At 37.7% G+C, this 72089-nt stretch overlaps 3 protein-coding genes across 4 annotated transcripts; 1 reads left to right on the top strand and 2 right to left on the bottom strand.

Moving 5' to 3' along the window:
* Positions 1-1415: 1415 nt before the first annotated feature.
* nfkbie (nuclear factor of kappa light polypeptide gene enhancer in B-cells inhibitor, epsilon) lies at positions 1416-19083 on the bottom strand. 2 transcript variants are annotated; one of them, XM_006625975.3, is made up of 6 exons: positions 18306-19083; positions 7873-7975; positions 5529-5739; positions 5066-5154; positions 4129-4377; positions 1416-3551 (listed from the first exon to the last, which is right to left on the bottom strand). In XM_006625975.3, exons 1-6 carry the CDS (start codon positions 18662-18664, stop codon positions 3483-3485), a joined length of 1080 nt encoding a protein of 359 aa, XP_006626038.2. In that variant the 5' UTR covers positions 18665-19083; the 3' UTR covers positions 1416-3482. The 2 variants fall into 2 exon arrangements, with proteins under 2 accessions (XP_006626038.2, XP_069034781.1); XM_069178680.1 differs by lacking the exon at positions 18306-19083 and adding an exon at positions 17931-18127.
* Positions 19084-29356: 10273 nt separating this feature from the next.
* On the top strand, positions 29357-49254 carry tmem151ba (transmembrane protein 151Ba). The gene is made up of 2 exons (XM_015351237.2): positions 29357-30019; positions 43229-49254. Exons 1-2 carry the CDS (start codon positions 29936-29938, stop codon positions 44663-44665), a joined length of 1521 nt encoding a protein of 506 aa, XP_015206723.1. The 5' UTR covers positions 29357-29935; the 3' UTR covers positions 44666-49254.
* A 4570-nt stretch (positions 49255-53824) lies between these two features.
* On the bottom strand, positions 53825-60457 carry tcte1 (t-complex-associated-testis-expressed 1). The gene is made up of 5 exons (XM_006625977.3): positions 60411-60457; positions 59183-59423; positions 56027-56592; positions 54939-55388; positions 53825-54290 (listed from the first exon to the last, which is right to left on the bottom strand). The coding sequence occupies exons 2-5, from the start codon at positions 59385-59387 to the stop codon at positions 54117-54119; spliced, it is 1395 nt and encodes a 464-aa protein (XP_006626040.3). The 5' UTR covers positions 59388-59423; positions 60411-60457; the 3' UTR covers positions 53825-54116.
* Positions 60458-72089: the final 11632 nt, after the last annotated feature.

Below are 72089 nucleotides of genomic sequence, written 5' to 3'. Positions count from 1 at the left end.
GGGATAGACTCCAGCAGCCTCACAAACCTGTATTGGATAAAGTAGATATAATATGGATATACAAACACTCATACTGGAGTCAGTTTTTTCACTGTGCCACCATGCTGTCCTCACACCTCTTTTATTCAATAGAATTCTTAGATTCACTACTGAACTTAAGATGATTTATTGCTACCTAATGACAAAAGATGAAATAAATGGGAAAAGACAGGGCAACATAAAGATGGGGCCATTCCAGTCCACTGCATTACATCATATTAATTACATTATCAAATTTAGGAACTGTTCAGAGGAGCACAACTTAACAAAGGAGTGAAAAAGCAGACCAGAAAGCAGAGCTGCCTTCAATTAAGCAATTGAGTGCTGTATCTTAAAATACAGGCAACCTTAACACTAGTCCTTCATGTGCTCTGACCTGTAATTCTGCCCCTTGGTTCATAATGAGACAAATGGCACTTTGTTATCTTGACTTAAGTCATTATTTTAATTAATACATCTAAAACAAAAACAGCTGTCACTTGCTACCAATCTGAGGCAGATTAAAGTAAGAATGGGATTTATTTTTGTGTGTCATATTTGAAACAACTGACAAGTAAAACAAAAAATGTGCACACTGCTCGATTTAGTTGTGCAGCAGTTTATGCTACCATCCCTGTTTAATCTTAAAATCCTTTAATCCATAAAAACACCCTTTAGTGCAGCCTCTTTAACGATGTCTTTGTATTGGTTCTGCACCTGGGAATTTCCTGCTTGTGTGCTGTGCATACAAAGAATAATAAACCATTTAAAACTGAGAAAGTTCACTATTCAGAAGGGTGTGGGAGTATGAAACAAGCTACTGTACCTAGTCATGTTGATAAAGCTGATAGCCAGGCCACTAGCAGGACAGGACTGGATGAGATCCTTGGATTACTTAGCAACAACCAAATTGGTTAGATGGACTGAATGGCCTCTTCTCACAACTAACCCTTCTTAAGCTCTTATTAATGTCTGAATTTGACAGGCCAATATACTGGCATAAGGCTAACAGATAGGACTGAAAATGAGGAATATAGCTCAGAAGTTGTGCCTTATCTTAACTGTTAAAGTAATAATTTCAATACATAGCTAATTATAAATATTCCTTTCCTGAGAGTTCCCACAAATTACCTTTAATACACAAAGCTTATGAAGGCTATTTACCTGCAAGATGTATGCATCAAATTATCATTTTGGTGTTCCAAGACCTGAAGATGAAAAGACTGCATATCCATGTTCAGCTCTATGAATCTATTTCAAGTGGTAAGAAATTAGCCAGCAAAATAAAAACTATTTTGGAAACAGCTTGCTGAATTAATAAGATGTTGCAAGAAATTTTCATTGAGGATATACAGAACACATCTCTGTATAATAAACAATATGAAAACAAAAAGAAAAAAGTTTGTTACTAGTTTATTGGCACAGGTAATTCATCAACAAAAATACAACATAAGCTGTTCCTTGGAAAGGTTTTCACAGAAAAGATGAAACCATTCTGCATCAGTATGGTGTGCCCTTCAAAAGGAAACCAATGTATTAGAGAAAGCTGTTATTTGTAAAATGTGCGGCTAGAATGCAAGAAGAAGTACCTTTTTAAGACAGGGTGAAAAAGGACTTTAGTGTTAACAGCTTTAGAGAAATGAACATACTGTATAGAAAGAGGCATCAAAACAAAAATGTGCTTTTTTTCTTCCTTAAGCAAAGAAAATGCAGATCTGATCACAAATTGAGTAACAGCTAATGTACAAACTGTTGCATTTTTCAATACTGTCACACACTGCCATTTCATCATCAAATTAACAAGAAAAACACTTATACTGCTATAGTCTTGCAGGCACTAGGAAGACAGCTCAACAAAGCTAGCCTCCCAGCTGATCATGTGGAGGCTTCATACATCTGTGTCTGCTGCAGACAGCATCTACAGTTAGCTTTGATGGCAGTTCATTAGAAGGCTTTGAAGATTTCAGTTTTTTTTGTATATCACTAGCACCGTCCACATTGCTCCATTTGCAACACACCTGTGGTAAATAAGTGCAATAATTTATAGCATCAAAAGTAAAGGAGTCTGTCCACGAGTACCATCTGAAAGCTGCAGATAAGCTAAATCTAAAATTCAAACATTTTGACAAATACAATCACATCAGTAATCACTAAGCAGTGAAAACCACTCCTTGAATCACATGACCTTTCAACTTCTAATGATCTACAAGTGCACTCAAGGCTTGTAAGTGAGATGAAAAGCATGTATCGGCCTGTAGCTTTGACTGACTATGCTTGGCAACAAATGTGTTGGCTGGGAATGGGTTAGATGATACACTACAAAGACGCAAGCTCAGGAGTGGCTTTTACGCACTGAATGACAGTATCTAGGATGTAATGCGGTGATTCTCATTCCTCTCTTTCTATGGAAGTCCCATCTGTGAGGTGGCTATCCAGCTGAATGTCAGCTGGGATTGGTTAATCTTTCAGTAAAAAGATTCCCCCTGTCACACTACACAATATTACCTTAGGCTTATTTTAACAGTCACATCTACCACTATCTACAGGAAATCCTGATTTTCACTCCACTAAATACCAGAGTGATCACCTAGTTAGCAATGCATACAGCACAATCTCTAAAGCCAAGTTTAGACCCCGGCGTCCTGGCCAAATTTCCCATTGGCCCTCACCAATCATGGCCTCCTAATAATCCCCATCTATGAATTGGCTTCATTACTCTGCTCTCCTCCCCACTGATAGCTGGTGTGTGGTGAGCGTTCTGGCGCACTATGGCTGCTGTCACATCATCCAGGTGGATGCTGCACATTGGTGGTGGTGGAGGGGAGTCCCCAGTACCTGTAAAGCGCTTTGAGTGGAGTGTCCAGAAAAGCACTATATAAGTGTAAGCAATTATTAAGTTGACAGCCCAAAAAAAAGTGGTGCAGAGTTAATATTTACTGAAATGTGTATTGTCCAAAAACTTCAAAAAACAGAATTATATAAAGTATTTCAGAAGACTAAGCAACAAGAACACTGGATCAAAAATCATCAGTCAAAAGATGGCAAGTTTAATAATTTAACCTCCACCAACTCCAAATAGGTGCCTATATAAATACCTATTTGATACCACTCTTCTTCCAACAGTTACAGAAGGTTTCAGTTAAACATTTAGGCAAGATTTAATTCCCTCCTCCTACACTTCTACATAAGTGAAAGGGATCTCTAGGAAGTGATTTTTTATAAAAGAACATACATTAATACAATTAAAAAAAACAGAATTCCCCTAAAACAAAATGTATAACACAAATAGCAGCCCAGAGGAGACAACATCCTTAGGATTCAGTTCCTGGCAATATATGTATTGTACTGATTTCAGAAGAAAAATGCTGCTCAGGTGGGCAGTCCAAAATTCAAACCAAAGTCTTTGGAAATGTCTGGTTATAAATACGCATGTTAAGTCCTCAGGGTTGCCATGTCACAAGTCTTCAGAATTTCATTCCAACAACAGACCGGCCAGAGATCTGAATGTCATCAAATGGAAAGAGTGCAAGGATCTGGAAGACACAAAGAGGACAAATTTAACCAGCTGCAGTGATACCCATGCTGCAACAGCCAAGCTTACAACGAAAAGAAGACGCTAAAAGCTAAATACTGTATGTGTCAGACTCCCAGGGAGCAGGAAAACAAACACCCGCTGAGTGCAGGATAAGGCCTAGAGGCCTAGAGGTGGGTGGGACTGCACAGGCCTTGGTAGGGGCTGTAAAGCATGTAAGACAAGCTTGTTTTTATTTATTTTAGAAACACAGCTGAAACATTCGCAATGTGGAGGAATGAAATGGTTTATCCCAGGAACACTGGAAAAACACTGCTAAACAGTTATTCAGCTTTTAGTCAGTGTACACTCGAAACAGTATAATTGTACACTGCCGTTCTGATGAGAACCGTTCAACCCCTCCCTGACTTGCACATCAATATGTTATACACATATTAAACCTGCCCTAACAGCTTTGAAGAGGACTGCCTGACTTGCATTAGCCTTCCAAATGTCCTACTATGATTTTTAGCCCTTTGAATCCGTCTCCTTGTTAATGAAATCCCCCCCAAGCTCCAACATTCCGGAAGCAAACTTACATCATCGTTTCCATCAGCGAGGTCCAGGGCGGTCTCGTCTTCCATGTTCCGTAACATCTTATCAGCTCCAGACTGGCACAGCAAGTTAGCGATTGTGGCGTCCTGTCTTCCAACTGCCAGATGCAAAGAGGTGCAGCCATTGTACATTGCTGCATCCACATTGGCTCCCTGATTCAACAGCAGCGTCACCAAAGACGGGTCATGCAGCTCCACGGCCAGATGCAGAGGAGTCTTTCCGCTCGTTCCCTCCTGAATAGGAAAAGCAGAGGAGAAACATGGTTACTTAGGAAACAATGTCAATCTGTGCTTGACAGTTCTTTTAACGATAGCGGCCTCAGTTAAGGATAATTTCAGTTTAGGTGGCAAGATTGTAAAGGAGCACCTAAGGAAACATCAGTGCTTAGAACCAGTTTAAAACTTGGACCCACATGCCAAAGGGTACTTCAAAACCCATTGCTTGAGTTTTAAAGAAGATTCTTGGCTAAACCCACAAAGTTACCATAAACTTCTGGGGCTGACACCTGCAATATTTCCCACTGACAGGGAAAGATAAAAAGATTTAATTTATACCACAGCTGTCTTCATGGGGCTTTTTCAAACTGTTGAGTTACACAAAATAGTGTTTGTTTCTCAAACTGAATTAAGGATATTGGTACTTTAAAAAAAAATACAGAAGAAATTCAAGTCCTTCAGACAGTCACTACTACTGGATTTATCTAAACAACATACAGTATTTTGCTTGCGCCTGCACAGTAGCATGGAAGGAAGGCGTTCTTGATACAATCTCTTATATTATTCTGTTCAGGTGAAGGTTGCTAGGTCATGCAGTATTGGAAAATATTACAATGGCTATCGCTGTATTAAATGGAAACAAATTTTAAACTTCATCCTTTCATATCCGTAGGTCAGCCAACACAGAAGAACAACCGCACAGCACCTGAGTATTGATGTTTGCGCACTTCTTCAGCAGAAGTTTCACGAGCCGATGATTTCTCCGCAGAGTGGCTAAGTGGAGGCATGTCAGGCCTACAATAAGACAAAAGACCAAAGTTTATAAGAAGCAGGACACAAGTTTTGGACATACGTCAATACTTCTGAAGTATGAGAGCTTACACTAAATACATGTCCGTTCTTTGAAAGGCGGAATTTATCAGAAAAAGTCAGCCTGTTTGTAATGCGAGTCGGAAAGCATTACATTTGTCTGGAGAGCTAAGCATTATTACTTCATAAAAGTCTGGATAAAGAAGTGACCGCCCCCAGCAGAAAGAGCAGGGAGGCCCTGTTTCCAAGAGCTTTCACAATCCTCATCTAGCCCTCAAGTGCTTTGAGGAAATACTGTACGTCTGTGGCTGCACTTTTCTGCCTTTTTCTCATGCGCCAAGGCGAACCATTCTGAATACCTCTCCAGTTCTGGATCTCCAGGACGCAGCCCAGCTGCCTAACAGAAAGGCCTCGGGTCATCTCGTTGATGCAGTCCAACCGCCCCTGCTCACAAGCCACGTGGAGCGGCGTGTTGCCGTCCTGGTCCTGCAGCTCCAGGCTGGCCTGCTTGTGCACCAGTGCCTGCACCACCGAGGTCAGGTTCAGGTACGTGGCCAGATGTAATGGCGTCTGTCAAGAGAACAAAACAACGACAGCTTCCTTGTCAGGCGTTGGGTAAATTCAGCCGAGAAGCGAATCAAATTAGACATTTGGCTGTTTGGCACTTTCATGTTAGCTGCATATAAAATAGTGTTTTGTTATTGTTTTGCTTCCGACGATTTTGAAACCTGCTAATTTGTGACCTACCCAAATGTAAGCAGCCTAAAATCACTGAATTTAGTAAATGGGACAGTTGATCCTTTCATTTCTTTAAAAAGTGGCTGATGGAACCCCCCCTTTTTTTTGGAAGAATGTTACCAAATTAGAAGGTATCATGGCTGTGCTTAGGGTTTTTAAAGGCAAATCACCTTTTCACTTCACAAGTTTTGGAAAGCTACAGTAGATTAAATTAACCAACGAAGGTCAGTTACTGTACATTAAAAAGTAAATAGTACTCGTTACAAACCTTTTCTGGCTTTTAACATGTAGAACCCTTGACCAAAATACCTTTATTATATTTGGGAGTACTTGTGCATTTAAAATAAATTTCATATCTTCTTACACTATTAAAAGAGATTTTTAGAAATGACAGGAAGGAAACATTTTAAAAATATTTAGTAACTAATTATTACAACTAGTTTTGAAAGTAATCAGAGGGGTCATGTCTAAGAGATTAATCACACCCAAAACCACGTAATAAACTTTTGACCTTCCAACAAAAGACATTTGTGCAAACTGCTACTGCATTCATAGCAAAATTATATAAAAATGACTACTTCCAGGCCCTAAATTAGTCTTAGTGGGAGATCCCCTTCCCGATGTTTCTAAATTTGATTGCGGGGGGATTCCCTTTTTAACTCTCCCCCACAAAAAAGTCCCTTAGACCCATGGAAAAAGAAAGTCCCTACTGGAAAGGTTTAACTGCACGTTCCTTATGTTTTTACTGCACATTAATCAAAAACACACTGCTCAGGAATTTTCTGGAAACATAACGGCAGATTTTCCCAAAGGGGCAGATAGCTTTCATTCTAGTATCCAGGAGTTTCCTTTCCTGCTCAGAACTACTAAAAATGCTCTGCTTGTCACCCCCAAAAATTACCCTACTGTACCAAACACCCCATGTTAAAACCCTTGGTTAAAATATATGATAATAGAATTGATACGCATGAGATAGGAATTGAGATCACAAATTTTTCATTTTTTTTAATGAAAATGGCATTGCATCTAATGGCTGCAAATTATAACTCCAGTCCCTGATGACAGGTTTTGACTGGGCAGTAGAAAGAGTTTCTGAAACAAAACCAGCATTCAAGTATTGGCTTTGTATTCCTGGCTCAATTCATTAATTCAGGCCTTATATAAAGCTGAACTCAGGCCTACAAAGGTGAATTTTTGAGTCATAAGATTACAGCATTTCCAGATGTTTGTATACCGTTTCTAATGCTATTCAATATCACATATATCTACTGCCCTTGAGCCTTACTTAGTACAATAACATTAACAGTAATATAGAGTATACTACACAGGTTTGATGACATACACGAAATAGTGCTTTAATCTTACCATACTGAAATTGGAAGTTGAAAGGAATTTGCACTCAGTTTCATTTGCAGAGTAGAAAAAGTGTTGGACTAATGCCAACATGTTATGGTAGCCCACAAGAAAATAAGTGAAAACAACGAGGAAGAGCAGACACCAGCTCTCCAAAATGAATATCTTTTAAATGGTAGTTGACATCTTTGGAGTCTCAGACAGATGTATATTTTCAGGGTAATTTGTTTAGTTTCATTGTTTGACAAGTTAAATAAAGCATTTTAAAGCATGAATTTCCAGCTTGGCCCTGGAACAACCCTAGTCCAGTGAATTTTACAGGTAACCTGTTTTTAAAATTGGCAACACCTGTAAACTAGTGGCAAGTATCTCAGTCTTTTCAACTAAGAGAACTCTGGGAATTGGAGGATGAACAGTACTTACATTGTACTGACAAATTATGTTAACTCAATTGTTTAATTGATCATAATGGAATATTATAGCAATCTACACAATGTTCTCCAGGACCAGGATTAATTATTCTAAATAACCACACGGTGGCTGGAAGCATACAGAAAGTTTTTAAAAAATGTCTAATGATGGACTCCAAGTGTCAAATGTTCAAGACTTTACCTGGTAAAGATCATTCTGTATGTCCAGCACATCTTTGGGAAACAAGGATATCAACTGTTCTGCAAATTCCCTCTCTTCATGGATTATCGCAAGATGTAAGATCCTAAAAAAAAAAAAAAGACTCAAGATAAATATTCTCTTCACATTCCAGATTTCTGTAAACATGACAAATATATAGTAATCAACAGAGAACTACAGCTTAATGTCACCTCAATGAAAATGTTATTGTGCAATCTGCCGTTCGCTAAAAGAAGCTGATCTGTCTAGACAGATTTCTTTATTATTTGGGGTGGGGTGATGCAGCTAGTGGGTCTTTAATAGGACCATTGTGCCTCCCAATTTATACCAAAGATCTAAATTCTAGTAAACTAGTCAATATCTGAGATGATAAAGTAGGAGGGCTAGAAAACACCTCTAAAAGAAATTAAAAAAAATAGAATTCAAGACTAAGCAAAACTCTGGCATGTGACATTTAATGTACAGTAGATAAGTGCAGAATATTACATGTAGCAAGATAAATGATCAAGACAAATGCTACTTATGAAAAAGACTTACGAGCTTATGTTAGCACATTATGTCTTACTAGACAATGTGAGGATGCAAAAATGTCTGCCACACTCATTTTAATTAAGCCAAGTGAAAAATATTCCATACAGGTATTAAAAGCAAAGTATAACTATAGGATGACAGACATTGAGCTTGAAGAAGCTATTAAAAATAACTTAGGTGTTGAAGTTGATTTAATTTTAGTCTTTGGGGAGAGACAATTAACAGGCAAACAGAAGTCGGATCTCATTCAAACTACCGTTCACCACAAGAAAGACTGCTTGTCTGGAACCTGTCCCAAGGAAAAGCAACCAAACACATTCCCAGGCCTAAAGGAGTGTCCTACACTGACAGGCTAAAAAAAAAAAAAACTAGCCTTTTAAGATTTGAGCAGAGAAGATCACAAGGGGACCTCGCAGAATTGTAATTTGATAAAAGTTAACAGAGCCGACTTTTCCCATTATCAACAGTGAAACACTAACCAGAGGAAACAGGTGGTAACTATGTGGAAGTTCATTTAAAACCAAAAACAGGAGGCACTTCTTGAAACAAAAGGTTGTGGGAGTCTGACTACCCACCAAGCCTCGTGTTCAAAGCACATATCATGGCTTCTTTCAAAAAACAAATTTAATTACTAAAACCCAAATGATCTTGATAAGACTACAGGCAAGAGGAGCCCATTGAGATTCTGTTTTGTTCAGCAGACAAGATTTTAGATTTGGGGTAATTGCTGCTACTGCTACCACCTACACACACATATATACTGTATACACACACGATGAGAGATTAAAAACACAGCAAATGCTAATGGCATATTTAAATTACTGAAATTAACTCAGTCATTACACGTTTCACACGTTACACATGTATATTTTGAATATTTGAATATTTTTAGAATATTTTGAAATATCAAAAACATCCAGTACCTTTCCCAGTTCAATAGGTTCACATGGCTAACAAGACCTAAGCTGGTCCACTAATAGTAACAAAAATCTCATGCTGGCTCATCCGTTCTTCAACAACCTAATGCAACTCCTCCAAGTCCTGAGCAATCAAAGTAATTGAACCTGCCAACAGGATGCGAGCACAGGGCATGTCTTTGCACTTCACATTGAATTACTGTCCTAGTAGTAAGAAGTTGTGGTAAGACTAACAGATGTGGAGATTGTCTCTGACTGAAGAGGAGGTTTCTTTCACGTTCCAGATATCAATCTTAAGGCAAACGCTGCAAGAGGTTGATAACTCTTCTCCCACACAATGCTACATCCTTGTTGTTGTTGCTGAGTGAATCCTAGTGGCACACAATACCTTAAACGTCTGCGACCTGGTTGAATCTGTTTTTGCGAGAGCCCCACATGGTGGACGTCTCTCTCTAAGGCCTCAAAACCCTTATGTTCCATGAAGACTGAGCTGCACCACAAGAACTTTGGAGGTACACCTATCAATTATCTGAAAGCTGCTAACCTGCGTCAAGGGTCCAAGGGGCAAGAGAAGGCAGACACCTTGGACAAGACCCCAGTCCACCTTAGAATGCATATGCACAAAGTAGAAGCCCTAATTAACCCTTATTAACCTTGCTAGTATGTCTGCGGGAGGAAGAAAGAGCTTTTCACCCTGTGAAAGCCCATACAAATACTATTAAATGTAATTAATGAACTACTAATTTCATTAGATTTCCCTTTGAAGCGAAACTATTTCCCCAATGCCAGCCTTCTCCAATGTACAAGTATGACTTTTTGAACGGCACATCAGATGATTCTTACACCTAAACTGTTTAATACATTTATAGGCGCAAGGCAAATTCCAATTTGAAAGCAGAAATAAAAAATTCCTTTGCCTTCCACCTCCATATACAGCTGTCTAGATCAGGGGTGTGCTTTCACACCTGCTGCTTCTTTGTTCCAGCTGATCATAATGACTGAACTGAAGCTGTAATTGAATCGACAAGTGGCTAGAATATTTGCAAATGTTTGCTTTCTACTCATTCCCCTCCCCCCCATCATGAAATTTTTACTTAGGAAATGTAAAAGTTAAAACGCAGCTGTCAACACGTATAAGAGTTTAACTCAATTACTGTATGTAACTGAGAGCTTGGCTGTAACAAAAACCAGAAAGTGTGTGGTCCCTCAAAAGAAGGCCTGGAAATGCCTGCTTCGTACAACATTTACAAGATTGCCTAGGCATGACTATGACAGTCATGCCTGTACAAATATACAGAGATCTGGCTATGTTGACAAATAATTAACTTTTACCTTATGGTGCTTATTTGCCTCCTCTGTCTTCTTACAGCAAATGGTATCTATAAGAAGCCTGTAGGGATTGACCACTTAATCAGGTCAGTGTTTGGCCTAAAAGAGGGCTGTTGTTCCCCAACTTAAAACTCAGTATTTACTAAACAGTAAGGGCTGTTGAGGTTTATCTCAGTGGGGGTTTTTGCTCTCAAGAAAAACTTCATGCAATTGCAATTCAGCCAGAGCCTCCTCAATCCTACTCATCAGAAAAAAAACCTGTGTCATTTACAATCAAATCTACAGGGCAATAATGTGGGATGAATGGTGCTCGGCAGTGGGCTTAGGCTCCATCACAATGGAAAGATACAGTACTATGAGCAGTGTGTCAGCATGGGGGAGGTTTCATTCTATATGCTATGTACAATGGATATGATTCCATTGAAGAAGTACAAAGTCTGACATTCTGGAAAATGTCAGAATTTGGCACGAATGCGGCTGTGTTTCAAGGGGCCCTTGCACTTTAATCACCCAGCATCTTCTTTCTGACACCTTAGCTGGTATGAGTGAAGTTGACATTTGGACTTTTCTGACTCAGATATTTTCAGGCGAGGTGTACAAGTTCTGAGTAGCTGTATGGCCCACAGGTTCACTTGGCCAGGATCAGAAAACCAAAATAGTAACCTTAACTGTAGGACAAAAAAGGTGATTATTCTTATACCTCTCATTTTGTAGCCGAGTTCACATGTGACTACATGCTTTCTGAGGGTTTCTCTATAGCTGTCTCGACTCAAGAGTCACTGGCAAAGCTCAGCAACTACTTAATTTCTAGGAAATTTATTGTAATTTACATGTGAGCACTGATGCACAGTACTTTCAGGTTTCTGAAAAATACTTAGAAAATATTGTAAAATATAATAACCAAAGGTCTCTGTCTCCTCCAACTTTTCAGCTTTGTGCTTCTTCCTTACGCTTCCTCAGTAAATTCACTACCAATCAGTAAAGAACAGTTGTTCTTTAAATAAATACGGAAATAAAAACGGAAACGCGGAAAAATGCAAGCTTGCGGATTGCTAAAGCAGGTAAGCTACACTATTTTTGAAGAACCTTATTTACCGTTGGCAAAAGAGCTGACACCATTGGCTAAACAGCTTGACCTGCTGCCCCCCTCCCCTTGAAAGACACAGTCATTCACAGAATTATTGAAATGAAGGATTATATCAAAAGTACACTGATAGAGCATGTTAAGATGAGCAGATATTTTTCACTGCAATTAGATGAGTCTGTAGTTGATTTGGCCAATTTGCTCGTTTACGTTAGATACGAGTTTGAGGGCATGTCCCATGAAGACTTTCTATTCTGTAAACCGCTACCAACAGGAACTACAGGAGAGCACATATTTCAGCTTCTGAATGGCCTCGACTGGATAAAATGCGTCTGAGTTTGTACAGACGGTGCTAGAGCGATGACAAGCTGACATAACGGTGTAGTTGCACGAATTAGAGGTTGCGCCAGAAATTAATGTACGCATTACAACATCCACCGCGAGACCTTTGCCGTCAAGAAAATGCCTGACGATTTAATATCTGTTAGACTCGGTTGTGAATTGTATCAAGGCTCGAAAAATTAATTCACATCTGCTTTACTCAACTAAACAGGCTCACCCCTCTCACTGAAATGGTGCTTTTTTATTAGTTGTTGTTAATGTTTTTTTTCTGTAATACACTTTGAGAAGCCACCTTTAAAGGTGCTATATCAAATAAAGTTTATTATTATAATATTTATTATATGTATGTGTGAGTGTGTGTGCACGCGCGCTCATGTTGGTCATTGAGAATTTCTGGGGTTCCTATGAGATGATGACTTGTAGGTGGTACTTGGATGCTTTGGTTGGATTAGGGGTGGTATTTGGTCCAAAACGTTTGAGAACCACTGCTCTATTGTAACAAAATCTTACTTCATGTTTCTTTTACCTGTAAAAGTAGCAATAGAAAGGAATAGGGAATGACACACGTCATAGGATTCTAAAGTGTTAAGAAATTTCAAAATTGAGGAACTCTTAGATATGTATGGCTTCCTTCTAATACACGACTAAGGACATTCAATAGAAGGGCATTTCCAAAACACCAAAAATAAAGAAGTACAAATTCCACCTCCTTATTTCGCTGCATGAGACTCATATACCCAACACCCCAGTTTCCTTTTTAATTGCCCTGTTACACACAAACAAGCCCACCAAACATAAAGCACAAAACTGAATCACTGCAGAGACTGGAAAACTAAATGCAGACTAAACAGGATCAACGTTTCCATTTTGGCCACAAATTTATACCCAGTAAACTTATTTTAAGGAAAGGTAAATGTAAAGGGTGTCAAAAATAGGCATGCCAGAGGCCTTGCAGACTGGCATTTGATTTTGCAATAGAAAACAATCCTGGTCAGACCTGCTCCTCAGGTAACTACTGTATATAGGGCTTCTCTCTTAATGGAGTTACACTGCTGTCCTCCTTTGCTCTTCAAAGGTGAACACTGAACCTGCTTGCGGCTGGTTAGACTCACAGCAGCACAAAGAGTTCGAAATGGGGCTCCCCCGGCTCGACGCAACACATTTCCATACCGTTAAAGTTACTAAGAGGATGAAAAGAAAAAGAAAAGCCGGCACAGATTATCAGGGGTAGAAAGTCAAGGACAAACTGGAGAATTTCTCAAGGCTTAAAAAAAAAAATTGTAATCTGAAAGGTACCCAGCTAGTATTTGTTCTCCTTCAAGGGACTTTCGTATTTTTTGTTTATATTACGGTTTGAAGCAAAATCCCCAAACGTTTTCACTTAGCAAAGTTCCCAACATATTAGTAATCTATTCACACTACACACTTTAATCTTAATGGCACAGGGTGGTTTCAGAGATGTATGAAGATAACCATATATCCCCCCTTTTTCCTCTTTAACTTATCACTGTTATCCACAGCTCTACCGATTAAATCTGTTGATCATGAATGGGAAGGATAAAAGGAAAAAACAAAGCAAGGTGTGCGTGCCCTGTTGAAAAAAAAACAGCAGATTCACAGGGGGAGCACAGCAGCGAGGCGTTTAACAACACGGACTGACAATGGTTTCCACACAAGGAAATCTGAATTCCACTTTGGCCTGCTACGGCAACAGAACAACACATCCAATATCTGGAAGATAGGAAACATTCATCATTCATGGCTGCAATAGCAGAAGACAACCAGGAGATTCTAGTCTCCCTACCGTCTGCTCTACAGATATGGTCCAATCGTGTGTTGCAAGGTCACACCAAGAAACAAACTGCACAGTATTTCTTCAGACCCAGCCAACTTCTTTCTTTCACTTTTTAACCCTATGCCTAATAAGCCCTATCCCAGTTTTCTGTAAGTTAGAAATATTTTGCAGAAAAGATAAAAATGTACTTTTGTGTTACTACAATCGTACTGCATTTTCACTGCCAAATCTGACACGCATAAGAAGAAGGACTTCACAGTGATACGCACAAGTGCATTGACTGTGAATGGCTAAGGAGCCTAGTCTCCACAGCATTAACAAACTGCATGCTTGCAGTTTGAACAGTGTACAGCTCAGATCTGAAAACTTCTATGCATACACTGAAATGACATGTACACTCGCGTAAATCATAATGAGAGACATTTCAGCAGCAAAACCATTTCCCTGTCTGAGGCGTGTAACTCTGAGCATGTGCTCTGAGAGTCACGGGGAATTCCACAGTTAATTTTAGCACTTCTGCTTTCTGAGTAAAGCAAACCCACAGGTGGGGTCACTCCAGATTAGAAATCACTCCCAGAAGCTTTATCCTAAGAACAATAGTGAGAATCTCTTCCCTGTGTTTGGTGCATTTACCTGCAAAGTTACCGAGGCTAAATTCTCAAGGTTTTTGTGCCTGCAAGTAGTGACCAATAAACCTGAAATGATTAAACTACATTATGAAGCATACATTCATCCAAATGGCATAATTATACTAGTCTGCTGTAAGCATGGAACATACAAGAATGGAAATGTTTGGTTTTATTTACAATTATACTTCCTAAACAATTTGTTTTCACAAATATGCACTTATCAAACGAAACAAAACAAGTCACAATATGAGGCTTAATAATAACTGTGAAGTTGGTGGGTACATTTAAAGACATGAGCAAAAACTGCTTCATCCTTGGTTTTCATCCAAGTTGATCTCACACTTTATCCTGTACAAACAGCAGATCAGGCAGAGAAATTACTTTGAGTTCAAGGGTAAATGTATGGAGGGCAGTTAGTACAAACCTATAGTGCAACTTAGCAAGGACACAAGGGCAATAACCTAAACTCTCAAGAACAGGGCAACGCGGTCTTTAACGTTGAAGGACTTAAGTCTTCAGTTTAAAGTCTCACATGGGGGACGTAGTGCTCCCATCACCATATTGTGACATCGACTAAGCACAGCACAGGTCCAGACAGACAAGCGCCACCTGCTGGTCACCAACACCATTTCCAGCGGCATACTGTTTTTTTTTCCTATAAGTCTCCCATCTCACTACTAAACATTGTCTAATATGTTCGAAATATCAAGTTCTCCTAATTCTTTGGTCAATACTACCACAACTTAAATGACAAGCCCCTCTGAGGTACTGCAAATTTTAAATATATTTTAAAAATCTCAAAACACTTCTTTCCTTTTGAAGATGCAGATAAAACATGAATGGTTCTTTGGTCACTATGACTTTCTGCTTCCTAACTAACCAGACATTAAAAAAGGAAGTAACAGGCTCAATTTCCTGTTGTTGCCCAATAAGAGGTCTCTCTTCACATCTTCCTCCCAGCCCACCCCCAGATCATTAATTGCTACCAGCACATTTTGATAGTATTTCCCCTTAAAGGGTTTTGCCCCAATGTGCAGATGTTCTCTGGACTTCCCTAACCCCACAGTTTCATGCTTCCCTATGACCAATTTCAGTGCACTGCCTAGCACCTAGTAGTGTAAAAAGTGGTGAATTTTGTGTTAGCTAGAAGCAGCTGCAAAAGTCCTGCAAACAGCACTGCTCAAATATTCATGAATCTAGAGATGACTGCTTTCTCACTCACCCCCTGCTCATAACCTTTTCACTTCTCTAAAGAACTGAGACCTTGAACACCTTACTCCTCAGAAAACAAGTTTCCTGGGTTACATGTTCATTCTTGTAGTGTAGTTTAAAGCAAACAGAACTTTCAGAGCAAACAATTGCAATACCTCTTAAAAACCCCTGTCTTTACTACGGTTTACTACTCAGCTTCACTATCCCATAACTTTCCTTGCTTGTCTTCCTCTGCAGTTTCACCTCATTAGACTCCCCTGACATTTTTTACATAAAAACACCTTCAGGCACATGTGCTCCAATCAAACAGTCTCAACTAATTTAAAATAAATTACAAATATTCTTATGATATGACAGAAAATGTTGAGGTACAGTTCTGAAAATCAGAACTATGTTGGAGATGTTTGATAATCTCCTACCTTAATATCAAAAGGTATATTTTTTCATAAATCATCACACCTCAAAGAGCTGTAGTCAGACCTCAGCCACAGGGTCACATGATTGACTGCCATTAACAAACAGTCCCCCTCAGTGTGAGTGGCAACAGACAAAAAAGCACATCCGATATTAAAATAGAGAAGTGGGTGACATTTAATGCTTTGTTTCTTCATGTCATATTTAAACACACTGCAAAAACTACCTCAAAACATGGTTTTCGAACTTATTGAGAAATGCCTACAATTTCCTCTAGGAGAGCGGTATAAACAGAAAGCCATATAAAAACAACATTATCCTATTCCCGTTACAAAGCAATTTCAAAATGGGAAAACTGTGAATAATAATACACGGGCCCTATTAAAAAAAATATACACCAAAATACATTCAGGTTTCATTTGTGCTGCCTTCTGGAGCTCGATATTCTGGTTCAAACTGTATTTCCTACTGTCCTAGCAGACCCATTTTGTAACACTTCAAGGAGGAAGCCTCATTATCTATGTCATCATTATTATTTAACTTAGGTACAGAACTCAGTTACAGCAAACTTTAAATTGTAATCTCCAGTTCCAGGCTCAATACCTTAGCTAATGAGTAATCAGAATAAATTTATCAAAAGGGAAGCTACCATGTAGTTTCACATTTAGAACATGGATTGAGTTTGTGGGCTGAAGTTCTGATTTATATGATGCTTTATTTTGCCTGCATTTCGGATCATTATCAAACTGAAAAACAATCTCTTAACTTGTGAGCCCCCACCTTCAGATAGTACCCAGTGCTATCCTCCATTTAAGTAGTGTTATGTTTACATAAACATTTTTAGCAACGAAAAATGTGACTTTGTCACTTTGTGGCAAAACAGCAGAAAAATAATTTTCTGTTCCTTAAAATTCATGATAATTTATGCTTTTGCTTGATATTTGAAAACAATGGAACCAAATGAGAATGACACAGAGACAGACGAGCAATGCAAAATTGTGGTTCACAGAAACAGTGTGTAGGAATTTACGGGTTTAAATTCATGGATTGTTTCCAAAACCCCCAAAAAACTGCTGTTCCTCGTAGTTTCCAAAAACTCAAACACTTCCCTAAATGACTACACAAAACTGGTATCATAACAGCAGTATAATAGCAATGGGGAATTCACACCTCTTCTGGAAAATATGACATTAATTACAAAGCTGAAACTAAAGTCCTGTAATTTTGCGTCAAGAAAAAAAGTACAAATATTAGTAGAAATAGGGGCTTCAGAGGAAAAAAACACTTTTTTTTTCCACAGGCAGTAGGGACTTTCGAGTGAGAGCAAACTTTGTAACAGCAAGCACTGCATATGGAAATTGCAATTACTTTTCGCACAGGCACTAAACACGAAAATCGGCTCTTCAGTGTGCTTTTTTGCATTTAAAACAAAAATATCACATTGACCTTAAAGTATGTGTCATCATAGTTTACAAAGATTCCTTGTCCATTCTGAGCTCCTGTACCAGGAATGCTCATAAATCAGATCAAGAGGTACTCAAGCCAAAATAAACGAATAATCTCTCTTTGAAGACAAAATAGTAATTATTCTTTGAAATCCACATTTCATCAAGATCCAAACTCCTTACGAGGGATGGGTTAGTAACGTAAAACGATCTAGCTGCGTTGCTGATACTCCCGACACCGTTTGTGTCACAACCAGTATCACAGGATAAAAAAGTATTGAGCCTTTTGATCATTTTCCACGCTTGCAACGACAGTATTTGACTTACAACATCCACACTTACCAACAACCACGCAAAGCTCTCGCATATGCAAATGTTACCAGAAAGCTTTTGTAACAACCAACGCTTTTCTTTCGAATCGCTAGTATCACCTTACAACGATGCCTTATCGCGTTTTTTCTCTCTCCACTGCGAATCACTACCTCTTTTTTTTCAAAATGGAGTAATGTAAATATATAGTTCATTTGAAGGTGGGTTACACGCTCATGAGATTTTGGATAGAGATAGCTTTTTGCATGCTTTAAACATACAAAAAACAACAAACGACAACGGCTCATGTACATGTTAAATGATGCATTTTATGTGCTATTGTCAGTAATTATAATTATTTGGTCTCTTAGTGGAAAGCCGACAAAAACAGCAAAAACAAAAACATACGTGTCTCCGTCTTCGCTGATGGTAGTTAAAAATGTTATTTCCTGTTCGTTGTACTCTGTAGCCTCTGTGTTTTCTGTTTCTTCTTGCTCAGAAATATTGCAATCCTGAAACATGTCCTTGAGACTCTCAACTGTGAGAGAGGACGAGCCGTAGGAAGAGTCCAGCCTGTCCTCAGTTACATTGTCCAACTTATCCCTGTCTTTCTTGTTGTCACTGCTCGATTCCTGCGATGTCCTTTTGATGTTTTGATGATCCTCTTGGTTTATGGATCGGAAGGAGTCGATTCCAAAACCCGAGTCGCACTGGCTGTCTTCAGGAGGATCTTCTGCCTTTTTCCTTTCGTCCGGCGTATTGGCCATGGTGTACCAACAGGAAACTTTTTTTTTTAATAACTTACAAAACACCAAATAGGAGGTATGCGCTGTCGAGCCAGATACACGCTTTCGCTCCTGAAATATCTGCCGATTCCTTTTTAAATAACTCGATTAAGGTGTTGAGTTTCATGCCACCCCGCTCTGCTCTTTTTATCTCAAGCCCAAAATAAAAATGCCTTTCAGTTATTTTCAGAGTTGTTTACATTTCAAGAAAAGACGATGAAAAAAGGCCACAATTATCTTAACTGTTTCAATTTAAAAAGTAGATATCAAACAGCAACGAGCTTCATCAAACGCCATCAAAAACCACAGAATTAAACTTGTGACTGAACTAGCGTTTACAGCTGAATCCCGAGCTTGTAAATCGCAAGCGAGCTATGAGACCACAGATCACTCGAGCAAGTCTGATAAGGGGAGGGACGGACTGACTGCCGTCAATCAAACGAGGTTGTGCTGAAAAAATGCTGGGAATCCCCGGAGGGAGGGGCTAGATTTCAATCTGTTTAAGAAAGAACTTAACACAATGCCTCAAGATGAGGACGTCTAAAGTTCTGCATAAATCTGCATAAATGAAAGGGTGTAGGGAGCCAAGGTCATGAATGTTTTTGGATTGAGAATTAGTTAATAAATAGACAAGAGAGTACAAAATGTAAGCAGCAGAGTAAAATAGGAATCTATTTCAGTAAGGCCTCTTTTCTTAATTTATATTAATGTTTTATATTCTGATGCAGTTAACTAGTCAAATTAGTAATTGCATTGCATAAGTAACTAATTGTAAAATTATGACACTGAAGAGGAGAGACCTAACAGAGTATCAGCTGTGATAGAAAAGTAGAGAAAAAGTAGAGGTTATCAGTTACTGAAAAGTAAAAAGATAGTCTTCTTCAGTGTGGGGAATGTAGGAGAGAGCAGAGCTATGAGGACAAAGAAAATAAAAGACTTTGTGAGAATTGTAAGGAGGATATGAGAAAGACAGTCCACAGAAATTTAAATCTGGTACACAGAAATGGAATTATTAGAGGAGAGTTCTAGGAGAAGTGTGGGAGAGATTGAGAAAGAAATGAATCATTCATGGAGAGCTTGGGGGAAGGTGTTGACCCAGTTAGAGGACAATTTTGGCTTCTGAAGTTGTTCTCAGGTAGGAGAATGTGAATCAAGGTGATCCCTGTGAAAGTATGCAAACAGAAAGCTCAGTGTAGACATGGCTGGAAGAGATAAAATGATGTTCCGAGAGTTGCTTTTGCCTCAGGTGGATGCCCTGTCAATGTCTAAGGGAATTCAAACAGGATTGCCAAGTAGCTCGTAGGTCCTGAGATTGATTCTGGATTGGAGCACTTTCTTTGTAGATTTTGCAGGTTCTTCTCATGTTCATATGGTTTCAGTTTCTTCCAACCTTCCAAAGGACATGCTTGCTAATTTATCTGGTGGCTCTAAATTGTGCTTGTGTCCTTGTCTGTGTGTCCTGCAATGGACTGGCATCCTGTCCCTGTTATAGTCCCATCTTTCAAAAAAGGCTCCGCAGCCTTAACAGCACTAACAGCACTAACAGGAATAAACAGATTTCTGATAATGGGTGTCACATTGTTAGAAAAATGTTGTTGCTTTAGGATCAGTACAGAGAAGTTCAACCAGACACATTCCATAGCTTACAGGAATGTCATATAGTGACAGGCTGAAAGAACCGAATATTTTTAGTCCTGAACAGAGAAGACTGTGAGGGGACCTGATTCATGCATTTAAAATTAACATTGGCATCAACTGTGTCAACCCAAGGGCCTCCTTCAGAGTGAGCAGTTAAATAAGAAGAAATAACAGGACACACGTGAAAACTATGGAAATAAGACTTATTTTTTTTAACTGCATGGGATCTGAATCAAGCATCTCAGCCATGGTTTTGTTTTGTTAACCAATTCTCTAAATTATTTAAAGAAATATATGGAAGAGACCCTCATAAGACAAGGATGATAGATGAGATCACTTGCTTCCTAAAAAAGAAAAATGCTAGATAGGCCAAGTGGGATTCTCTCATTGCTAACCTCACATTCAGGGATGTGCAGAGTTGGGTGGCTACAGTGGCTCAAGCCCCTGCCTCTTTGTCCCCATTGGCCCAAGTGCCCTTTTTTGCTTTTAGAAAAAAAGTCCAACCAATTAAATTTTGTTTTGCCACTTGACGATTCTGCTTCTGTATTTACTACGAATCTCCCATTGGGAAAACAAAATGTTGGACCTAATTGATCTCATCCGAGCCTCCTGTTTGTTGTAAAAAAGGCAGCGATAAGCAATGTAGGCTACTACACCTGTGGAGGCCATGTTAAACATTTTTGAATGGAGAGAAGATGCACAGATTTTTCAGAAGGACTGTACAGGAATAACACACCAAGGGTGTCGTATTGAGCACTTTGTGTTTAAGAAAAACTATTTTCATTCACCTCCTCTAAGTTTGCAAACCGTCGAACTCGAAGTAATAAACAGAGAAAGAATTTAGGGAGGCAGCTAAAGGGAGTACATCGCTTCATAACTGGGTCACAACTAACAGCAGACGAACAGGTAAATGGTCATCAAAAAAGCCAGTTCTTAAGGCTACATTCTACTATATGTACGCCTCAATAACAGAAGAGTCTTGCTTCACAAGAATGATCACATCGGTAAATGTTGTACGACTTAAGTTTTGATGAATATCAAAACTGCCTGTAGCCTATATACAAAAAATATACAGGCTATATGAATAGTAAATCCATTATCATTTTTGGATATCTCTGCCAAGTTGTTTTTTAGGACACGACCAATAATAATTCTATTGGAATTCAATTTATAGCTTTGATGTAGTTATAAAAATTGATGTTGATGTATAAAATAATGTTTAAACCTTTAGTGGTGTATATTGAGCAATTTCAAGAGATATCCAGTACATTATAATAGTAATGATATTAATAATGCGTTTGGGTCACATCCAAAGAAACACAGAAATACTGATTTGTATCCAGGATACTCTGATGTAACAAATCCTGTCCCAGAAAGTGCCCCTTCTCCCCTTTTGAGCCACTGCCCACCAAAAGGTCTTTGTGCTTCTCTGCTTACATTCTTAGTAATGATTATAGTTAAACAAAACCTAGATTTTAAGAGCAACAGTTGTATCTCAATGTTATAGCTTTTTGTGTTGGGAGCAGAAATCCAGTCATTATGAAGTAAAAAAAATTGTGACAGGTGTTGTATCCAGTTCAGTATCGCCTGGAAATCTGCATCCTCCTCCTAAATGCGCACACACTGTTATCTCAGGGAATAACAATTATTCCCCTCTCTTGTGTAAAAAAGACTTTAGTTTTCATTTGGTGGCTGTAATTTTTTTTATCTTTAATCCCCAGAAAATGATATAAACACACACAACCAACGGGGTCCTTCTTATCCATACTGTAATAAACAAAGGCACAAATGTGCACAAAGGAACTGCCTGTCTCATTAAGTATCCTGGAATGTTTTGTGCAACTAGAGCACATAACAGAGGGAGGATAAGACTTTATAGGTGATACTGAAGTGGATGTGACAGCAGATTTTAAATAGAGAGGAGCTCAGCTTGTCAATTATCTGGGAGTGAAATAACCGACAGCTGACTCCTCTTAGTTAAATGCTCAAGCTGGCTGCCTGTCACAAATACATTTTGCAGTAATGTATTTTTTTAAGTGCTGTCTCTCCTTTTATTTAGCCCATGTAGTATACAAGCCCCTCCAATCAGACCTCCAAAACAGCATGGCTACACTATAAGAGCACAAATAAGTGTCGCTTTGTAAATATATGTCATTTAGGTAGCATTTTACTAACATTTATGAAGCTAAGAAAAGGCTTTAGATTAGGTAGAATAAGGTCCTTATTTTCCTGTGCGCCTACAACCCACACAAAGGGTGAGTTAGACCGGTGCTCAATAAATCATAATTTCTGTCATTGCCATCTTGTGGACAAATGTAATAATGCACTTCAAAGACAATAAACCTATTTTCTTACAATGATAGATAGATACTTTATTGATCCCGTGAGGGAAATTGCAGTGCAACAGCAGCTTGACACACACAACACAGCCACAGTGTAACGAATTATATACTAATAGTACAATACATACAATACAATACAAGAGTTACTCACAGTCCGGACACACAAGAGGAAACTAGAACAGAACAGTACACAGAAAATCGTATCACACGTATGAATATAAATATAGATGTAGAATAGATAAATATACATGATATAAATATAAATATAAATGTATTGCACAGGTCCCTGGCATATATTGCACAAAAGTGGTTGTAAACGGGAAAAAGAAAAAGAAAGAGAACAGATGTAGCAGTAGATGTGTATATGCGTTTAGTCCAGAAACAGGTCACTGTCGCTGTTGCCTCTGCCAAGACGCAAAGTGGATGCGTTGTACAGTCTTATGGCAGACGGCAAGAATGACCTCCTGTAGCGCTCCCTGTCGCACCGTGGATGAATCAGTCTATTGCTGAACGTGCTCTTCATTCCTGCAAGCCTGTCATAGAGGGGATGGGAGAAGTTGTCCATGATGGCCTCCAGTTTGGACATCATTCTCCTCTCAGCCACTACCTCCAAGGGGTCCAGGTCAGATCCAATGACAGAGCTCGCTCTCCTGATGAGCTTGTTCAGCCTTTTGGAATCTACTGCTCTAATCCCAGAGCCCCAGCACACCACTGCGTAGAAAATGGCACTCGCTACCACCGACTGATAAAACATGTGTAGCATCTTACTACACACATTGAAGGACCTGAGCCTCCTCAAGAAGTAAAGTCGGCTCTGTCCGTTCTTATAGATGGCCTCGATGTTCTTAGACCATTCCAGTCTCTCGTCGATGTGCACTCCCAGGTACTTGTACGAGTCCACCATCTCCACGCCACTCCCATGGATGTAGACAGGAGTAGGTTTGACCTTTTTCCTCCTGAAATCTACCACCAGTTCCTTTGTCTTTGTAACATTCAGTTCCAAGTGGTTCACCCCACACCACTCCACAAAGCTGCTGAACAGTCCTCTGTACTCCTCCTCCTGCTCACCCTTGATACATCCCACAATTGCAGAGTCATCTGAGAACTTTTGCAGGTGGCATGACTTTGAGTTGTACTTAAAGTCCGAAGTATAGAGAGTGAAGAGGAATGGAGAAAGAACTGTCCCTTGAGGTGCCCCTGTGTTACTCACTACCAGTTCAGACACGCAGTTCTGAAGTCTCACAGACTGTGGTCTTCCCGTCAGGTAGTCAGTGATCCACGAGGTCATGGAGGCATCGACTTGCATCTCCTCCAGCTTCCTCCTTAGAAGTAAGGGCTGGATGGTATTGAAGGCACTGGAGAAGTCGAAAAACATGATCCTTACAGTGTTGCCAGCCCTGTCCAGGTGTGAGTAGGCCCTTTGCAGCATGTAGATGATCGCATCCTCCACACCAACACTGGGCTGGTAGGCAAACTGTAGGGTGTCCAGTGATGAGCTGACCAGGGGTCTCAGGTGGGATAAGACCAGCCTCTCCAGTGTCTTCATGATGTGAGAAGTCAGTGCAACTGGTCTGTAGTCGTTGAGGACAGAGGGGCGCCCTTTCTTTGGTACCGGGACCAGGCATGATGTCTTCCAGAGCACCGGGACTCTCTCCAAGCGCAGGCTCAGGTTGAACAGTCGCTGGAGCACTCCGCTCAGCTGATCAGCACAGGCCCTCAGAACTCTGGGACAGATGTTATCTGGTCCTGTGGCCTTACCCCCGTGCAGCCTCTTCATATTTACCCTCAATGGGGTAAATATTTAGCAATTTAAGCAAAGAAACCCTCAAATGTCATCCACTTGTAGCAAATATGAAAGAAAAAAAGGGCCACAATGCTTAAAACTCAATACAAGAGGCTGGTAAACAGTTACAGGAAAAGTCCAGTTGAAGTCTTCTCCAGGAGTCTCCACAAGTTACTGAATCTCAGGTTTCACTCATCCTTATTCCCACAATGATATTTACTCTTGGAATTGTTTTTTGTTAAATAATTTAGATATACCTTTTAACTTTATGTTACACATTGAATCAGATTCCTATTTACTTTTATTAAAACAAAACCAAATGTGTATTACTCTTATTACACAATGCTTAATGTCTACACTAAACCCGGACCAAAACTAATAATCATAGACGACATGTTATGCGTGTGCTAAGGGCCATAACTTGGGTGCTTATTTACATTTTTGCTTATCATGGCCAGTGCTTCTGTCAGCTACAATAGTTTTTTTTCCTCCCTGGTGTGTGTTTTCCTCTTACTGGATTGTAGTTCATGCAGTACAGCAGGTGACACTCGTCACAGCTTGAATGACAAGTTGTGCGCTTAGACACACGTCAATTACCACATAGTCATAGGAGACACGTTAGCTGAGCAGGTCAAAACTAGACAGAGAGGAAGAACAATGGAGAAAGGAAAGAGGGACAGTTCACTGTGACACCTGATAATCTGCAGATAGACATGGTCCACAGGTAACCCCTGGGTTGCTAACACTGCCTACTCTCCTTGATCAACCAGACATTCCTGTAGCTCTTTCAAGTTCTGTTGTTCCAATCAGAGAGGGGATATAGAAGCCTCAGTCTGTGGAGGAGCTTAGTGGCTCAGGCATTCTTCAATCTTTTACAATTTCCTCTAAGGAACTTACTTATTAGTCTAAAATAATGTCCATTTTAATTATGTTTTGACTTGTTATGGTAGCTCATAGGGCAAGAGTGTCTAGCTCCCGACCAGAAGGTCCTGGGTTCAATCCCAGAAAGGGGCAAGTGATGTAGCTTGCTCTAGTTCCTTCTAGATGGATCCCAGGTCCACTCAGCTTGCTTTCCAAATGAGTATTGGTGGTTAATCCTTCTGGGAGTAATAGGCCGGCCAGAGTGTGATGCTGACCACATCACCTCCACCTCTAGTTTCGGATGGTCAAAGAAATATGGTGGCCCTTGCCTCCCATTCCCCATGAGCCTTTATGGCCTGAAAAGGGACCTGCCTCTCTCACTAGTGATGACATTCTAGGCCAGTTGGAGAATTAAGCTTTTTGGGGGGGCTTTTAAGCAGTAAAAATGAGGCAATGTTTCAACCTGATCTTGGATGAGGGTTAGAATATTCATTTTTGGATTACTTCAATTCTTCCTTGAACTTTACATGGTTAAATTAAGAGAGTTGCCTAGTTACATTAAGGTTTGCCTCTATCTTTCTACTCCATTGTCCTGTACTTTCCATCCACTGTAAGGCCCAGGCAAAATGAATTGTCTTCACTAATAAAAATTAAATTTAAATGGAAAGCAAGAATGTAAAAAAATGTTCAGTTTGAATGTCAAGAATATCATTCCTCTTGGAATGGTTGAGCCAGAATGATGTTTATTATCTATACTCTTGTCCATGATATCCAAGTAAATTAATCATCAAAATCTTCGATACAACCAAAGATAAAATGTACAGATTATAAAGTACTTTATTTATTATCTGGGGTCTCTTACTTGAGTGTGGGCTTTGTTCTGTTGACTTGAGTTATATGGGAAAAAATACAACATTAGTGTAAGGTAAAGTATTTTAATTGCTTAGAATCATAATGTGCACATCATTAATTAACTGCTTAAGCAATTTAATAGGAACATGGTGTAAATTATAAGTAGATATTCTATACTTTCTATAATTGAAGTAATCATAATATGTGTTTTCATCTGGGGAACGAATGCAGATTATTATTAGGTCAAAGTAAACTTATACCCGAATGAAGGTCAGTCAACATAAAGTGTCTCATTTCTGATATACAATCCTTTTCTTCTGAATATAGAGCATAAACTCATCACAGCTGGCTGTAGTAGCATCATTGATAGGGGGTGACAGATGAGAGCTTTGGTTAATTTAGATACTACATCAAAAGATGGTTGTTGTTAATTTTATTTGCTTCTATGAGATAAGCACATCTAGCCTCAATGAGAATAGCATTCAACACTTGAAATCCAAGTGCTGGGCTTAGCAAACATCTTCATCTATAGTACAGGGAGTGCACTTACACTTGGTGTAAGGAGGTTCAGGAGCATTTAAATCAGAAAGGATAGTGTGGCTCTGTGTTAAACAAAGAAAGATGAAGCAGGTAGAGGCAAGACGCAACAACAAAAAAAGATGTCCATAAAATTCACATCAGCTCCCTAGTGCCTGTTTCTAAGTGACACAGTAATTCATAGAAATGAACCTGCTATTAGGAAAAACGGAATGGTGAAGGAGTACACTATCTCTTTACATTGACAATGACTTTGAAATTCAGGATCCAAGGACTACAGAAAACAAATGTCTCAAACTATCTGAGTCACATTCAAATATATAAACATTCAAAGAGCTTACATTATATGTATGAAACTCAGTGATCAAAGTGGTTTCAATAGATTAAATAATAAAAGACAGGCTGAAAGGATAATGGCCATTGGAGCTCAAACAAATCTAATACAACATGAAAGGAAGAAGTAAAGTGTCTCAGATATTTTTAAGAATCACTTGCAGTAGAGGTATTGGCAAGTATACCTTATGGTTTTACTGTAGGAAACAACATGGAGGATGAAGAACTGATCTTGTTTCTTTTTTTCATGTTCCCAGTCTCCATAACTGGGGGTTAGTGGGTGAGGGTTTTAAAGAAATCTCTAGGGCCTGGTGGTTCTTCCCCAGTGTTACAATTTGCTCTTTATTTCTAGTAGCAAATTGACACATGAATTTCACTCATTTTTTTAATCCTGGAGATACTACTTCATGAATACAGCTTCAGAATGCATAAAAGCCCTTTCAATTTCAGTTTCAAAATTCTTCAACAAATACTAATAAGAGGGTGCGTTACAAACCAATAAGAATATCATGAATACAGAATAGTGCTGTAACACCATCTGGTAAGCTAACAGCATTGTTGCCAGAGGACTTGGCTTAACTGGTTGCCATGGACACTACAGACTGATCTTTTGGGGCCTTATGGTGTAAGTGCTTGATTGGCTCCTATAAATACTTATATATGGAGTTCAGATATAGGGTAATTGGTGCCGACTCTGTCTTTTGTGCAGTCTACATGTGCCTCATTTCTCCTTTTTCCTCTGTCCAGGGCTTGTCCCTTGTGGCACCCTGGCTCTGTTTTCCCATATTTGTGTAGTACTGTCTGCTGCCTATCTTTCAGTGGCAGTTCTGAGCTTCTGCTGCCTTCTATGGGGTGCCATGTAATAAAAGATCACAAAGTCCATCTCTGGACTCTTCAACTTAATTAGCACTCTCCAGAGCCAAAATACTTTTAACTGTTGTTGCAGTACGCAGTGAGTCAAAAAACAGGGCTTGCCAAGGACAGCAACATTGAGGCTTTAGGGGAATATATATCTATATGACCTGTTAGGATTAAAACAACAAGTAAAGGTTTATTAAATGCTGAAAAGAGAAAAAAGGAAACACAACGTTTTGGCTGTGGAACCTTCTCCGTGTGTGAAGGCTCCACAGCCGAAACATTGTGTTTCTTTTCTTCTCTTTTCAGCATGGAATACACCTTTAGTTGTTCCTTTGCAGCCTACGCATGCTGACTCAGCTACCTACTTCAACTGTTAAAATTAAGTCTGATTGTACATTCGTAGATCAATTGCATTCATGCTGTTTTGTGTCCTTGTAATGATCTTGTATGCAGATCAACTTTTTGCAATGTCCAGGCAGATGAGACTTCTCAAAAAGTGTGAACTTTGTATTTAAGAGTTAGGAACACAACTGAAAAGTGTTTTCTATTCTTCTAAGTAAAATATATTTTGCAATTCTATATCTTTAAAAAGGCATGTGGCTCATTTCAATGTCTGATTTCCTTAATTCCTACCATCCTAATTAAGAAATATTCTTCACTCTACACTTTGACTGAACTTTCTCTTTCAACACAGAGTTGCTTAATGAAAGAACCCTTAACTCCAGAAGAACAACACACCCAAATCTGTAAAACTTACTGGCTCACTCCTTATATAAAAAGTCGCTGTCGATGCATTCTTACGAGGTATCTTACATAGAATTAAGTCACCAGTGCTGTCATGTTGATGACTAGCGTGATGACTGATGATTACGTAACATTCTAGTTTGTTTTGTTTGAGGATTTCAAGAGAGAAGATAAATTGGCAGAAGGTTCTGTCTCAACAAATTTTAAAAATAAAACACAAATACAGAAATGTATTTCTGGAAAGTTCTGTTTGGGAAAAATGAAAACCATTAGATACACTACTAAAATGGCCTCACTTGGAGTAGGTTAAGAAATAAACATTGGACTCGTACAAGTTTTATTAGTTTTTCTGTAATGTGATTGAAAGTAAAAATACCTATTTTATTGTAGTCAATAATCTACAAAATTAAATTTATCTGTTGCAATACCACATTTTGAATATAATATTTAATTCCATGTTCATATTGTCACAAATTCCCCCCCCAAAAAAAACAAACAAACAAACAAAACAACAAAATTATGAAGCCACACTTAGCTACAGTAATTCTGTTTAGTATTTGTTGTCCAGTGGTAGATTACCTGCGAGACTGGGTGCCGTAGTGTACTCTGCCATTGTAGTCTGCCAGCAGAGCATCCACAGCACAGAGACAAGGTCACGTTCCCCTCCCAGAGGAGGGAGAGAGAGGGAGGAAAACTCTTGTGTAAGACACCAAACGCTGTCTCGGCGTTAACACCTGGAAAGCATTCCTAAGGATTGTTAGAACCGTACAATCTCCTTTATACGAACACAACTGGATCCGATATGTATTTTCCCAACGGCATTTAGAAACTTGCACTTTTAATTTCTTTGAAAAACGACCTTTGGGATACATAGTTGAATCACTATTTTTTCCCTGTTTTGCAAAACGCTCTGGCTCTTTCATCAGCGTTGTAGGTGATGTACAGTATCTTTTTCACTTGGGAGGAGGAAAGATACTGAGGCTCACCAGAGCATTTGTATCGCGTTAACGGGTTATCTTTAGAACTGCTACTTTATAACAACGCCATCCCAAGGCACAAGGACGGCTATAGTGTATATATATCATATTTTCTGGAAGACACATTTAAAACCGTAACAATAATAATTGCTAAAAGAAATGCTGCGAGAACGGCGAAGGCGTGGATGGGTTTGCTTTGATCTATTTTGTCAAGGGTGCCTTGGATGATGTGTGTTATGCTTGCTGGCGGGTTTTTGGAAAGCTGTTTTTCCGAACTCTTTGTTACAAAGGTGGTCCATGCCCCATCCTCAGTATTGCTATTACCATCATGTCACCACCAGCCTCGGCTGCCACAGCCAGCGAAAGCAGCCCCACGGTTCCTGAGGAAGACGCCGACAGTGTCAGAGAGGAGGTGAGAGGAGATTTTGCACCTTCCATCCTTTTCTCAGCCGTTCAGCGCTTAAGGGGGTTTATTTTGCCTTAGTGGGAGTATTTTTAGTAATTGGTCTCTTCAGGTAATATAAATTACCGATTGTCACATACTATCCTTTTTTATATTTGTAAATGAGCCTTTTTATCACATTTTGTACCAAATGGACTCAATTACTGTACTTGTTTGTAAACACACAAGATAAACGTTATTTTGTGACGAATCGGTTGGCTCTGCTTACATTAGTACTACACACCAACGGACCCTATCGGCACGGTTAATTGAATTTTCTCTGTCTTTTAAAAGACATTGTAATTGTCTTGGTCATTGGGTGAAACGAACGGACATTCATATGGCTACAGTTCATACCGTATCTGATCATTCTTAATGCCTTTACCCTGGAGCCAGTGAAATGTATCTGTTGGCTATTAAATGATATGTGTCGGTCTGGTTATTCGAGAATATGTAACAGCATGTAAAGCGGTCGGGTGCAACATTTTACCTTATTACCTTAAAATTGAATATTTGGACCTTTTCTCCCTTTTTCTCACTTTTGGTCATTTACAAATGTTACAGTTCTTTTCCTCTTTAAAAATAGACCCTTTATGAGTTGCTGCAAATTGTTGATTTCATTATGATAACACCACTTTCATAGAATTACATATTTTCTGCAGTTTTAAGGTATTTGAATAAAAGATGAAGCTGCCGTCAGAGAAGTCTCTGGCACAAACTCAGACACGCAATACTGTTAGTACGAAGACTTCGATTACATCCTATCATTCTAAAGAAATCCCAAACCCAACCTTTACTCAAATGTTGTGACAAGGACATGTTGAAATACAGTAAACAAAGGTGACTTCACATTTTAGCAACATTAAAAAAATACACTATTCTGTTGAGCGGCAGCTAGTTAAACATACAATGGTATGGTATGAAGATGAATACGTTTTTACTTTATGCATTTCAGAAAACCATTTTCTGTCCTGATTGCGATAAAACATTAGCACTCATTTTTGTTCTATATTGCAAAACGGTTTCCTCATTAATATTTTTCTGTATTTAACCTCGATTTTATATAACAAAAATGAAAAAAAGCCTTTTCATTTTTAGTACGTGATAGAGAGTAATAGTAGACTGTAAACAAAGACAAGCATATTAGATCACTAATTCCTTGATACCTTCACCTTGTTATCAGCAGTTTAACAATTTGTATTGTGGTTTCATTTGCAGGTTTACTATATTTCAGATTGTTACTTTAGTCTCTCAGCTTTTGAAATGTGATTCAAGAAAACGCTGTTAAATGTGCATTGAAGAAACTGCATTGAACACTGGGCTGTAAAAAAACACAGACCCTAGTGTAATTTTCACTGAATTAAATTGGTATAATTCAGTTATAATAATCAAATTGTTAATTTGTTACATATCATACTGACTTTTTTCTGCAAAAGGAAATCAAAAGAATGCATTTTCATCACACATAACTTGTGAAAAGTACCAGAAACCTAAATTAAAGGCACTGTGCAAGGGTGTTCCTGCCAGTAATTTGTAACAAGTCTTTCCCTAAGCTGTTTTTACTGGAATAGTCCAGTAGCATCCCATACAGTATAATGACATGATAAAGAAGAGCAACAGATAATAACATTTAAAAGCTTTATTGAAATACAAAATGTATAAGAAATTAAATAAGAGAAAATATCAGATAAACTTCAGCTAAAATAAAAAAACCTGATCAACAACACATTTAGACAGGATACATTTTGATGCCACTATTGATGTTCTCACAATGTTCTTTGGAAACAGGTACAGCCGATTCAGAGCTTTTGGTAGACTGTAGTGATGGTGTTATCTGATAAAGAGGATTTAATCTGTCTCAACTATAATAATAATAATTTCTTACACTTATATAGCACTTTTCTGGACACTCCACTCAAAGTACTTTACAGGTAATGGGGACTCCCCTCCATCACCACCAATGTGCAGTATCCACCTGGATGATGCAACAGCAGCCATAGTGCGCCAGAACGCTCACCACACATCAGCTATCAGTGGGGAGGAGAGCAGGGTAATGAAGCCAGTTCATACAGTAGATGGGGATTTTTAGGAGGCCATGATTGGTAAGGGCCAATTGGAAATTTGGCCAGGACCCCTTCTCTTTTCAAGAAATGCCCTGGGATTTTTAATGACCACAGAGAGTCAGGACCTCAGTTTTACATCTATCCAAAGGACGGCGCCTGTTTACAGTATAGTGTCCCTGTTACTATACTGGGGCATTAGGACTCACAAGGCCCCACTAACACCTCTTCCAGCAGCAACCTTAGTTTTTCCCAGGAGGTCTCTCATCCAGGTACTGACCAGGCTCACACCTGCTTAGCTTCAGTGGGTTGCCTGTAGTGAGTTGAAGAGTGATACGGCTGCTGGTGTTGCAATGGTTTATTCTACCATGGTGTATACTACCATGATCTACAATTTCACACAGCCACAACTAAAGCAAGCATAAAAAATCCTGTGAAAATGTTTGTGTCAAAGGAAGTGGGGGTGGGCTGAGATCTTTGTATTGAAAACATTGAAAGTAAAAAATGAAACTATAACAAGTAGAAGTACAGCTACTCCACCACTATGTTTGTGAACATTTTAGCATCCATTCCAAAGCCCAGTCTTCCTGATGTGGGTTATTGCTTTTTTAACATTTCATCTTCTACAAAAAAAGTCCATATGCTTTCATAATTCATATTGGTTCTAAAATTCTGCATTATACTTTAAAACTACAATTGCGAATTGCAAAATATTGCAGCTCAGTCTGAGTCATTGACATCATTGTGTCAATGATTTTATAGAGCTGTAAGGTGCCTGAGATTTGCTTTCTTTGAATAAGATTTCAGTCGCAACAAAATTGAGATGTAGATTGATTCAAATTGCAATGTCAATTTACTAGTGTAGTTCAATGGTTTTGGAAAGCAAATCCATACTTCTTTCATAATTTTATTTAACTGCTAATTTATATAATAATAATAATAAACTTTATTTTATATAGCGCCTTTAAAGGTGGCTTCTCAAAGCGCTTTACAGGATGACAATAACAATAAATAAGAAGACTACAACAATAAATAAGAAAATTTCACAAGACAGGACACAATTTTAATTACAACAATACAACAATAACAATAGAGGAGACCGTGGAAGATGGTATTAAGAAGAGCAGAGGGGTGAAGAATGGAAGCAGTTAAGTAAAGGCTTTTCTGAAAAGGAGGGTTTTGAGTCTGGATTTGAAGGAGTTTAGAGAAGGTGACTCTCTAATATCCTTGGGCAAGGAGTTCCAGAGCTTGGGGGCATAGCAGGAGAAGGCCCTGTCGCCCATACAATGTAGACGGGCTTGAGGGACAGTAAGGAGGGCAGAATTTGAAGAGCGGAGGTTGCGAGGTGGGGAGTAGGGCGATAAAAGTTCAGACAGGTATTGAGGTGCCAAGCCATGTAAAGCCTTGTAGGTGAGCATGAGGATTTTAAAGTCTACGCGGAATTTGACCGGAAGCCAGTGCAAGGACTCCAGGATAGGAGTAATGTGAACACTTGCACTAGATCTGGTCAGGATTCTGGCTGCTGAATTTTGGACATACTGCAGCTTGTTCAGAGTAGATTTAGATACCCCAGGGAGCAGAGCATTGCAGTAGTCAATTCGAGAGAATACAAATATGTTGATCAGCTTTTCAGCCACAGTTAATGATAGCATAGGGCGTAGTCTTGCGATATTTCTAAGGTGAAAAAAAGATGTTTTGACAGTATGCTGTACATGTGGGTCGAATGTTAAGCCAGAATCGAATATAACCCCAAGGTTTTTCAATTTTGATTGGAGCTCAAGTACAGAGCCATCTACAGACAGGGTTACAGGACTGGCTTTACGAAGTTGATGGGGGGTACCAATAAGCATGACTTCAGTCTTGTCACAGTTAAGATGAAGGAAGTTTTGAGTCATCCAAATTTTTATGTCAGAGATGCAATTAGATAGAATAGAGACAGCCACATCAGTGTCGGGTTTGGTATGGATGTATATTTGAGTATCGTCAGCGTAAAAATGAAAGCTGAGGCCATGTGATCTTAAAAGCTGACCAAGTGGGAACATGTAAATGCTGAAGAGCAAGGGGCCCAGTATTGAGCCCTGAGGGACACCAGACTTGACAAGACCAATTTCAGACCTGTACCCATTGAGAGAGACAAAGTGACAGCGATCAGTGAGGTAAGACTTAAACCATTTGAGGGCAGTGTCAGAGACTCCAAACACAGTCTCGAGACGAGAAAGCAAGATGTTATGGTCAACATATATATACTCTGTTTAGAAATACTATGTTTAAGAAAGTTGTTAATTTTAGTGTGAGAAATGTATTTTAGCTTTGTCACTTGAATAGATCTTCACCAGCTGTGCCAGTTGTCAGTTGTCAAAAAAATGGGAAATAATTTTTCACTGTTATCAAAAGGGACAATTTGCACAACTTGAAGTATGCCTCTTTCTATTTCATTGTATCTTGAAGAAGTGTAACACAAAAGTAGGCCTAGATACATTTTGTTGTTAGTGTAAAGGAATCTATCAATTACAAATTGAATGAATTAAGCAAATCTCAGATTTTAATGTGCAACAAACATAAGTAGCTACTGAACAGTAGTTTAGACCTGTGCCAAGATCATCAGAGTATATTTGTAAGCAATAAGACAAAACAAGAACTTTATTTTCTTTTCACAAATAAATACAGAGAATCACTAAATAGAAAGCTTTACATTAATATACATACAATAAGACAAAACAGCCTTGTAGCTTCAAGCAGTTATTCTCCCAAAGCCAACAGTCTGGAGTCACCACCATGCTACCAAACAAGATGTCCAGTCCAGGGTGTACCTGACCTAGCGCCCATTGTTTCCCTGGTTAGAAAACGGATAGATGGAAGTTCTATGTTGACCAGGTGCGCTGGTTTCCTCCAATTTCCTCAAAACATGCAGGTTAGGTTGTGATTGGTTACTGTAAATTGCTCCTGGTTTGTTACTAGCAGAACCAGGATAACCTGTCACAGAATGGTGGAGTACATAGCCTTCTCTCATTGGGGGTGTATATACTGTAAGCACAATGAAAAAGAACATGTTCTCTAATTTCTGTCACAGCCTCTTAAAAACATGTTTGGAAGCAACAATATATTTCCTCAAACATGTACAAATTGGCCATATTTCTCTTTGAAAACCAGAGTAATGGTTATATCAGTGCTTTTTCAATTAGTAGTAGAGCTAATGGTGAGCAGTCCTGCTGTGGGAAAGATGATAAGAGATTGCTTACCTCAAATCAACAATCAGAAAGGAAGGCCGAGTCAGTCTTAGCCTCCAGGGAAGAATTTCAGGGACAGCCAATTTGTTAGCATTGTATAGATTTTGGTTCAGAGAGAATTGCTTATTCTGGATTTTCATTTGAGGAGCAAGCAAGCACAGTTTGCCAAAACAATCGTTTCCATAGGTTATAATGAGGGATTGTGTCAAATTACAAATGTATAGTAATATTAAAGAGTGTTGTTAGCACTTATTACATTCTTAATATATTAAAGATTCAAATTTGGATGTTCACAGTCTGTCCTGTTTTGAACAGTTTTTGTTTTTCCTTGTAGCTTTATCCTTAAAAGACTCCAAATTCAGAAAATTCTATCCACAGTCTTCAACCTCATGTTACTGTACATGTTTTAATTCAATTAATGTTAATGTTAATGTCAATTTTGACCCTTCTTGTTATTTAAAATTGTTTTATACTAATGTGAAATGGCTTGCTACAAATGATGGTGAAACCTATTTGGGGTGAACTAATTATTGCACCTGTACATTCTCATGTGGAATGACATAGTGGCATGACAGTTACAGTAGCCCTGTACTCTCACATCCTTACGAGTTCATAAAAGCTTTTTACAAAGTTTCTTGTTAAACATTGATTGATAAATTGTAGTCAATAGACAGTCAAAGTAATGCAGTTTCCTGGATTTAGAGCTCATTATAGGATACAGTATAGATAAATGGTGAATATATACTTTATTTTGTAGTTAGTAAACTTTGCATGTCTTACTGAAATAAAAGGATTAGTAAACATTGTGGAAAAGCAAAGAAAATTAAAAGCATATATAGGCAGTATTCAAGACTGAGCAAACCTAACAGATGTTTAATGCAGACAAGTGCAGGAGAATATTACATTCTGGGTTGAAAGAACATAACTCATAGAAATAAGATGGGAGACACTGAGCTTCAAGAGGCTATTTTATTAAAATGACTTAGGTATTTATGTTGACACATTATTTTCATCTTCTAAGCAATGTGTGGAACTGGATGTGAGGAATGTGTTGTTTTGTTCATCATATTATAAACAAAGTTATTGCAGCCCTGGGATCAGTCCAGAGAAGAGCAACCATGTATGTTTGGGGACTCAAAGGAATGTCCTATATTGACAAGCTAAAAAATGAATTGTTTTACTCTTAAAAAAGACTGAAAGGGGCTAGGATTCCAGTATTAAAAATCATCAGATGCATTGACAAAATAAGCTCAGTTTGCAGATTGAACAGCCAAATACAAACTAGTGGACACGTAGAAATTATGTGGAGGTTGAAGAACAAAACTAAAGAACATAGAGAACAATAACAATGGTGGGATCCTTGGATCAATTAATTACTAACTACTAAACAAAGGTTCAATGGCCTCGTCTGATTTGTAACTGTTCTTACAGTATGTTCTTAAAAGAGTAACGTTTATGACAGTAACAGTCCCATGTCCTAGTTTCACATCACAATTTTATGCCCTAGAGTACGATTAATGGATTCTAAAAAAAATATTTTCAGTGTGATTTAAAGTAACGTGTTTACAATGCTAAATGATATATTTTTTGGACATTTTAATTTATTTTTTTATTTTAGTTTGCTATGCATCAGTATTGTAGTGTTATTTCTTTGGTTAAGCATGGAAGTATATTTTGATATTTTAATGTTATGAAGAGCTACAAAGATTTTTTGTTGTGAAATAATAGCATTAATAGCATTAAAAAAACTGCCTCAAAAGAAAGCTAATTGAGGTGAGAGCAAATTGCGAAAGGTTCTTTTTGATATTTTGTAATGCCTGAGATCAGTCAAAATGTGAGGCATTTTGAACAGCTCTGGTGATAGAGTTATAAGTCAGAGTTGATAACATGTATACAGAGTAATGTGTTCCAGAGGCCCACATCCCACAGTCCTAGAAATCCAGGATTCTACCCCTGTAATCTGACAGCACTATGACAGCTAAACCGACTAAAAAGAGAAAAACCTGCAATCTAATATAATAAATGCATACTACTTAGAACTCAAGTCTCCTTTCCTACAACATGGATTCCCAAATGTGAATGGGAATCAATCTCCGTATTCTGAAAATGCCTCACCAAACTAGGAAATAATGTTTTTAGTCTAAAGAGATTCCACTATATAAGAAATTTCTTACAGAATTTATATCAGAATTTCTTACATCTATAATAAAGTTCAGTTTACCAGTTTACTTATTCAGAATCTGGTCTTAGACTGAAGCTTTGAGACAGAGGAGGGTGACAGCAATGTTTTTTTTCCTCTGTGTGTCTTCTGTTTTCCCTGTCTTTCTGTTTCCCCGTCTCTGTTTTTAGGTTGTGCTCAGTGCTCAATTGATTTACCATGAAGTTAATTAACCAGAGTTAAACATGTGAAACTCCCTTTGTTCATCTGTGTTTACCGGTGTATTAGCCCACCTGCTGCTAGACAAACACTTTTGTTGTTTTAGGCTTTCTGAAGAAGGCCTTGAGGAGTGCAATAGGATGTCAACTGCAAACACACTCCCCTGGCCTATTACAATATACAGTAAGCATGATGTAGAACATAAAAAAGTCGGGTGGTTTAATGGCTTACACTTCAAGGATATTTTTAAATTTTTAAGGAAAAAACAAGTTTGTTCAAATGTTATGTTTAAGATGTAATACGGTATGAATGGGCCATCACACAACATAGTAAAAGGCCTTGGAAGTGCCCTTGAAGATGGCTTCTCAAAGCACGTTAAAGAACTACAACAATGCCACAATATATACACAATGAAAATGCACAATGAGAGGAGACAGTAGATGGGGATACAGAATACAGTAGGAGCTAAGGGGAATAGGGAATATACAGTGCTAGTTACTGTAAGTAAAGGCCCTTCTAAAGAAGAAGGTTCTGAGTCTAGATTGGAAAGAGTTTAAGGTGACTCTCTGCTATCCTTGGGGATAGAGTTCCAGAGCTTTGGGGCATAACAGGAGAGGACCCTGTCACCCATAGAGTGTAGACGGGCCTGGGGGACAGATAGGAGACCAGATTTAGAAGAGCAAAGGTTGTGAGGTGAGGAGTAGGATGATAGTAGCTCAGTTACTGAGGTGCCAAGCCATGCAGAGCCTTATTGGGTAGTATTAGGATTTATGTTATAGGTAGAACATCCCGTATATGATATACATTCAGTGGTGTGAAAAAGTCTTTGCCCCCTTCCTGATTTCTTATTTTTTTGCATGTTTGTCACACTGAAATGTTTCAGATCATCAAACACATTGAAATATTAGATAGATAACACAAGTAAACACAAAATTCAGTTTTTAAATGAAGGTTTTTATTATTTAGGGAAAAAAAAATCCAAACCTACATGGCCCTGTGTGAAAAAGTGATTGCCCCCCCTGTTAAAACATAAATCAAGTGTGGTTTATCACATCTTTGGAAAGCTTTCTCTAGCCACACCCAGGCCTGATTACTGCCACACCTGTTCTCAATCAAGAAATCACTTAAATAGGACCTGCCTGACAAAGTGAAGTAGACCAAAAGATCCTTAAAAGCTAGACATCATGCTGCGATCCAAAGAAATTCAGGAACAAATGAGATTTATCAGTCTGGAAAAGGTTATAAAGCCATTTCTAAAGCTTTGGGACTCCAGCGAACCACAGTGAGAGCCATTATCCACAAATGGCGAAAACATAGAACAGTGGTGAACCTTCCCAGAAGTGTCCGGCTGACCAAAATTACCCCAAGAGCGCAGCGACGACTCATCCAAGAGGTCACAAAAAAACCCACAACATCCAAAGAACTGCAGGCTTCACTTGCCTCAGTTAAGGTCAGTGTTCATGACTCCACCATAAGAAAGAGACTGGGCAAAAATGGCCTGCATGGCAGAGTTCCAAGACGAAAACCACTGCTGAGCAAAAAGAACATAAAGGCTCGTCTCAGTTTTGCCAGAAAACATCTTGATGATCCCCAAGACTTTTGGGAAAATACTCTGTGGACTGATGAGACAAAAGTTGAACTTTTTGGAAGTTGTGTGTCCCATTACATCTGGCGTAAAAGTAACACAGCATTTCAGAAAAGGAACATCATACCAACAGTAAAATATGGTGGTGGTAGTGTGATGGTCTGGGGCTGTTTTGCTGCTTCAAGACCTGGAAGACTTGCTGTGGTAAATGGAACCATGAATTCTGCTGTCTACCAAAAAATCCTGAAGGAGAATGTCCGGCCATCTGTTTGTGACCTCAAGCTGAAGCGCGCTTGAGTTCTGCAGCAGGACAATGATCCAAAACACACCAGCAAATCCGCCTCTGAATGGCTTAAGAAAAACAAAATGAAGACTTTGGAGTGGCCTAGTCGAAGTCCTGATCTGAATCCGATTGAGATGTTGTGACATGACCTTAAAAAAGCGGTTAAGGCTCGAAAACCCTCCAATGTGGCTGAATTACAACAATTCTGCAAAGATGAGCAGGCCAAAATTCTTCCACAGTGCTGTAAAAGACTCATTGCCAGTTATCGCAAACGCTTGATTGCAGTTGTTGCTGCTAAGGGTGGCCCAACCAGTTATTAGGTTTAGGGGGCAATCACTTTTTCACACAGGGCCATGTAGGTTTGGATTTTTTTTCCCTTAATAATAAAAACCTTCATTTAAAAACTGCATTTTGTGTTTACTTGTGTTATTTTTGTCTAATATTTCAATTTGTTTGATGATCTGAAACATTTCAGTGTGACAAACATGCAAAAAAATAAGAAATCACTTTTTCGCACCACTGTATATATAGGTTTTGCAAAAAATGCAAATAATAAGGCAAGGCATTATGTGAAAAGGTTTTCTATTCTCATTGGAAAAACCAGTACACACCTCATAGGGATTGACATGGGTGTGTCTTGCTCCTGTTATTTAATATATTCTTCAGAACTTTAGGACTTTCTTAAAAAGAATTTAAACAGATGCATGCTACCTAATGCATAGTATACTCCATGTTTAGGATGCCTTCTCCTGTTTCTTACTCACATTTAGATGTTATAAATCCTATTTTTTTTCCAATTCATGAATTTATCTGATGAACACAGCCTTTTTTGCATGTTAGACTGAGCTAACAGTATATTAAAGAAAATGTACCTTTAGATGAACCTAAAAAGCAGGCACTACTACTAGAAAACTCCATAAGCATTTGGAAGGGAAATATCAAGTTGAATCAGTATCAAGTAAAATTCGTTCTATTTTTGTGCTCGTTAAAAGTGTAGCACAGAAGCAATGTGGAGATGTCAGATTGAGTTGCTTTCTAAAAAATAGACTTGATATGCATTTACAATTGCATAACTAAAGAGAGACCAATTTTAGAAACAGGAGTAATTAGATTAAACCATTTCTCTGATCTTTTAAGAGCAAATTAAAATATTGTTTTCAGAAATTAGGACAAGATTGTCTGACAGATGTCTGCTTTCATTAGGAAGGAATGTACTGTACCAGACAAAGAAACAGGAGTCACTTCAGTCTGTCAATGCTACTGTTATTTTTATGTAACTAAATGTTTCATTAAAAACATAATGCAGACATTCAGTGGCTTTCGTGATGGTCAGTTAATATTTAGTACTGCAAAAGTTAATGTTACTGACTTTTCTTAATTTTCTAAGAAAAGTTAATGTTATAGTCTTTTCTTTCTTCTGTATCATGTACAATAAGTGAAGTGAAGTTTGTGAGACAGTCGTCTTGTACAGTACATACAGAAAATAATTGTGGTCATTTCATTTATGACACACCTTAACCTTTCAATTTTAAATAATGCTAAATTGTGAATTTTGCTGTGTAAGCACTTCCATTTACCTTAACTTTATAGATTACGTATCCTTCCAGCCAATAAGAAAAGTACATTCTTATTCAAAATAATTTGGATGTGAGAGTTCTCCCACTGCTTGATTTAAATCTATAAGATACATTTCTGGAATGACTACAATCCAGCAACACCAGAGTTATTTTGGATAGGAATAAAAACAACACACTTTCTGTTTTCTGATTATGACAAAATACAGGAATGCACATGGACATCTCAGCTCAGGCAGAAACAATGCAAAAGCACTTAAAATGCAGAATGTCTCTCTTCATATTTAATATAGTGAACATGGCTAAGTAAGGAGGTCATCTTGTGCATCCGTACTTGTTCACAGCAATGCCTAGAAAAGATGGGATCATAGAGTACGTGCTTGGGTTCTATTCAAAACATTTTTAACCCACATTTGAGCTTCAGCTAACAGGTGAATCTTGCCTTTTCTCTCACATCAAGGTAGCAATTATTCTTTCTTTTTTCTTGACAGTAAGAATGAGCCTTTTAGATTTCTAACATATTAAAATCTTTTTGTCGGCAATTAGGAAAAGATTGTCTGGCAGACGCCTGCTTTCATTAGGAAGGTGTCAGAGTGAGATACGCGGGGTGCTTCAGTCTGTACATGCTACTGTTATTTGTATGTAAACTAAAGATGTGCTTAACACTGCAGAAATTCATCAGCTTTTGGGATGTCCAGTTTATGTTTTTTTCCTGCAACAGTTAATATTTCCGACATTCAATCATGCTTTCTGTATCATGTATAATGAGTGTTAATTGAATCAGAAAAGTAAAAGCAATTGTATGATATATCTATTATTTACTTCCAAAACTCATGGTGGGCTTTCATTGTCTTTTTTTAGCGCAAGGAACATTAAATTTCAGTTTTGTGTCACCTTCCAATATTTTTGGAGTCTTAGACTTACAGTTAGTATGTTAGAACACAAGAAAGGGTCGGAACTAGAGGAGGCTATTTGGGACATCCTGTCAAGATTGTAATCCCTCCCCCTTAAGGACGCTCCGGCTCATTCACATTTTAGTTGATTTTGTGAACCTGCTCCCTGTTCCATCCTCCTTACAAAAGCCAGACAACGCTCACTCTGTTCCGGGCTCTGAACTGGAACAAGGACACCTGGAGTCGCCCTATGTCCCTGGCTTGGAGGGCACTCGCCTCCTAGGTGTCCTGAACCAGCTGAGTCCTGGACCTGGAGCGCCTGATCCCGTTCCCCCTTTTTTCCCCGACCCTTCGCCAGATCTTGTTCCAGTTTTTAACTTTGTCATGTCTGTCTACGTCCCCTCGGCGGATCCCACTCCGGCTTTTAACTTTGTCTTGTTTGTCTTGAATGGATCACTTGGCTCTGGAGTTCAGACTCCCTTTTGGATTGTTTGCCTCGACCACGTCCCCCTGAGCACCTTCGTCACGTCCCCCTGTTTCGTCTACCAGCCCAGTTCCTCGTCTCCTAGCTCTTTTGTGTGTTCACTCCCTTCCGGATTGTGCTGCCCACATAGGGTCCTGAAAGACACATCCAGCTCATTTGTTTGCTAGGTGCTAATTGATATGAATATTTTTGCTGCTGAGGTCACTTTTATGTGCTGCCCATAGCTGTTTAAATAGTCTAAAAAATGTTATATATAATTTTTAAAGAACAAAAATAAGCAATATTATTTTTGTGGATGCGGTTCTTGTTCTCATTTCTTACCAAAGTAATATGTGTAATGTACAGTATTAAAGCTTTAGAGTCCAATTTTAATTAATCTGATTAGAGAAGATTCTATTAAAATTAAAAATGTGATATCTGATAAACTGTATCTGTTAATAATGATAATATTCTAATGTCTGTTACAATTAGAATAAATAAACATTGGTGACATGATCATAAAATGAACACCATTATATGATCATTTTAAACCAACCTTTTATTTATATAGTTTTCAATACATAAAATGAAAATGTAACAGGGAACTGCTTACTACTGTTAATAGTCTTATCTGTTTTATTTAAAATGGATGCATTGAAGTGACTGTTAATGCAGCGTTTTATGTTATTCTTTTTGCACATCTTGATCCCCATGCAGCAACGACCACTGAAGCAGTCCCTCAGCAAGTCACTGTGCAGAGAGTCCCATTGGAAATGTCTTCTGCTGTCCCTGCTCATGTATGGCTGCATGGGAGCCATGACATGGTGCCATGTGACCAAAGTCACCCGGCTGACCTTCGACAGTGCCTACAAGGGGAAGTCCATGATGTACCACGACAGCCCCTGTTCCAATGGCTACATCTACATCCCACTGGCCTTCCTTGTCATGCTGTACGTGGTCTACCTGGTGGAATGTTGGCACTGCTACACCAGGAACGAACTGCAGTACAAAGTGGACGTGGAGAGCATCTCTGAACGGATCCAGAGAATGCAGCAAGCCACCCCGTGCATCTGGTGGAAGGCCATCAGCTACCACTACGTGCGGAGGACCAGACAAGTCACACGGTACCGGAATGGTGACGCTTACACCACCACTCAGGTGTACCACGAGCGAGTCAACACCCACGTGGCTGAGGCCGAGTTTGACTATGGCAACTGCGGGGTAAAGGACATTTCCAAAGACCTCCTGGGTCTGGAGAGCTTTGCTGTCACCAAGTTGAGGTTCACCAAGTGCTTTAGCTTTGCCAATGTAGAGTCTGAAAACTCCTACCTGACCCAGAGGGCCAGATTCTTCACAGAGAATGAGGGGCTGGATGACTACATGGAGGCAAGAGAAGGAATGCATCTCAAGAATGTAGACTTTAAGGAGTACATGATTGCCTTCTCTGACCCAGACCATCTTCCATGGTATGTCTCCCACTATGTCTTCTGGGTGGCAGCCCTCTTCACCCTGTCATGGCCTCTGCGTGTGTTGACCGAATACCGCACTGCCTATGTCCACTACCACGTGGAGAAGCTGTTTGGCTTCGACTATGTCCCCGTGACTCCCTCTGAGGAGCGACCTTACTGTCGGCGCATCCCACGGGTGAACACCATTGACAGCACGGAGCTGGAGTGGCACATTCGGTCCAATCAGCAGCTCGTGCCCAGCTACTCAGAGGCTGTGTTGATGGATCTGGCCCAGCTCTCCAACTGCAACACTTACACTGTGTGCAACTACGGGGCATACCGGCAAAACTGCGAGCGCTGCCACAGGGCCATCAGCAGTTCTTCCATCTTCTCCAGGAGCGCACTCAGCATATGCAATGGCAGCCCCAGGATCCCCTTCAGTGCCAGCCGATTCTCCCTGGGGCGACTGTACGGTTCCCGACGGAGCTGCTTTTGGAGGAGCAGGAGTGGGAGCCTTAATGAGCAGAACTGCCCCAGTGAGAACACCCGGTGCTTGTCAGGGCAGATGACAAATGAAGAAGATCCCCCTCCCTACCAGGATGCTCTCTACTTTCCCGTCTTGATTGTGCATCGGAATGAAGGCTGCCTCAACCATAACCACCGGTCCCTGCACAGAAACGGCTCCTGCGTTGAGACTTCCTTATGACTACACATTTCGCCGTACACCTGGACAAGACAATAAAACTCACAGGAATGTATTTGTGGAGAACTTTCCCTGGATACAAAGTTCCCCAAGGATGTAACAGACGGCATTGTACAACATCACATGCATTCATGAAGGAAGTTGGGGGATAACATCAATATTTGCCTTGCTTGTTATTGGAAGATAAATGACTGATGAAGACTTCCTGCCATAGTGGTCTGGGGTCCAGTAAGTATTAATAACAGACAAGTGAGTCCATACCAAAAAAAGTCTTCAGTCTAAATCAATAGAATTAACCCCTGCAGTCAATGGGATACCAATGTATTTCTGTCTAGTAATACTTGAAATCTTACACAGTAGGGTATGAAAAAATAAGTCCAGTTTCTTGGGAAAAGCAAAGTTGTCCCAATATTGAAGAATGTAATCTTTTCCCTGCTGTCCATTTAAAACACAATTCAATTCATTTCATGAACTGGGGTGTATTACAACATCATACCTCCTAGACGTTCTCCATTTTGCAGGACAAGCCTGCTTCATGCCCTAAAGTCCCTGTCCTGGATGAATCGGTACATTTCCAATATCTTTCCAGCTTAAGGAAGAAACAGTTGCTACAGGTGAGCAAAAAATGCAATTCAAACCAAGTGTGAAAGTGTATCTGGAAAGTAGTGTTTTCTTTCTTTGTGTAATGTCAGAACTCGGTGTTTATCTCAGGCAATTATTTAACATTGTGTATATTGGTAATTTCAGAAGAATTTGTGTCACTGCTGTGGCTTGGCTGTGGTCAGTTAATTTCAAGATGTGTTGTACTGTTGCATTCATTCACTTTCAAGGGGTTTCATTCTACACAACAATAAACAACAAGCAGAAAAATACATTCATTTTATATGATACACTGATTTTATATACTGCATTTGTCCCAGTCATGCCATTTGAAATGTTGGGTGGTATGCAACACGGTCAAGGAATTCATAGCAATAACCTTTGGAAAACCTCAAAGCTCTTTTCTGAAAAAATGATGACTTAATTATTTATTCCCCTTTGTTAAAGTTGCCTCTCTGATTGTCTGTTCAGGTTTGAGTGGGTGTATCTTGTTAAACTAGGATACACTCACTTTAATCTAAACAGACCTTCTGGACAATCAAATTCTGTTTTTTCCAGATAAAGTGAATATGGGAATAAAGAAACTGGACTGTAATGAAGAAGAAAATGAATCTGCAGGATAGAATGGAGTTTAGAATAAAATGCTTTTGAAATACTTCTCATCTTGTTATCATAAAAATGTACGCTGTCACTTCAAAGCATAGCTTGCAACATTGTGTAAACGAGGTGTTAAAATAAGGCTCATTGGGAGATTCTGCCTCAACTGTAATTTAAATTGAAATGAACTGTAATTTAAGATGCAGTTTCACGGTGTTTACACAATATGGATTAGTTTCCAAAGTTCTCAGATACATGTGGAGTTTCAGTTGGACAATATTGTAGAACAAGTTCTTGATCTGGTTGGTTGTGAAACTTGCTGTCTTAGAACTATCATATTCTTTGCTGATGGGTAGACAGAGCAGGGCAATAAGGAAGAATTGTTATCTAGAGTAAAAATGTTAACAGAGATTGGTGCTAACAGTGACTTACTTTCTACTTTTAATCTTTCACTCTTTAACTGCCCAAGGAGATGTAATGCCTTGGCCTATTGTCAGTCTACAGTCCACAAATGACAACCACAATCAACTCTGGATAATATGAATTAACATGGTTTTGCTCTTTATACACATTTGTTCCTGCACACTGCGGCATAGCAGAAACAATATACAGTATATATGTATATTATGACTGTCATTGTGTGTTACAGAAATCATATTGTATAATTTTAGAAGAAATAAGTGTCCTGAGTCTTTTTTGTGAGGGTTGCCGCATTTTGATTTCATACAACTGCACCAATTTAAACCAATGCCACAAAAATACACAGCACATTTTTCTGAAGCACACACAGGAAATGAAAGAAATATCACTTTCTATGCTTTCACTTCAAAGGCATAGAATTAGCACAGACAAATCTAGAAAATTCAATTTTGTTTGTAATTTTCCCCAATTTTAATGCCTGTGATATGTTACATGACCTAATAGCGTTGAGTGCCATTGAGACTTGTGAGACTGTTTTTAAATCTGTTGCCCTGCCTGTGTGTTTTCAAAGACAGAATTAAAGTGTTAGAGGCTATTTCAGTACAAACGTCCAGCGCAGGTTAAAAGTTGGAAGTCAATTGAAAAACATGAGCAGGATCCAAAATTAGAGAAAGTGATCTGTTTCTTGTTGTAAAACAGCTGCCATTGAACTCAAATGCAGGTTTCATTGCTATCCCTCTTGAATATAAATTAAAACTCTAGCATACAGTTGTGTGCAGAGATGTCTTCACAGTCTTCCAGCGTTAATAGTGAGATGAGAGATTGTACACCAATTGAATGTCACTGGTATATAAAGTGTCTCATGTGCAACTGTACTCTATGAGTCTATTATTCTTTTCAGTCTCGCAAAAAGGAATTATTTAGTATGCAATGGTTAATTGTCGCAATTAATTGTTGCGAAAACCATTCAGTCCACATTGTTATCTGTTGTAACTGTCTTTTGTTGTTTATTGATGATCAATTAATTACACCATAGAAAAAGTGTGCATGCCGCTTCTATAGTCTCATAGAAGTAACATGTATATGACATGGTCAGTGTGGTGGCATAGTGGTAAGTGTTGCCGCCTCCAGGGCTGGGGCCTTGAGCTCAAATCCTCGGGTGCCATCTGTGTGGAGTTTGTATGTTCTCCCCTTTGTTCTGAGTGCTTTGGTTTCCTCTCATAGTCCAAGCATACACTTGGAGGTTAATGGCCATGCGTAAAAATCACTCTGTGATGAGTGTGTGTGCCCGGCTATGGAATGGCAGTCCTTGAGCCTATTGCTTGCCGGGAATAGGCTCTGTCTCCCCCGCGACCCTGCATTGGATAAAGGAGTTAGAAGAGTGAAGGATAATACAACATGCCATTGTATTATCCATTGCCATTGTTCTGTTTAAAATAAAAAAATAAGCATTCCGTAGGTATATTAACAGATGGTTTAGAATTTATTCCATGCTACACAATCCAGCTTGACAATTGCACTTTTCTCAGTACAATAAGAGCAGACATCAAGCTGTCTGAAAATAAACCAAAGCTCCAAGCTGTCATTTAAATTGCAATATTGTTTGAATACCTTGGCCCCCCATTAAAAATGATTAATCACTAATGTTGGATTATAGAAAATGCAGGAGACATATACAAGAAAGAAAAACAACCTTTTTAACATTGCTCAAATAATGAGACATTACCTGAAGACTTTCACTTAATGGTGCATGATCAAAGGTTTTTGTGCAGTTACTGCATCCACATAGGAACCAGCCTGCACTGAATTCTGAAAATGAAGTGCACTAATTTGCTAAATATTTTCATATATGTTTATCTTCTGTTACACAAAATCTTCTAAATCCCATCGGTCTAGAAACTATTTATATCTCCATGAGTGGGAAGCTTCTGCACAGATTTAGACATCTTCTCCCATACCTTTTTGAACAACTTTTAATATAAATCTTCTTGGTAATATACAAGTACTTTTATTGTTTTATTGTATCTTTAATTTGTAGTGTTGTTGTTCATCACCTTTAATTTTCTAAACATTGTATTATAGTTTGTTTTTAAGATCACAGTCATCAAACATTTTCAGCTGAGATTTTATGTCAATGATCATCTCTTTTGTGGTTTTCCTCAAATCACAAAAGGTGTAGTCAAAAAATGCCTTTGAATTCATCTACATAGACTGTACAACACATTTATCAATTGTAGTAATGGGCAAATCACAATAAATTAAATTTGAACAGCTAAATCATTTAATATTAGTATGTTACCACAAACAAAAAGTAATCCTGAATTTATTTGCCAACATTTTTCAAAAACATACATACAGTAGGCAGACTGTTTTCCCTTAGGAAAAAAGATATGATTATAAAAACCTTACAGATGTATCACTAATAATGTATGTAACTGTAAACAGTACATTTGTACAAGAAATAATTATGTACTTTCAAGAAAAGAGTAACCATATGTGCCAAGAAAAACCCAGTGCAGTCAAAACACAGACTCAAGACCTAATTTACTTATTGGCAATAATCTAGATATGATGTACAGTGTAGATCATGCTGTATGATTATGGCTAAAAGTATCTTACATCCCGTTTAATAAACAAATTAAATTCAAAATCTTGAAATTAGCAGATGCAATAGGGATTTCAGACTGATGTCAATTCCCAACAGATGACATGAGGAAAAGGGAGAGTTGGATGGCAATTGATTCATTGACAGTTACAGCATTTCTTTAAACATTGCATAATGTTGCCTTCAAAACTAAACAGCTAAATTGTCTCATTATCTTTTTTTATTTAAGGTTTAAACATATCTTGACCTTAGTTACGTTGCTTTATTGTAATGTTGCCTAACAAGATTTAAACGAAACAGAAGGAAAATCAATTTGCAAAACTTCACAAAATTATACAAATAAAATAATTCCTATATGAATGAAGATAATAAAATTCCCCCCCCCCCCCCCCCTGTTTGCCTGGTACATTAACATCTTAAAAATTGACTTAATTTTTATGTCAACATTTACATATTATTTTTAAATCTATAAAGTGCATGTAGGGTTTACGTGAAACTTCACTTTGCTTACCTCTGCTGTAGTGTACAGTGAAGGGACCTAGATTAAGATACAGTATGTTCCATAGTAAGGAATGCTGATATGCTGGGTTGTTCAAATTGAACAACTGTAAAATAGGAGTTATTTTATGTTGGTTGAGGAGCTGACAGACCTTTGTAAATCCCTTGTAAATATGTAATAGTTTATAATTAGTGCTCAGAATCGTGTTTTACATACGTGCACATCATTAAATCAGTTCAAATTAGAAGATGGTAATATTCGTGTCTCTGTTGATTTCCTCAAAGAATTCTGTTTTCTCATGCTCAGTGGGAATACCGAATAGGATGGAACAGAATCATTAATGATTTATCTTTGGTGAATACTAAAGCCACTATCACAGTTTAATATGCTTAGTAAAACTAGAGCACACAGTCATTGAAAAGCAGCAAGCAGAGCAACAGTCCTATTGTCACATTTTTCTACTATAAAATACAGATAAAAACATAATAACGTACATACTGGAGTGTTATCTGTAGTGTTTCATTTTATAATCTTGTGAGATTTTGAAACAAAATGCACTGGCCAAGGTACGAAATCCTTTACCTTCCTTTAATATGTGTTATTCTCCAAACACATTCATCTATGCAAGACCCATAGAGCAACATCTTGGGTGCCCAATAAGGCCACTTTCTTCCCCAATGAGTATAGAAATTTCCATAAACACATTGGAAGAGATGACTGTTCCCCAACAAAAAACAAACACTGTACTTAGGATTTCTTTTTCTCTTGGAAGGACTGTGGAACTTTCACTGTGACTCTGGTCAACAGACACTAGTTCATGCTTACAAGCCCAGGCTGAATCATTTTATACCGAATTCTGAATAAAATATCCTTGTGTTGTTTATGAACATCTTGCCAAACTTACAAAGCATATAACCTAAACATACTTATACCAAGTAAACGTATACTTTCATTCCTTCCAAGAGGAAAAATGTGTTTTTGTAAATGTGACTTGTTTTGGTACTGTTACATTTTTTGGTACTGTTACATTTGGCACTAGTAAGGTCTAGTAAAGCTTATATGGTTTGATAGCTGCTGTAATAATATTCTAAATATTAAGCTGTTCTGGTTTGAGGTGATGAGCTGAATAAATCAACGATCAACTTCTCAGAGAATCTAAATTAAAAAACAAACAAACCAATAGATGGACATACAAGTGTGCACAAGACCTATTACACACAGAGAGTGTTAAATAAAAATATGGGATTCTCATGGAGGAAACTGCGTTCTTACTCCTATGCTGTGCAGTGCAAAGCTGACATTTGTAGAGTGCCACATCTCCCCTCCTTGTCCCATGAAACACATTTCTCAAATTTTCTGTAGAGACCAGCATGGGTTAATATTACTATTAAGATGACGTGAAAAGATTAATTTAAAGCTCATCAATTCAAATGAATGATGCCTTTTTCTATAGTATATAGCAAATTTCACTATTTCACTAAGGTTTTGTTGTGACTGGGTCTTGTAAATGAACAGTGAAATGTGATTGGATCCTATAACTACATCCATTGGATATCATCACATTGATAAAAGATGTAACCACACAACGCCCATGCCACCAGATGCTGTATGCGTGGGGTGGTGGTTTGTTCTGGTATAAATATAGCTGTATAATAATTGTAGAATTTTCTGCAGCATTATCTAGTCCAAGCAACTGAATCTTATATAAGACACACTGAACAGTGTCTGTTTCCAAATACTGTTTTGATTGATGTGGACCAAAACTTATAAAAATGCCCAATGATATTTCATGTTTTGACTGAAGTTCAGAAGAGCGTGTCAGCATGTCTTCAATTAGACATTGAAGCATTAATTACCTTATAACTGTCATGTTCTTGTCTATAAGTTACATTAGAAAATTAAATTATTGGAAAAGCTTTGGACATGTAGAATCTGTAACAACTCCACCCTTCAGCTTTTTAAGGGTGGCTTTAAAAATAAATTACTTATAAGATGCCATATAGACAAAAACTGTAAATCAGTTATTATGACCTTGCAAAGCCTAATGTCTGATGTTAAGTGGAAAAAAGAACAAAAAGAGGGAGACAATGTTAAAGATCTTATATTAAAAATGTTAGAAGATCTAGTATATACAGTACAATCTTCATGTGTAATACAATGACTGTTACACCATTTCTCATTTAGCTGAACATTAAATGTCCTTTAAGGGGGAGAAATGTTCTATGAATTTTCTAACTTAAATGTTTGAGATATTCTTTTTTAAATTGTACATACATTGTAAACAGTCTGTGAAAAAGGTAAGGTAAAAAAGGTGGGTGCTGTTTTTACTGTAAATAATGCACAACTAAGAGGTGTCAACCAGTTTCGATTGTACAAACTTGTATCAGTTTGTCACATGCGACTAATTTTTAAAAATGTGAAATGTAGAACTTTCAGTTTGTTGGAACTGAACCACTATATATACTGAAACATGTTCTGGAAAAAAAAGTAATGGGTCTAGTAGCCATATAGACATCAAAAGGTACTGTATAAATACTGTATAATGAAATAAAAAATGTCAGAGCACTCTTTTTTATTTGCATTGCCTGAATCCTGTATACTGAAAATGATAAACTACTTCTCAGAACAATTCTTTACCATTATGAGGTGCTTACATGAAACAACATTTGTAATTTTACCCAACAAAGAATGAAAAGTGTAATCTAAAGTTATGCTATACAGTTACAGAAACACAGGATGATTACCTTTTGGGAAGTCTTTTTTTATTGAACCTGATTCAGATTTACTACATTTCTTTCAGTTTCATACAGTATATAGAAGATACATGTTGCAGCTTTTTCAACTAAACCTTTTTGATCCAGAGTAATACTGAGTAATCCTGGTTGTCACTGATGCCTGATGGATTTTTCAAGGAAGCTTCAAAGTGAAAGAAAAAAAAAATTGACAACATAGCAGGTTTCTGTCTAAAATCATACTACAAGGAGTATATTAAACAAGAGTCAATTTCGTTACCAAACAATTATACATTTCAATACGTTACTCATTTTGGCTGCGTACTGGAAGTTTTTTTTCCCTGTACTGAATTAAAAACCCACCATCAACCATGAAGCCCCATGTGGGTTTGCAATGGGAAGATCCATGAAAGCTTTGAATTAGCCCACGCCTGTTCCTGCACTCGAAACAAATTTTTAAATTTAAAATATAATCACAATGGCAGCAATCACCAAAGTCTATTTGGCTGTCTAAATGGGTAGAATTGTAAGTTACAAATAATCGATGGTACATGTTGAGCTGCTATGGTGCAAAATCTAAGTATATACAGTATGTATGGATCTGGATAAAACTTAAATTATAGTATATTTAATACATTCACCTTACAGGGTCACACTGAGGCCAAAGCCTGTCGGTTTACAGAATGACAGTCCATCACAGAGCACTCACAGACACAAACACACACTTACTAGTAAGCACAGCACCAAACAGAAGAACAATATTTAATCAATATGGAAGATTGAACTGAACATTTTCCTCTTGCTCTCTTTATATTCAAGTATTTTAAAATTAGATGCAAAATGTAAGGGACAGGAATAGCCAACTTTTTCTCAAAAATATCATTAAGAGGGGTGAAAAGATATTTCTTGGGAATTGTTTTGGGCTTGAAAGAGCAGCTATAGGTTTTCAATAAACCTCACATGAGGATTAAAATGTTGTGGTTTCCAATAGTGGTCAGTCTTTGTGGAATTTTAATTAATTACTGAACAAATTGCTTTCTTCACTATTAATAAAATGATGTGCTGTATTTGAATTCCTTAAAATAAGAATCATTCCTGTAATAAAATGTCTCATATGTCAGCAAATATGATCTGATTATGTCACCCAATAAAAATCAATGAAATGTCAAAAATAATTGACTCTATTACTTTATGGAGACAATGAGATCGATCACTGGACAAATTTCTCATGACAGCTGTAAAAAAATATAACACATTTGTATATACACTGGTGCTTTTCAGATAGGCATAAAAATATAGGTATTGTGGAATTTTTATCTCGCGTAACAGCTCTTTTATATCATACATTTTCCCCCCATAGTCACAGTGATTTCACTTAGCTAAAATCATGGCAATTGTACACAAAAAAGTTGTGCTCTGCCTACTGTATGAATTGTTTTCCAAATTGTTCCATTGATATCTGATTCATATTTGCAACAAATAGGAAATGTAAACTCACATTTATACAGCTGGAGGTGCAGTATATCACAAGCTTGATGTCAAATGTTTTTTCTAATGTCTGTGAGAGATTACAAAATTCAAGTCTGTATGTATTTCCACACTATCACAATGTTGCCTTTATGTTGCATATAAAACTACAAAGATTGCAAACCAAATCTGTGTGTCAAGAGTTCTGACAAGTTAACTGACCAATAAAAACATTTTGTGTATTCAATGGAAATGTATTTCTTTATTGATTCAACAACAGAGTGAAGGTAGCAGTAATGTGTCAAAAAATAATCTATAGCAGTTATATTATAGAAAAGCATTGATATGTTTTTTTTTATTTTTGTTTGAATGAAAACAAACATCAAACATAAACATTTAAAAAGTATCTTGATCTGTTAATAACACTTTTTGCTGAAGTACTTCATGCATGCAAAACTTAATTTAATAAACTATATTCAAAATGTTTTCAAAGGCATGTCAAAGTACTCATGTGAAAACTGTACATATGAGGATCTATTTATTTGCTCTAGATTCTTGAAGGTGTCTCTTGCGTGCCTTCTCTTGGTTGCCTCTAAGGATCTGGCTGATACAGTATTCACTCTCCTGCCCCACTTCTGTTAGGCGTATATCACACTCCACCACAGTAGTGTTGTGAGACATGCCCTCTTCCAGTAGTTTGCCCCCATCCTTCAAAACAGAAATCAAAGAAAACAATGAAGCCATTTATAATTGGACATGATAAAAAAAAAACATTTCTAGCAACTAGTATCACATTTATGACATTTACTTCTTGTAAACATTCTGGAATATGATTATTATGTTTTATGCAGGTACTATGTTACAGCACTTTATATCACCCTATTTTTACTTAAAACAGTGTAGGCAGAAAACAAGTGCAAAGTTAAATTTTAACAGGTTCCTTCCAATGCTAAGGCATTTCTGAGAATTTTGAATATATATAATAGATAGGAAAGTGTTCAGAAATGTCTTTAAAATGTCTGACCACCCTAACCAGCTGCCACTTACAAATTAGCAAGGGCTCTCTGATTCGATTCTGATGTTTCCAACCATCACAGTCAAAAGAGTCAAGGAGGCAAACACTGCATTCCAGATCTACCTTTTCTTATTGAACTGAAAATGACCTGTTTTTCATAATTAAGATAGACCACTGGAAAGAGTTTTTTTTTTCAAATGATTTCTATCACTTGTTTGAGATACCTTGATCTATGTTTACCTATCTAGAACATAACTATTTGCCAAAACTTAAAATGCTTTAATTTTTTGACAAGTTTATTTCTTGCACTGAAAACCTAAAAGAGTAAAAGAGTTACTTACTGCTCCTAGTCTGTTGCATGAAAGGTTGATGCTTCTCAGGGTTGTATTCTGAACAAGAACCTGAGACAGAACAGAGGCTGTGGGCTCTGTCAGCTCATTGCTGCCCAGATGCAAGCTTACAAGGGTGGTATTCTTTAGAAGAGCCTGAGCAATGGACTGTCCCCCTTCATCTCCAGTGCGATTCAGTCTGAGGTTTAAAGACAGCAGGGTGGCATTTTTGGACAGTGCATATGCAATTGCCTGTGCTCCTGGACCTCTGATTTTGTTGTTGTAAACAATGAGCTTTTCCAGCTGGCTTCTATTGATCAGTTTGCCTATAGCCCTTGCCCCTCTGTCCCCAATTAAGTTGTGAGAAAGGTCCAGCTCCTTCAAGGAGGGGTGATCCAGTAAGCTGTGAATAAGCACTCGGGCTTTTTCATCATCTACCTTGCTCTCATGTATTCTGAAGACCTTCAAAAAGACGTGAAAATTCATGTGTCACAATCATACACCAAATGTGTTATATTTGTTAATTTGTCACTGTTTTCATACTCACATGCCATGAAAAATCAGCAGCTCTGCCTACTTCTTGGTACTATGGTAAGTTGTATTACAAGGGTATTCTAATAAATATTTACATTTACCTTTCTTACAAATGATTTTGGGAATCTCAAACAAGCTACTTAGCCATGCTTTCGAAGCCCAAACCCTGGAATTTGTCAAGAAAAGGGCTGGATGAGCCTGGGATAATTAATTATATCATGGGATAATTACATTTTGGATTAATTAATTTCTAGCAACAAAATAAGGTAGATAGGCAGAACAACCTCAATTCAATTGTAACTTTTCTTAAGGTATGCTCTTAAGGCAGATGAAATTGGGTTTCAATAGAAAAGTATATGTGGCCTGTAAATATACTGCATTATGGCGTGATCTGGATTCCTTTAATTACATATCATTAAATTATAAAAATGTTTTAAGCATACATGTAAATTCCAAAAGCAAATATTGCCTTTTGTGACAAAAAGGCAGTATATTCTTCTTCTTCTTTTTCTTCTTATTATTATTTACAACATTCTGCAATTAAAGGTTCTTGGAACAGAACATACCTTCAAAGATTTGCAAGACTTTAAAGCTTTAGCGAGGGACTGGCAGTCCCGATAGGTAAATTCAAACAGGTTCCATTCAAAGTTCATCCCACATCCCTTGACTCCATACACCACATGCAGCTCTTCCAGATGACTGAGCTTGTCTAGGAGAATGCCGAAGTCAAAATGATCCATGGAAGGACCGTCAAAACCAGTGTCACTGGCTGTATCAGAGGCATCATCATCCTCATTTTGTGGCTCCCGGACAGGTGGTAACAGCTGGGATATCTCTATCTTTCGCACATAATTCCTGCAAAGGGGGACCATATCCAGGATCATTTGTGGGTCTGTCACATCAGGGATAAAGAGCTCAATCATGTTCTGCAAATGACGTTCAAAGAACATCCTTTTCCAGCTCTGTCCGTAACAAGAAACGTCACTGACGCCCCAGCGTTCTGTGCAACACCTCATCCAATACCCCTCATCGCTTATCAGGTTGGCTGTCACTTGTAAAGGCAGGCTGGTGGACAGCCTTTCCAGCACTTGGGCTTTGTGACTGGGAAGAAGTTTGTCAAGAATTGGATTATCTATGAAATAAGAAGGCACAAAAAATCAAGTACTGAAAGAAGAAAAATGTTTACTGTTATTATGACACTTTACAATTCACATTACTGACAAAATATGAATTTTAATCTGAGCTGACAATTACTGAACGTGAGGTGCTTAATTGTCATAAAACAATTCTTTAATGTATTATAACTGTAAGAAAACTTGCTTTTGATCAGGCTTTAGCATCTACTATGTCGTTACCACTTTAAAATTCAATGTTTTAAACCAAAACTAAATAACGACATTGTCTTATGATTAAGCAGATTTAAAAAACAGAGCACTCTCTAATCAAAAAGAAAACACTGGCTTCAAAGTTTAAACATCTACTGGCAACGCAGTCACAATGTCTGTGCCGTTGTGATTTCATATATAAAAGAACATCACTACACTCTAGCAAATATACCACAATTTAGGGACTGGAAATGTGTTTACAGACATACTTGCTTATGATCAGTTCTATTTAAAAATGCACCCATGATGAAAGGCAACATTCCAGCCGAGCATATTATAAATTCATAATGTATATCAAATATTTATGATCTTAGAAGATATTTCATTGAAATAAAGAAATAAGCAGTGTTTGCTAAGTCTGGGTGGTAAGAGGTTAGGCTTTCAAGAAGAAAAAAAAACTCAATGCATTTGCCCACTGAATGAGCAGTCACTTCTTTTTATGGTAATATTTTTTTTGCTGTAGTCTGATATATTCATTTGAAGAAAAAATTTAACATTTTTAGAAGAAATAATGTTTCTCATAGGTAACAATCGAAAATGAAATAGCATGTTAACGGCAATTATTCAAGAGCTCCATCCACGGAGTTAATGAGTTAATATACAAAATAAATTAGCATTGAATACATTCATACATTGATAGTAATTAAAAAATAAAATTCAGATATTTCTTATACTAATAGTTATTAATTCTATATATTGTTTAATTAATTACAAACAGTAATGAAATACAAAGTTCCATCCTTAAACAAATACCATCCATTAATACAGATTTATTTTAAAGAGATAAAGAAAGGGCAGATCTCTGGAATGTCTGAGGTATTTGCCTATAGACCAATATGTTAAATTCTGAAAAAATATACTCTGTTTAATGTAATATGTTGTTTTATTTCCTTAATATTCAATTTAATGTGTTTTGTGTGATTTAAGAGTTGATTTTTTGCAGCTGGGAAGGTAACGATGTAGTCATAGTATTGCTTCACAGTACTTTAAAGGAAATATACATAATAGAAACTACTCCTTCAAATAAATAACAAGTGTCCATGAGAGAATGGAGGTAATTTGTATCCCCACAGTGTCAGTGTTGGATCAAGAGCACTACAGGGTTTTCATACTGGAACTTAATAAATTTTAGTATTCCTAACACGCACTGTGTCTTGTATTTAAAATGTCTTTTCTGTGGTTAATCAGACAGTTTCATCACTGACTTTCATTAAGCCTCACTCAAGAGCATGCTTCAGAGCAGAACAGACTTTACACTTAATCTTGATTGAAGAAATGGCGTCAAGTTCTAACTGAAATGAAATTACTTTGGGGCTCACCAGTTCAATATTATGTGTCATGAATTGTGACATACAGAAACCTGCTAAAAGGTCTTATGAAATGGTATGATTCACTGGGGGCACAAACACATCATGATCTTCATTCTCAATGTATATTTTATCATGTTAAATCATGCAGAAAAAAGATGTACGAAATTTTATTTTGGTGTTCAAAACTAAAAGTGAATGGTTTCTGACATATTTAAAAACTCATTACTGCCACACCTATACATTTTGGTAGTAATTGATCATTAAAGGTTTTTGAGAGCTTTAACATTTTACAACTGGTTAAATTTAGATTAAGTGCTTCTATTTTTTTCTTTCTGTTTTAGTCATACAATCTATAAAAGCAATGACATGTAATTTGAATTTATCCTTCTCAATTAGGGAGTAAAATGAGAATCAGACCAGAAGTCATCTGGGGAATACAAGATTTGTTTAGAAAACAGGAGTAAAGCTAGTCAGGACTTTATCATACTGTAGCTCTAGAATACAATGTGCCCCGAAGACTCCACATTCTAACACGTCTTTGCACTTTGATTTTGCTGTTAACAAACAAGTGGTTAACACATGTGTTAACACATGTAAAGCATGCATTTAAAATCTAAAGGAACAAGTAATAGGTTTATTCCATGCTGAGAAAAAGAAGAAAGAAAACACAACATTTCGGCCGTGGAGCCTTCTTCAGGTGTCCAAGCCTTCTTCCACATGGAATAAACCTATTACTTGTTCCTTTGCAGCCTACGCATGCTGACGCAGCTACTCACCTGAACTACTTCAAAATCTAAAACCTTTTTCCTTTTTCCATCCTTTTTCTTTGGATTTCCAGTCTCTAAATATATTCTTAAAAAACTGTTTCTGAAGTCTGAATATTGCCATTGTTTAATAAGACTTTAAAAAACCTGATATGTTAATTCCAGAAGGCTCTTGGCTTCACATGCTTTCACTTGAAAGCCACACTCACATACATGCTCTACAATATCATCATAAAAATGTGATAAAGGCAAAAAGAACCTACTATGGAAGTTTTTAACGATATGTTGTAGGCACAGGTTTTTAAGAAGGGGAACTACAGCTAGAGACCATTCTGGGTCCTCCGCAATGATCCTTCTCATTTTCCGTGGGTCAGCAACAGGATTGAGTTTGGCCACTGGCGGATAAATGCGTGGCTTTGTGCCAGGACTGGCTGCTGCCTTGCTTTGGATGTCCATGATATCCGGCATCTTCCTGTATGCCCTAGATGTTTACAATCCTGTCTTCTGAAAAGAAAGAGGAGACAAACGAAAGCGATACACTCATTTTTCCATAATACCATCTCTGCATCAAAACTCCAAACAGCATAAAAACAACTCTTTACAGGCTTACTGGCTAAAAGCTAAGTAAAGTACCAAGAACATTTTTCTAAGTAAATCCTGAAGGATCCTAACTGATCAATTCCACTATACTGTTTGATTGATTTTAAGCATAAATCAAATCCCTGTAGGAAAAGGACAGCCTCATGTTAATTGCAAACCTGCGTTAATTACGTTTTCACTCTCCATTTGAAATATCTATGAGGATCAACACAGTTTATGCCCTTCAAGACAATAGTGTTGTTTATGTTGTTAAAAGCTCCCTTCAGCTGCCATCTTCAAAAGATGAAAACAGCAGGCTGAATTAACAATGGAGTAGAATGGCAGACCAGCAAGTTGAGTTGATGATGACACAGTTGAATCTTATTGATCACCTAAACAAACAGTCTTGAGTAGTCAAAAAGGCAACATTCTGTCCCATCTTTAAGTGGTGTTTTTATTCTGTTTTTTATTGACTGCATTAGAAACAATTATATGTCAGACTAATAATCCAAAATCCAAATCCACTATAGATAAACACCTTAAATTATACATTATAAGAACACTGGGGCAAAACTATTCCTCCATGCCTTTATCCTATTTCTCCATAACTTTCAGCAATTCTACATTATTATTGTTATTTTTGTATTTTCCCAGTGACCCTCAGGAAGAGCACAAAACTTAGCACACTATAGTGTCTAAAACACAGCCCCTTAACATTGTGTCTATAATATAATTCGATGGTGTCGGTTTACACGAGATGAAATGTCTCCTAAGTATGTAAATATGACATTTTACAATGGAAAAAACATATTGCAAAAACATGTTTGCAATACCCATAACACAAATAAGAAGGAAACTTGTTCTATGCACCCTGACACAAATTACATTATTTAGATATCCCTCCAAACATACCTTACTGGTACTTCTTCTGTCTTGTTTATTTACTGTATCCATGGTAACGCTTGACCCTTGGTAACCCGGAACCAGTTAGTGATTGGCTACAACACCGACGCACTGTCATACAAACCGAAAGTTGTGGTTTCTAACCTTTAGTTCAGCCTGCTCCCATTATTAAAAAAAAATTGAAGTAGGGTAGTTATCACATAACTATAGAATGAAATACATATTATTTTAAATTATAATTTAGTTAGACATGTTTACATTATCCAGTTTATTTTTACTGTCAAGTAAGAATACATGAAAATGTAATACTTTATATATTTATGAACTTGAAAGATATGTTAATTGTGCTAACATGCCTGTGCTTCATTTTTTAGATTTGCCTTCTGAAAGCTGGCTTGTCTCGAACCCTCAGAGCGTGTACCACTGTAACATCGTTTAGTGCACTCTAATAAAATCATAATACAACTGAAATGTTTTAAAATGGTTTATGATATATAAAGTGTAGTGTTTTGAAGTAAAAAAAAATATTAAAATGTGACATACTGCATTCACATCGACATAGCGTTTAAACGGTTACTAATAACTTTACTACGCATATATAAAGTAGTAGAAATAAATTACATAAAAAACTAAATATATTTATAAATATATTTATTTAGCTAAATATCCTAAAGTCAGATTATTTCACATTCTAAAAAGTTTTTGTTTTGTTGTAGCATTACTTTTTGCTTTACAAATGCAAATTTATGGTCCAACAACACAAAGATTTCATAACTTTTTTAATGATCATAAAAACAATAAAATGCATAATACTTTTAAAATATTTCATTAAACCCATGGCCAAAGAGAAACTAGAAATAAGCTTTGATCAAATTCTACATTCTATTTTCCGTAGGTTATTTCCACAACGGCTCATTAGTGGCCAGAGATAAAGCTTTTTTCCGCGACATTAAACAACCAGGAAAGACTTCCTCGCCTTCTGGAGGGGAACGCCAGTCCCCTGCAGAGCAATGGAAGTTTCCATTCGCACAGCTGGAAAGACTGGAGCAAACGGGGTAACGCACAAGCTCAAGGTACAGCACCAATGTTTATCGCAGGAACATTTCCACTAGGCAACCCTTATATACAGTACATATACAGTATTATTATTTAATTTACTCAAATAAAGAAATAAACTGCAACATCGTTTAGTGCTCTCTGATAAAATCATAATATAATTGAAATGTTTTAGAATGGTGTATGATATTTACATAGTGTTTTAAAGTAAAAAAAAATCAAAATGTAAAAATGTGACAGTTTAATTATTTTAGACTTGTGCTTGGTAGGTGGGAAAGATTAATACATTTTTTTTATGACATGTCTATGCATACAATAATGTTTTCTGTTTTCAAAAGGTGACCATAATGCTGTAATGTACTTTACTGAAAAGTGCTTCATGGGTTTTTAAAACGTTGTGCAATGCAGTGCTTCCACTTCACAGCTCCAGAGATTTTCAGACATGTTTTTTGTATTTTAGTTAAGGGGAAAAACAAGATTATAAATAGAAAAGAGAATTTGGGGGGAATAATCATAACAAGGAAATTGGAAAACAATTAACAGGAAAGATACCACCTTAAAAGAATAGATTTTTTTTAGATCTTTGAATATGTAGACATAAGTACTACATGACAGCTGTCTGTATATTTTTAGACACATTTATTAACTTCATCATTAAATTGTAGCATTTACTGACAAACATTTAGTTGTTATTAAGTAAACAGTTTCAGTAATGTTTTACAGACTAATCTACATTGATCCCTTGTTCAGCATTGTGCACAATTTCCATGGCAGATCATACGGTCTGTTAAGACAGTCACCCCTGGGTAACACGTAATGACTTGTGCCTCCTGTTCCTTAAGTAAGGCAGGGATTAATTAACAATGTCAGACTCCTGACTCCAAGCTGTGTGTGGAGGTTCAATTCTACTGCGTGCTGAAGAAAGTTTTATTTAATTTCTAGAACTAGAAGTGCTGGGTATTGAAATGTATCTTCATTTAATTGATTTTTAATGATTAATATATGATCTTGTCTTTGTACAGCACTTTGGACATTTCTGTCAGCAGAGAATTATTTCATATTTATAATTTTTTTCAGCGCTCTCTCCTTTATTTGTCTTCACACTCACAGGGAAGAGAGCAGCTGTCTATTCTATGTGCTGAGAATGCTTGACAGTGTCTTGGAGACATCTGACTCCTCAGCTCCAGACAGACATAGACTGAACACTGGTCTCTGAGCTGTACATTGTTCTGCACTGCAGGGGAAGGGATGTTCACAGAATCAACAAATAACATGACATAATCACAAATTCACACTTGTCTGTCTTTTGAGTTAACTTAATAAACTGTAATACTTTTGCTATAAGTTATTTTAATTGATATTTGTACTATAGCAAACACGGTATAGTACTGAAAGATCGATTTATCAGCGATGAGTGGCTTACGAGGTTTAATTGAAATGGAAAAATGTCTTTCATTTCTACATCTCTTACGTTTTTTATTTTCTGTGCGAATGTTAATTTATGATGCAGATCTTGTTTCTCCTCAAAGTTGAGACAGGAGTGAAATTGAATTGAGGGGTTTTGGTACACAATTAGGTTGTTTTTGTTTTTTAAAATCCAAATGAAAAGACAACTTTGTTTCTCAATCACAATTTTTCAATAACAAAGATGAGGAGATCTTAGATATATGAAGCCAACCAAGGGGAAATGTATGACGCCACAGTGTGAAATTGGAAGAAACTCTAATGTACAGTGGTGGCAGGCATCTCATCTTTTATTCCACCACTACTGAAGTATACACCAGAACATAAAAAAGTTAACCAGCTTGGAACACCACTCCGTCTCATAGACTTAAGGATCCAGCTTCTTTCTCCAAATCTTTTTTTTTCCACAAATGCACATATGAGATTTGATTCTCCTGAAGATCATACAACATTATCTTCCTGATAACTAGAACGTGATAAAACTGCACCGTCTACTGATAGCTATGCATGCCCACACTGCTAAATTTGGGTCTTGTGACAGGTGGTTGAGCTGCTGGCTGGTCGATTAAGTAAGTATTCCTGCAGTGAGACTCCTCATTTGCTTTGTTGCTGGCTAGGAGCACAGAGAATTTCATCCCACCGCGGCAGGAAACATACTGATTCCAAAATCACCCTCCCTCTGGTTGCCAGGGTAAAGTGTTAGACAGCACACAAAGGTGGATGGTATAACTCTCCCCAAGGGACACTGACGAATGGAAACAATGGCTCAACTCCATTTTCTCAAGTCATCGTGATTCTCAGATCCTTATTTCAGGTCTCTGTCTATTTGCCCACACCATAAAATAGTTGTATGTTTTAAAGTTATTGTGTTAAACAGGAAATAATTGACTGATATGAACGTACAGTGCCTTGCAAAGGTTTGAACAGTTTGAGCATTTAGGTTTTGATTAAAAACAGCCGTCCATCTTCTAACCACATCATCCAATTCAGGGTTGTAGGGGAGCCAAGGGCACAAGGCACGGTACACCCTTCACAGGATTCCAGTCCAGGACAGGCCCACGCACAGTCTGAGACACAGACTCACACTAGGGCCAGTTGTTTTACAGAGGCCAATTAAACTACCAGTATGCCTTTGAGCTGTGGGAGAAAACTGGAGCACACTAAAGAAGCACAGGGAGAGCATGCAGACTCCTTTCTTATAGCACCCCAGGTCCAGAATTGAACCCAGCCAGCGCTGCGAGGCAACAATGCTACCCAGTGCGCCACCAGTTTCAGTTGAAAAATGTGTTTTTGTCACAGGGCCCATGCACTGACCAGTTACAGAAGTGATTTCAACCCCCTCTGAAAGCTAAGTGTATAACTCTTTCTGTTTTTTGAGGAATAATCTGCTGTCTAGGGAGTGGCGCTGTACGTTTTCAGCTCCCATGAATGACGGGATTGAATCTCAGAAGGATCAGGGAGCCCTGTAAGCATTGCATATTCACCATTTGTAATTAACAAAATGGGACATCACTGGAAGAAAGTGAATATTTTTGCAAGGCTCTGTATTTTTTTATAGAAAAAGCACATCATAGTAAAACAGAGGCCATTAAAGAGCAAATCATTTTGTCATAAGTAAGGGGTGTGTATGTTTCACATATTATTAGAATAGTGGGTACGTGCAATTGGCACTGATATGTACTTAAGACTACTCTTTGACCCTAAGAGAGTGGTGTCTGGTTGTATGAAAAATGTACAGTTCCCAGGTGATGGGAACCAGCTAGTTTGTATGAAATATTTAGAGTTTTGCACTATGATTAAAAAAATTATTCTAGTAGTTTTCCAAGTATAAATTATTTTAGCATTCCGATACATGCCTTTCTCAAAGAGCACTTGCCTTGTTCTAATACATAACTTACAAAGTAATGTTGGATTTCATACCTCATCTATTTTAATTTATAAATACCTTCTTCACAATTTGTGAAGATTTGTTCCAGTGTTTTCTTCCTGTGTTTTCCAGAATGTTTCTTTTGCCTGCTTCTCCATAGCTGTAGTGTTTCTTAATTTCCTCCCATTTCTGAGGCATGTGTCAAGAGCAGTGACAGTGACAACACACAAATCCAAATTGTGTTCGAAAGAAAGTGAATGAGAGTGAAAGTTTCATAACCACCAATTTTTTTTTGTTTTTTACTCTCAGAATTGTCAACTGCAAGTCAGCTCACCTCACCTCTACAGCTCTTGTATTAGCAGAGCTTCCTTTGTATATCTTTGTGTAAAACAGAGGCCTTTATCCCTGGTCCTGGAGAGCCAGTCCTGTTAGTTGTATAGCTAACCTCAGAAGGCCATTGAGGGGGCATCTGGAATGCATGTTAACTCTAATCTAATTAAGGAAAAGATTAATATGAAATCATTCAGATGGACTGAAAACTGAAATACTCTATTCCTGCCTGAAACCAGGATTCTATACCGCTGCTCTAAAATGTTACAATTATCTGTCACTAGTACTGTCAATAAGTCCCTGTGGAGAGGCTATTGATTAGAGGAGTAATGCAGTTCTCTTTGGCACTCATCAGCTCAACAGGCAACCAACAAGTCAAAGGGGTTAGTGTCGCATGGCACAGCGAGATTTTTCTGACCTACTCAGCCCCACACAACCCCTAGGGCAAATGGTCATTTGTGTGACTACCTGGGGAATTTCAGTGACATTCAGCTAATGACATAATCTTCACTTAAACCAGGGAACTTTGGGTTCTGAACAAGCATCTTTACTTGTTGAGCCATTCAGGGGCTGCAGGAGCAGTCCTTAACAGCCTGTCACATGTACGTTTGTCGTTCAAGTTTCAATGTCAGCTCTGTTTCTATTTTAGTACGAATCTTTTAGCATATGCATTATTTATATGTACAGTATGTGAAGGCACAGCATTCAGTTCTGTGTACTCGCATTCAGTTTTGAACGAAGAGCAGTATTTCTTAAAGTTTTATTAGACTTATCATTCTTTTTATCAGTTTGGAGCATTCTGATTTTTCATACTTTTAAAATGTTGTTTTTTTCCTGTTTATGTATTGTATATTCTATACCACTGATTGAGTATACATAAATGTGAGAATATGCACAGCACATTGTATCTGGGCTTGGCAGTTTGTTATCTTTTTTATAATGCACTTTTGGTAATACCTGTCTGACTCATCACAACAGCCTTTGTACTAATATGGGAGTGACAGAGACAATATAGACATATAGACAATATACAATAAGTAGTACAAAAAAACAAAAACAACAATACAATTGTATAATAAAAGAAAGACAGAGACAACAGGCAGTGTGCAAAACAACAACAGGCAATGTGCAAAACAACAAAAGGTAACAGGTAATGTGCAAAACAACATTAGATGTGCAAAAACATACATCAACAGAATGAAATAAAGGATAGAAAATTATGCGGAGTGAGCTTTTTGACATGTGAGGTAGAGGTAGATTTCAATGTGAGTTTGAGTTTTTGGTAAGAAAGAAGGCACTGTGAGATTCAGATCATAGGTGAGAGAGGCTGGGAGTTTAATAGTTTGATAAACCCATCCCCAAAACTTTTTAAGGTATGATTGCCTACTTAATTTCACATTGTGATCCTTACTATAAGAACAGCAGAGTTAAGTATAAGATGGAAGACTAATGTAGCTCCTACTGATAACTGCACGCTCACAGGTGACCAGTTAAACCCCTAGTGGTAACTGTTGTTTGGCTAGCTGAGGGCTAGCTATGAACTTGCCCTATTCTGGCAGCTCAGCCTGTTTTTGTATACTTAGAGAATTGTATTCACTATCAGCTAGTGGAATTGCTCAGATTAAACCTAGTGATCTCAGCTTGCATTCGAGTCAGATGTTTTACTTGCTGATCTTCTTGGGAGTGTGTGTGTTTATTATGGTATACATACAGTATACCGAGTATTAAAAGAAATGCATCACTCTATGCATATATGTTTTTAAAAATGTAAGTGTATGAATAAATTACAATTCACATATTGATATAATGTTTTTGGCTTCAATTTAGTTAATTAATCCTTCAGTTCTGATCTTTAAACATTTGAGTGGTTCTGACTGTTGCAAAATCATAAACTCAACTTATTAGTAAGAGAAATGACAAGGCACAGGTGATGGGGTGATTTAACCTGATGAATGTGAAGCTTGATGACAATCATGAAAAAAACACAGAAAAGAGCCGACATGCTACACTTATCAAGAGAACAAAGCCTTCATGCCATAGGTATATTGCTATTGCTATGCTGGACTAGGCATACTGGCATTCCCTGTTCACAGAGTTCATTTCCAACTTTTCCAAATTTCTAATTCAGGAAAATGCTACATCCAGGCACTGTCTGTCAATGATAGGACACAATCTGGCAGACCATGAGTTAAGATGCCTCAATGGGAAAATTCAAATGTGTTGAAAGTGAAGGTCAGTTGCTACAGAACATAATTTGCTGTGATTGGTGTCTGCAAGCACTATACAGTATATATCCTGTCCTGGGGTCTCATTTACTGCCCATCCTCTTGGCTCATCCTCATGTGATAACATTCCAGCAAGACAACACATCTTCTAAAGATGTAATAGTAGCTTTCTTGTGAGATGAGAATGTGCCAGTTATGGTATGGATGCGTTATTTTCCAGAATTGTATCCCACTGAACATTGGTGGGATGATTGGAGATGCCATCCAGCCTCCATGTCTCAAAGACCAGTGAAAAGGCACAGGTGTAGACTCAACATGAGGAGTGGGACAGAAGCCAATACCTGGTGCTAAGCATGTGGCACAGATGTACAGCTTGTATTGTTCCCAACAATAGCCACACACACTACCAGCCTGTGCTTTTCACACACTAGGTCCTGCTGATAAACCCTGTTTAAACAGGAAGTAGTGACCCTGTTCAATCTGCAGATTTAAACATATCATGTGTGTTCAATAAAATTTCAGAGCACACACTAAAAGAAAGGTTCTTATTTTTCTTAAAATACCTTTGTACATTTGTTGGAGTTATACGTTTTTTTGATGATCCATTTAAATAGAGAGAGTGGAATGCTGTTGATAGGGAATCATTATAGATAATGATGCATATATTGGTTAATATCTAGTAAAAAGACTACATTCAGGCTAGTGAACAAAATTGAGCCAATATATAATGAAAATTAAGCATTTTTTCGCACACTTACAGTATCAATGTTATCTGAACATTTTGTTCCTGACATATACAGTATAGCCATATACTGTACAGTGCATTGTCCTGAAGAAGGGATGTTGTCTATATTGCCCTAAAATCAAAAGTTTGGAAGAAATAAATGACACTGAACAACTCTTGTATATTGCGTTGAATGTACAGATATTTTATGAATTAAAACCAAAATTATTAGGTATTCCTGGCTGTTACCGTAGCTTTATCTGATACAACCTGATTGAGAACACTATTCAACACAAAAGTTCAGATAAAGAGTATACTTGTCCAAAAACAGAATTCTGCCATTATTGATATGTTCGCTTCAGTTTGGCTTGCTGGTCACTTCAGATCTATATTTTGATGGAGGGAAGTAAATTTTCAACTTAAATGAGTGGAAGATTGTGGAAAGTCTTAACCCTAACCCTAACCCAAATCCAAAGCTAGGGTTAGGGTTAGGACTTCCACAAAATGTAGACAATTTTTGATGGCATTGCTGTGTTTAGGAACAAAAATGATATTTAGGAATAATGATATATCAATGTTATCTGAACATTTTTTTCCTGATGTATACAGTATGGCCATATACAGTGCATTGTCCTGAAGGGGGATGTTTTCTAAATTGCCCTAAAATCAAACGTTTGGAAGAAACTTTTAACACTTATCAAAATCTTGCATCTTGCATTGAATGTACAGGTATTTTAACAATTAAAACCAAAATTATTAGGTATTCCCGCCTGTTACCGTAGCTACTGTAGCTTCACTGAACTGTTGTAAATGTACATAAGAATTGACTTACTTCACTATTGTGTACTGGGTGGCCTAAGCATTGTTCGAAAGGGGCAGAGTATGATGGTGTTAATTTTCAGACCAGAAATTGCAGTAATGCTGAAGCCAAAAATGCAAGAGAAGCCTCTATTCCTGAATGTTCATATATCCTCCTCTTTCAAAAATGAGACCGCCGTTAATGTGGAATGACAGCAGGCAGCTGCACCCAATGATGGAGACAGACTCAGAGCTCTGGATCTCACTGGACCAACTCTTGTTGCCTCCTGGGCACAAATTACTCAAACAGATAAAACACACTTTAAAAATGAAAGGTCAAGCACGGCATGATTCCAGTGAATTGACATGTAGTATTTTTACATTCTGCCTGTCTTAACCCTAAAGCAACTCATTTAGCATTTGAAAATGAAAGTATAGACTTATAAAATTGGATTTCTGCTAAATATTCAATAGTTATTGGCTATTCCTGACTCTTAACCTATTTAACCCTGAAACAATGCTCATTGAGAACACCATTCAACATGAAATTTCTAATAACAGAATTTGCAGCACAGTTCATACATTTTCTTTGGTTTGGCAAGATTGTTGAGTGTTTTAAAGCTAATATATTGATGCCCTGAGTTCTATTTTCCACTCAAATAAGTCGAAGGTTGTATTGATTCTTTGGAGACAATCTGAACCCCTAACCCTAACCACCCAAACTGTAGGCTAGGGTTAGGGTTAGGATTATTAGAAAACATAGAGGATGTGTGATGGTATGGTTGTGTTCCAGGACAGAAAGGAAATTTAGGAAAAGTGATATTTCAATGTTATCTTCACATTTTTTTCTTGCCTATATGGCTCTCTACACTGCATTGCCCTAAATGGGAATGATGACTTAATTGCCCTAAAAGCAAAAGTATGAAAAAAAGGGGTTAAGCTTTTCAAACTGTTGCATTTGGCATATTTCTATATTGACTCTAGCCCCCTTATATCTCAGCAAACATCCCCTCTGCTTTGAATCTGGAAATGTTTACACTGCCAGGTGTTGCACCCTTTATCTAGATTATTTGATACCTCCATTGTCACCTACCCCATCCTGTAACAATGTAATTGTAATAGAGTTTTAATTAAGGGAGGTTATGGTAGAATTGTACAAGACATAAGTAGGACTTAGTAGGTTACCAAAATACAAAACCCACATTGCTGCTCTGGAATCAGCCCAGAGAGAAGAGTAACTAGGTACATTCCCAGGCTCAAAGAAATGTCCTACTCTGACAGGCTAAGAGAGCTGAATCTTTTTAGTCTCAGACACAAAAGACATGATTCAAGTATTCAAAATTCTCAAGCTGACAGAGTCAACTCACTGCACTTCAGAACAAGCAGTGCATTGTGAACCAAATAACAAACATGAAAATATAATATAATTAAAAGTGAAAGCAAGTGCCAGTTCTTTACACAAAGGGCTGTTGGGGTCTGGAACAAGCTATGGAATCACCGTGTCAAAGCAAGCAGTCTGGTTTCATTCACAGAAAAGGCTGGACGAGGTTATAGGATAAATTTGCAAATAAATATAACAACTAGGTAAGCTAAAACTATTATTTGTAACATTTTAATCATACTGTATATTTGTATACAATATGTCTTAGTATTTTAGGTGGATGAACCAGCAGTGAAAGAAAGGAAAAGCCTACATTGATAAGTTACACTATGTCATGTACTTGTGGACGGTCTCCCCGCTTGAAGTACATCAGGATGAACTCATACGTGTGCAGAGTATTGTATCTATAATGTAGCTGTTTAATACTACCAGTCTCAGATAACTGATTTTGCTAGAAACTTTTCCTTAACCAATCAGTAATTTTTTGAGACCCCCCCCCCCACTGAAGATACCCCATGCTTATAGGCTTAAAAACTTAAAAGCCTTTGACAGTCTAAGGTCTTCTACACCAAACCAGTCATGCTTGTCCAGAAAACAGACACGGAAAGGCTGATCTAGCACATTAATTCAGAGGGAAACGTATTTGATTTTAGAGGCAAAATGCACTAGCAGCAGACTAATGTAATCTAGGAGACTGGTTCTCCCTGCCAGAGCTGCTTCACTGATTTATGTCTGCCTGTCATTTCAAGGATACTGATTTTCAAATGTGTAAGATACAGTGGAAATTGTCAAAACATGCTGCCTTCTGTTACAGGGTGAATAAAGCCACACGATAACACCTAGTTATCACTCATAAAGTGAACTATTTACCAGTCTTTAAATATATGACATTGAAGAAAATCATGCAATCAATCTTCAAATGATAAATAGGCATTCTATTTTTTCATATTTTGATGGATCTATTAAATATGGTTATATTACTCCATAATGACAACTCAAAAAAGTATGTCGGACAATCATTTAATTGCAAAAAATTGATAATATTGGCCTATTAAAAAACAATGTTCAGATAATACAATCATACAATTCTAAGTCTCCATTCAGTAATATCTTTAGATATTAATTGAATATTGAAGTAAGAAAGAATTATTGGAAATTAATGAAGGCAGGTTGTTTTGTTAAAACCATTTGATAAAGCAGTTATCTTCAAGGGGATGAGACTCATTCATCATTCAGGTAATTCATTTGGTACATTTACCATCCTTTCCATCTTGTAAAATTATTGCAAGTCTTTCCACATTTAAGACTGAATGAGAAGGATGTTAACTAACAGTATTCTTTTCATATACTCTGTATCTTCTTTAAAATATTGAGTGCAGTTTTGGACAGCCACATTACAGAAAATGTGGCATCAGTCCAGAAATGAGCAACTAGATACGCTTCAGGGCTTTAGGAAATGTCTTTCACTGAGAGGCTGATGGAACTATACATTTCAGTCTGAAAAGGAGAAAACTATGAGGGGCCTGACACAAGTATTCAAAATTCCCAAAGGATTGAATTTCTTCAGTATCATTTTAGACTTCTATGCCATGAACTACTCTTATGTGTGAAAATTAGATTAGAAATTGAGAAAGAATCTTTTAGGTTTAAATAATCTTCTAATTGCCCTTCAAAGTAAAGTTGACACAACTGATATTAACAGCACATTTTTTAATTCAATCTACTGTAGGTACAGACAATGACCTCTCAGCCTCATTCCTGGTATAAAATGTATATAATGCAGTATAAAATAGGAAATTAAAAGTCAGGCACTTATAACAGAACAGGTCACAGTTTGGTACAT

The sequence above is a fragment of the Lepisosteus oculatus genome, chromosome 2, assembly GCF_040954835.1.
Source record: "Lepisosteus oculatus isolate fLepOcu1 chromosome 2, fLepOcu1.hap2, whole genome shotgun sequence".
Taxonomy (NCBI): Eukaryota; Metazoa; Chordata; class Actinopteri; order Semionotiformes; family Lepisosteidae; genus Lepisosteus; species Lepisosteus oculatus.
The sequence above is the reverse complement of the archived record's forward strand: the minus strand, read 5'-3'. Positions and strand labels throughout refer to the sequence as shown.

What these genes read in the sequence shown, in the direction of transcription:
- nfkbie (XM_006625975.3), bottom strand. Translation starts at nt 18,664, where the DNA reads ATGGCCAATACGCCGGACGAAAGGAAAAAGGCAGAAGATCCTCCTGAA. An exon ending in TACAGAATGATCTTTACCAG is followed by an intron (nt 5,740 to 7,872) that starts GTAAAGTCTTGA and finishes TTCTCTTGACAG; the next exon opens with ACGCCATTACATCTGGCCAC. An exon ending in TCGCTGATGGAAACGATGAT is followed by an intron (nt 3,552 to 4,128) that starts GTAAGTTTGCTT and finishes TGTGTCTTCCAG; the next exon opens with ATCCTTGCACTCTTTCCATT.
- tmem151ba (XM_015351237.2), top strand. Translation starts at nt 29,936, where the DNA reads ATGTCACCACCAGCCTCGGCTGCCACAGCCAGCGAAAGCAGCCCCACG. An exon ending in CCGACAGTGTCAGAGAGGAG is followed by an intron (nt 30,020 to 43,228) that starts GTGAGAGGAGAT and finishes ATCCCCATGCAG; the next exon opens with CAACGACCACTGAAGCAGTC.
- tcte1 (XM_006625977.3), bottom strand. Translation starts at nt 59,387, where the DNA reads ATGCCGGATATCATGGACATCCAAAGCAAGGCAGCAGCCAGTCCTGGC. An exon ending in AGTCTTGCAAATCTTTGAAG is followed by an intron (nt 55,389 to 56,026) that starts GTATGTTCTGTT and finishes GTCTTTTTGAAG; the next exon opens with GTCTTCAGAATACATGAGAG. An exon ending in CATGCAACAGACTAGGAGCA is followed by an intron (nt 54,291 to 54,938) that starts GTAAGTAACTCT and finishes TCTGTTTTGAAG; the next exon opens with GATGGGGGCAAACTACTGGA.